Source organism: Nelumbo nucifera, chromosome 4, assembly GCF_055504915.1.
Source record: "Nelumbo nucifera cultivar China Antique chromosome 4, China Antique-T2T, whole genome shotgun sequence".
NCBI lineage: Eukaryota > Viridiplantae > Streptophyta > Magnoliopsida > Proteales > Nelumbonaceae > Nelumbo > Nelumbo nucifera.
Window position 1 is genome coordinate 21,873,329 of NC_142652.1, and position 72,089 is coordinate 21,945,417.

Consider the following 72,089-nt stretch of genomic DNA (forward strand, 5'->3'; position numbering starts at 1 on the left):
TTACGAAAGAGCTCCGAGATCTCCGGGCTATGCGGATAAGATTTGTTCCATTTTTGAAGGAGAGTGATGTGTTGATAAGGTTTATTGTTTACCTCCGATTCAGGCGGAGCTAGGATGAGTCTCGTTGTTATCCCGAGAAATTCGAGGTCCGTTGGGGAGTCCTTTGGAGTCGATTACGTGGATTGGGTGTCGAGGTGTCTCTACACCAAGGTGGTTTTTGGGCCGAGGTGACTAAATATCCGAGCTCCGAATGTTGCAAACTGGGTTCCTTTGGTTGACTTGTCACCCCTTGAGCAGATTGCATCCACGTGACCCCTTCTTACTAGGTCGTGCCAAATCACCCTTCATCAATAGCCTATCTGATAATCTGAACCAAGATTATTACATGATCATATCTATAATCTGTAGCATTTTCCAAAAGCAAAATATACCTAACTAAGACTAAGAGAGTAAGAGTCCCAAACTCAAACCAAAAGAAAGATCCTATTTAGTGGTATCATTCATTCGACATTCAGAGTTTCAAACATGAGACATTTGTATTTTAAACAAATTTTATATAAAATATTTAACTATTTTAACTAAAAAAACCATTTGCCAGTACTTAAGTAGAACCGGTGACGGTGACGGCAACGACGACTAGAGAGGTCAGAGGAGAAATGGTTCGGTATTCAGTATTCTGATTGTTTGAGGAGAAGAAATCACAGCCACATGCGACGACGATGGGAGAGAAGAGGTGATGGTGACGTCGGAGAAGAAAGAAGAGGCGAGGGAAGAGGAGCGGCGGCCGACGTCTTAGTTGCTAGGGTTTTCACTTTTCATTTGCGAGTTCTTTGTTCAAGGCTCAAAGAAGAAGAAAAAAGAGGGATTTTTTTATGTTTTGGCCTTTTGTTTTGTGGGGTTCGAAATTCAAATGTGAAAGGAATTGGGCTTGGGCGGAAAGAGAGGGACAGAGGGGCGCGGGGCCACAGGCCGCAGGGGGGGGGCTGGGCTGGGCTGCTGGGGCAGGGATATATTATCTATAAAAATCGGTTGATTCGGTTAACCATCGATTTTTTGATAGGTTAGCTGAAAACCGAACCGATCAGTTTGATTAACTGATTTTTTCGGATCGGTTTCTTCGATTCGGATCGGTTTTTCAGTTTCTTATGGACACCCCTAGCCATCTCTAATACAAGTAGTAGCGCCTCCATCTCTACAAATTTTGGGTCCTCATCATTCACATAGCGCGAACTTGCCATCTCTATCGAGGGCCACACTTGCCACCACACCACATCCAACATTCCGTGCCTTTTTGAGAGGGCTTTCGGGATGCAACTTCTAGTGAGATCGTCGGAATCTATGTTTGGTGAGAATTCAGAAAATGTGCCAATGTGTTCGAAACGTGAGAAACACAATTATAATATAAAACTATTCTACGTAACTTCTCCAGAATGCAATTGTTCAACAATTGTTGAGGGATAATTTGGCCGACTTGAGTGAAGCGAACACGTGGCACATCCAAACCCTCTGAGAGCATGTCAGCACTAGGTGCTACATGTGAACTGACCTGTGGAGGCCGATGGAACTATAAGTAAGGCCAAGAACACCTCATCGAAAAGAAGGTCGACGACTGACCTCCATTGTCCTCCGCCAACTTGGGTGACCAGAGACCCAAGCAGTCAGCCAACCTCCGGGGTTCCAACCTGCATGGTAAATTAGCCTTATTTGGAATAACGTGCCAGTCGATTCCGAGTTGGGCGGTAGAACAATCCCCATTCAATGCAGATGACCCCGTCCTCCGTATAACTCGAAGAGGTTGGATAACGTCTGCCCCCAACGTGGAAGGTATACACCCCAAAGATAATGGGCAGATAAGGCCTAACGTCCTCAGATTTTTTGGATGCGGGATTGGGACCTCGACGCTTATATAAAGGAGTTGAGCCTCCCTTACCATGGTACACACGATTTAGTGCAACTAAACTCTCAGTTACTTGTTCTTTGCTCTCAACTAGCTTGGCTAATTTAATCATCAGAGTGTTGATCTCAGGTCTAAACCCTTGGACACTCTGATCTTCTATTCTTATAAATCGATATGCTGATCTCAGCATCATTCATCCAAGCTGTCTTCCAACAGGGAAATAGGCAAATTTGCACATCATCAACAACTATGACTCTAGCATTACAACTCACCTCTGATGCATAAATCGTACCAAATGGGCTCTCAATACTTTTCTAGAAGAAAGATAAACAAGGAGGCATAGCCTTGTCATCCACTAAAAAAAATTGAAAAGTATTAATAGGGGCAAAAGTTTTTTCGTTGTCAATTGGCATCCCTCACTTTAACAATGCACGGATCCAATTCTAGTAGATAGATTTTTCCTCCTAACGGAGGTAGTATTATGTAGGGTGTAACTTGGGTAGGCTGCGTTGGCAAGTTGAATTTCAACCCAGGCCCAACCCCAATATGGTCCTAGTCCAAATTGAGTCCAAAGCCATCTCGATCTGGCCGATGCAAGGGCAGTCTAAACTGAAATTTGACACATATGCATTCATGTGCACATGCGTGTACGTATGTATAATATGTATAGTTGGGCGATTGAGTTAGTCCAGCTTAGGTTGGATCCAACTAAATTGCACCTTTAGTGTTATTTGTTTTCTTTATCATTATTTGATCGAATGATTAAGAGGAAAGACTTGGGTCGCAATTAATCCAACTCAACAACTCAATTGTTTTCATAAATGACCGTATCTTTTCTTCTATTTTCTTTATTCTTCTTTAAAATGGTAAATGAACTCCGAAAATTGAGGGAAATATGCAATTTTGTTAGTATTTTCCTCGATTTTAAGGTGTAAATGCACATCAAGAAAAAGGAAGCAAACTTGTTTGAGCTTTCCATCAATGGGAAGAGAAGACTGATTTCCTCTCTTCATCGCATCTTCTCATTAAGGAACACCACAACAACAGTTACTTCTCACCAATGGCTACCTATCATCTCCTCGGCTTCTGATGATGGAAACGGAAAACTTGAACTGTTATTTTGAGCTCCAACGGCTACCTAACATCTCAGGTATGTATATCTGTCCTCCCATGGAGATTCACGGCGATGGCAAGACCAAAGACCTCCGAACATCACCGTATTTCACAGTATTTAGAGTATTTGGTCTTGCATTGTTCACCGGTGGTTGTTATTGCATTGTTTTTGCCGTATTTCACAGTATTTGGGGTTTTTTCTACTTTCCCCTTGGTTCCCGCATGTATTTGGGAAAAAAATTCTAAGATTACAGATCTGAATATATGTTTAATGATAATAATGTTTTTGTATTTTTTGTGTTTTGGAGGCAACAGGGCTCTCGATAGAGGCCAGATATCACTTGCTCTCACTCGTTCTTCTAACCATTTATTCTTGATACTCTGAAGGTACATAGCCTCCGACCGTTGCATGTTCTCTGCATGCCGGTTTCACCTGTTCTTCTTCTATCATCTGATTTAAAAGTCAAAAGAAACATAGCCTGATTTTGGTACAAGGTGTAATGAACCTTCACATATCCTAGCCAAGACGGTTGGTTTATCAGAATCCAAATATACAACTGTTGGGACTTCAACAGCCCAATATAGGGGGAAACAGTTAAAAAAAAAAAGGCAAGGCATGATGGTGGGACCCATTCTCTAGGTTTGCAACTTTAAAAACTCCTCAACACCAGAAATTTTGTGTTCTTAGTTTACTTTCTTCCAGCCAAACAACCATAAGTGCAAATAACCATAAAAAAAAGGTAGAGTTGATACTAACATTTGTATGAATAAGGTGTCTTAGAACCCAAAGAGAGATTTTATGGATATTACGGTGATGGTTTGATGATGGAAAGGAGTTGCTTCATATTTTTTGAGTTTTTTTTTTTTAATATTTTCAAACAGCCCATTCATAACATTTTGTCATTGTTTTGGGCTTCGGCCCAGGGCAGCATCCAAGAAACTTATGTTTAAGCCTATTTGTTTGGAATCCTGCCCGAGTAACAAATTATTTTTGCCCGTTGCCCGTCATATAGGTCGGCCATCCCATAGCTGAGAAAACTGTTACAAGTTACAACCCAACCATTTAAAAATAGTCAATTTGGGTGAGGGGTGCAAATTGGGTTGGCCCAAAGCCCGCCCAAGTTGCACACCTAAGTTTTGGGCCATGTTTTTTACCCAATAAGAATAGGTTGAGTTTGGGCATGGGCCTGCTGACACGAACTAGAATAACAGTTCGGTCCATGCATGGACTTGGCCGGACTATCATATAATTTACTTAAAAGCCAGATGGGCCAGTGCCCAGCGGAATGCATTTGCCCAGTTTTATTTTTGTTAGGGAAGCCCAATATGCTGACCGACACTAAAATTTGCCACGAGCTCTTTCTATCAATACAAGGACAGAATTGCAAGTGAACAGGGCCAAATCAAAGCAAGAAGAAATTGGATTCCGGATAAAAAGAAAATCATAACAAAATAGCCATTTCGTGCCAGTCTTTCATTTTCTATTTTGTTTATTGCAACAAAATGTATATAAGGTTCCGTTGTTGTATGTTTTTAGTATTGTATATTCGTATTTGTATTCTTTTCAATCTGAGTCTAAAAAGCACTTTGTTTCAATTTTAAGTTTGTTCTTGAAGAAAACCCGTCTTCATAGCATTAAGAGTCATTGTGCCAAGAAATTTCCGTCAAAATTATATCTATTCCTAAAAATCCTCAGAATTGAGAAGCCACCGAAATTTTGAAGAAATCATTGGTAAATTTGCTTCTTATAGAATATAGAATCAAAATCTAGGAATGTTCGCCTTTGTGATTAATCCTAATAAATTCCATGGTTTGATTTATTGTCTATTAACTTTTATGAAGACATTTTATTATTACTTAGATGGTGTTTGAATTTATGGCCGTTTATGAAAAGTAGTGTCAGGTCATTGACATATAAGTGTTGGGAAAATATCATTATTTGATAAGACCATTTATTAAATAAATGTTTTCTTGGTTTGTGTGAGAGTCAACTGTTAGGAAAAACACTATTTTTAATATTTTTCCTAACACCTAACCATTTGTTTACTGTTGAGTTTATGTGATGCTTTGAAGAAAATTCCATTTTTAATATTTTTCCCAACACTCAATCATTTATTTACTGTTGAATTTATGTGGTGCTCAATGGTGTCTAATGACATCTACCTGTCAAAGAACACTAAATACAAAAAATACAAAAGGTTTATCACCCACTTTCTCATTTTTTAAGATACAAAAGTATAAAACGTTTAAATAAACATCCACAGTACCAAACAGCCCCGTCTTGAATGGAGTCGACACTCTGCAAAACCTCAATTTATCAAAAGGAAATAGAATGTCTGGAATGATGGTAGATTTAGTTAACGTCTACCTAATTCCAGTCCAATAAATTTTATCTTTATTTTTTCCATGAAAATGACATCCTGTCGTTGACTACTTTAAGGAAAAGAATCCATCTTCCATTCCAATGGCCTTCAGATATTGAAGGCATCTAATAGCATATGGTTTATGGATTTTTTGCTGGGTGATTGTTCACCAATCAGAGGAACAGTCATAAGATGTAATTGGATTGGAATGCATTAAGATCAAGAATAAAACATGACAATATAACACATTACCATAGTATCATCATGGTCTTCACAGAGAAGAATGAACCATTTCTCTCCTCCCTTCCAATTGTTTTAAACCATGTTTTGGAGACTACTATCGGTTCAGGCTTCCATTAGGAAACCTACAATGAAGGAGTTTCTGCCATGGGGAGGGCTGCTTTGGCAAATCCCAGACTGTTTGATAGAAGATCCTCTGGATTATCCATATTTCCACCTTTGAAACGTGAGAGCTCCCAAGTCCCAACCGATCACCACTCTTGGTAGCAGCAAATTATAATGACAATGTATGTGACAATATTATTTTTTTTGAAATGTGGCAGATGGTTATTGGGCAGAGAATTTTGTGCCAGTGGGTGATGTAGGTGCTCTATTAGATTGAGTATTATGGTCTCAATTTGGGCTGTCACATCTATCTCTACAAATGATGCATAAATACAATAACAGGAAAAGCTTATCTGATTTGATCAAAACGGTTCAGTGTCACAGTGGTCTGCAATGTGCAATCAAAAGAAGAGGTCTATGATCTTTATGCTTACCACTAGGCCTGAAAAGATAAACACCTTGAGAGTTGAGAGGACCCTCCCAAATCTAAGTGAAACCTTTCAATTTTAATCTTTTAATCAGGAAGACAAAGGAATCTTGAGAGGGCCATTGGTGAAAGATCGATGAGAGACTTGTTATTATTAATTTTTTTTTGTTTTTTTTCTTTGTACCATATGACTGAAATCCATATGAGTGAGCCAAATTGCTTATTAGAATTTAGAAAGACAAAGGGAGAGAGCATCTCCCATTGAGTTATACATTACATGGTAATGAGCACTAGCACATGGTTTCATGTGCTGGCCCCCTCCCTACTTTCCTTTTACATTTTCACCTTTCTAGTGGCAGAGGATAGCCATTAGCCAGTACAATTACAACGTTTCTCCAAATGGGCTTTCGCTAAAACCGGTCATTTAATATGAAAATCTTCCCTCACTCGAAGCCTCGTCTAAATATTACTCTCTCTCTCTCTCTCTCCATTCTCTCCTGTTTTGGAAAAAAATACAGATTCCGCTGGCGTTCTCTCTCCATGAAATCCTCCAAATTTTCATCTATAGCTCTGGAATCAAATTTTTGGATCCTCCAAAAATAGCTAGAAACGAGGTATTACTCTGTTTTCTCCAGCTTTTCTTCTAATACAAAAAGTTGTGGGGTTGGGGACTGGAGAGAGCACATATAGACCTCAGAATAGAAGCGAACAACAAATCAAAAGAAGCTGAGATGGTTAGAAGATCCGTTTCAATGCTGTCTCTATCCAATCTGAGAAATGGGTTGCTCTGAATTCTGGATTTGGCTGTGAATCGTGGAAAGAATCCGTAGAAGATGCGGCGAAGGGCGACCGACTACCGGCGCCCAGTCCGAAGGAGGTTTTCTTATTGGATCTGGGGACTCCTTGTCTTGTTCTTAGTTGCAGGTTTGGTGCTATTCGTCGTACATCATCACCATGAATACCGGGCTGAACAGTCGATACAGGTAAGTTTAGAAGATAACCGGTTGGAATTCTGTATGCCCTATTTACGGTTGTGTTATTATAAAGTTGTGAAATTAAAGGTTTTTCTTTCTAATTTGATACAAAATATATATATATTTCAAATCAAAACCATTTGTAGTTGGTAGACGGTAGCTAAAATTTCTTGAAATGCAATCTGATTTAAGTTGATGTTGCCCCTCTTGTAATTTGATTAGATGTTTTATGATTTAGAAGTAGGAATTCTCTAAAATGATCGTTTATATATTTGGTCACGGGATACGGGACCCGTGAGCTGAGATGTCTGGAAGGTCAATGCTTAAATTGTCCTCTCCATGATCCTTATTGTAGATGCTGACTTCTTTCTTATTGGATCCATGGTCAATATAATACACTTCTAATACGTTCCTTAAGTTTGACGCTTAGAAATGGTTGGTGATTTCTGATGGTTAGTTATACAGTTAGTTGTAGTTCATTTAAACCTGCAGATAATCTAATAGTTAATACTGCATTCATCTTGAGATGGTGAGAGGGTGAGCCACTAAAGAGAAGGTTGTTTCTTTAGTTGCTGAGAGGGTGAAGCAAAGAGAAGGTTGCTGAGAGGGTGAGAGGGGGAGAGGGGGAGGAGCTGAGATGGGAGAGGAACTGTGTTTTCATCTGGTGCCATTGTCTGAGATGGTGAGAGGGTGAGAGGGTGAAGCAAAGAGAAGGTTGCTGAGAGGGTGAGAGGGTGAGAGGGAGAGGAACTGTGTTTTCATCTGGTGCCATTGTCTGAGTTGGTGAGAGGGTGAGAGGGGGAGAGGGGGAGGAGCTGAGATGGGAGAATTCGTGGAGGTAGGCCGTTGGAAAAAAGTTTTGAAGATTGAATCTAAGGAACTCCTATTTGAGGAACAGAGATTAAATGGTCAGCTGAGCTTGAAGATCAGGGAATCAAAGAGAGGGATGGTGCTGTTAGAAGGACTGGGGGTAATTGAAGGGCTTAAGGAGTTTGTGGAAGGTGCAAGTAACAAAGGCAAGCAAAATAGTTGGAAAGAGCTTTTCTCAGAATCTGGAAGAAGGGTTGTTGTAGAGTGTAAGAGAAACCTTAAAGGTTATTTCATCTCCTTGACAGAATTTTTTGGCAAGGGTAGAAAGCAGATGATCTGCTTTCCAGAAGGAAGGAAGAGTCAGGGCTGGAAGGCAGTTCTTGACGCCTTATGTGAACTGCTGAAACGTATGAGTGTAAAAAGAGAAGCATTAGTAAAAAGGAAGATAAGCAGGTCTAGTAGTATGGTGAACAAGACTAAGCAAGAGACTCCTTTAGTGTTAGCTGGGGCAGGTAATTACAGAATGGGAGTAAACATACAGAGAGGGGATTGGGAAAGTAAATTGATAGTTGAAGCTTCAGCTCCCATTCTTGACTGGAGGAAAGTTGCAGATCTGTTAACAGCAAGGTTAAAGTTGAAGAGCACATTTATTTTAACATCCTTTGAGAAGAACAAGGCTTTGCTGGATTTGCTTGAGAACAGAGTAGAAGTTGAGGTTTTAAACATCCAAGCTAAGCTTGGAAATTTCACAGTATCAAGATGGTGTCCAGGTTCAAACTCCAAAGATTTCTTTGTTGAAGATGGAGTGGTGGTGCGTCTGCTAGGTCTTCCCTTTCATTTGTGGAAGCAAGAAACTGCTGAAGCCATTGCTTTGATGTGTGGAGGATCACTAGGAGGGGCCTTTTGGGGGGACCTTCGTTCAACTTCCATTTTATTGAATGGAGTAAAACCTGAGGAGATACCTCGGAAGATAGAGGTGCTAGTCGAGAGGCAGTGCTACTCAGTGTGGCTGGCTTCATCCACTGAATCGATGCTCTGGAAAGAGGCTCGTATGGAGGGAGATGAGAAGGTTGAAGAAGAAGAGCTGCGTGGCAAGAAAGGGTTGGAGGATTCAAACAAGAGAAGCACTTTCACTAAAATGGAAAAACATTTGCTAGAGAAACAAAAGGGTAGTAGGCAGGGGGTGGGATTTTCGCGTGTGGAAGAAGCGAGCAGTCTGGAGGGTGGCAGGTCCTTTGCACAGGTTGTAACTGGCACCAAGACTGTTCTGAACAGGGAAAAGGGGCTGGGCCAAGGAAGATTTGAACTTAAACCTGTTAGAACCAAACCGGGGTCGGGGCTGGACGCGCGTGACGTTCTTAAAAGTCACGTGAGCTCGCGGGTGCTTACAAATGGGCCAAAGCAAAAGCCCATGTGGGCTGCAAAGGGTATTCTTAAAAGCCCAAACAGGCCAGCGGGCCCGACCCAGATTGTTTATAAGGCGCGTGAGACACTAAAGAAACACGTGACTGGGGTTTCGACTAAGATAGACTTCGGTTTCGGTCTATCATCATCCCCAGCCGCGAGCCAAAAGGGGGAATGCGCGCAGCGTCGGAAACCAGGAAAGAAGAGGGCGTTATAGTGGGTCTCCCGACGCAGTTTGAAGGAGCTTAGCCCCGTGCGAGGCTTCTCAGAGAGGCCGGAGCTAAGTTTCACTAGGGGAAGAACTGAAGAGAGAAAGAGAAGTTTGAAGGGTGGGTGCAGTGTAGTGAAGACGATGGTGAACCAGAGGACCTTTCTGTCGATGGCTCTAGCGTGGGCAGTGTAAATGATGAAGGCAGCTGTGCTGGAGGTGATATGGAAGGGTGGAATATTGCAAGATTATTCCAGGGTGAAGACTGCAATCGGATTATCTCATTCCCAAGACCACAGAGTGCGCAAGGTTTATCAGAAGGGGAAAACCGGGAGAACCGGAAGCAGAGCAGGAATATGCTTTCTAGGGGTGACCCAGGGGTAGAGTGGAAAGATCACCAGGTTGACCAAAGGACAGAAGTACTTCCCAACCAACTCAGGAAGATAATTATTTACCAAACTTCGGAACAAGAGAAGGAGGCCGGGAGCAGTCCTATTCTAGCTTGTCCTTCAGTCCCAGGTAACCATGTGATTTCGGTTTGTGCTACTAATGTGTCTCCTGGGTCTTTGGTTCCAGATTTCGTTCCTGTACCATGTCCTGTAGCCCATGAATATGCAGCCGAGCTAGTAGGTGGGCTCTCTAAGGAGGGGGAGAGGGGAAGGAAGGATTGTGGGAAGGTGCGGGAAGAAAGTTATAGAAGTGGACAAGTGTGGGAAATCATTGAAAGAGTGTTTAAGGATGTGGAAGGGCAGCTGATATGGAGGAGGGAAGGGGAGGAAGGAAGAGAGGAGGTGTTAATGGAGAGGAGGGACAGGAATGAGGGTAGAGATGGAGAGGTTTATGGGGAGAAAGCAAGGAAGGAGGGAGGTAACAGTAAGGGGAGGAAGGTTGGAGAGGAAAGAACTGAGATGGGAATAGAGGAGAGGAAGGAAAGGCAGGTGGACAGAGATGAAGGGGATTCTGTAGGAAGGGTAGGGGTGGCGGAATCGGTGAGAGAAGACACGATAGCAGAATTTGTAGGGAAGTTGGGCTGTAGGTTGGAGGATTTGAACGAGTTGAAAGAAAGTTTACAGAAGAGGAAGATGCAGATCATAACAAAGAAGATGAGGTTGAGTGAAGTAGAGAGACTAAAGAGAGATGTAGAAGGAGACAAGAAGCTCGAGGTAAAAGGAGATAGAAGGAAAGGGGGAAAGTAGCGGGTAGGTGGCAAGGGGTTTGTAAAAGAAGCGGAATGAAGATTCTTAGTTGGAATGTGAGGGGAATTGGGAGTGCGAAGAAGAGAGCAACAATAAAAGAGGTAATAAGACGGTATGACCCAAACATTGTGCTGTTGCAAGAGTCTAAGAGAATGGAGTTTAGTGACAAATGGGCAAGGAGTGTATGGAAAGCCAGGGGGATTAGCTGGGTGGCGGCTCCATCGTGGGGTGCTTCCGGGGGGATTGTAACAATGTGGAAGAGGGATGTGGTTGAAGGGATGGAGGAGTTGATCGGAAAGTACTCGGTTTCCATGAAGATTAAGTAGCAAGAGGATGATTATATGTGGGTGCTAACAAATGTTTACGGACCGAATGATTACAGAGAGAGAAAGGAGCTGTGGGAGGAACTGGCTGATGTTAGAGGGTTGTGGGATGGGCCTTGGTGCATGGGTGGGGATTTCAATGTGATAAGGTTCTCGGAAGAGTCAAATAAGATTAACCAGAGGGTGACAAAAAGCATGAGGAAGTTTAACAGTCTTGTGGATGCCTTTGAGCTTAAAGAGATTCCCCTAGCGCATAAGGCATTTACATGGTCAAATCTCCAATATAGACCCATTTGCTCTAAGTTGGATAGATTCCTGTTCTCTTTGGATTGGGAAGAACATTGGGGAACCTTGGATGCTAGAGCTCTCCCAAGGGTGACCTCGGATCACTGGCCCATAGTGTTATGCAAGGAGGAAAGAAGGTGTGGAGGTCCTACCCCCTTTAGATTTGAAAATATGTGGTTACTGCATCCAGGGTTTACTAACAAAGTGAGGGAGTGGTGGCATGAGTGTAACCTGTCGGTGGAGTGGGAGGGGATAAAATTCCATAAGAAACTACAATTCTTGAAAGCAAGAATTAAGGAGTGGAACTTGATGGAGTTCGGGAGGACAGAAGAAAGAAAGGGAGACTTGATGAAGAAGATTGAAAGCCTTGACTTTAAAGAGGAAAGGGGAGAATTTGGAGAGGAAGACCATGACCTCAGGAGAGAATTGAGAAGACAATTAGAGGATTGCCTCCACAAGGAGGAAATTAGCTAGCGGCAAAAATCTCGGTGTAAATGGTTGCAAGAGGGAGATAGAAACATTAGGTATTTCCACTCTCTAGCAGATGGCAGGAGAAGGAAGAACTTTATCTCCAAACTGGTAGTAGATGGAGTTGAGTTAGTACAGCAAGAGGAGATTGCCAGGGCTTGTGTGGAGCATTTCAAATCTATTCTAAGAAGGCCTGTGAGTAGAAGGGTGTGGGTAGAAGGTTTGGATTGGCCAGATGTAGGGGTGGAGAACAGGAGAAGGATGGAAAGAAGCTTTAATATAGAAGAGATCAAGGAGGCTGTGTTTTCTATGGATAGAACAAAAGCTCCAGGGCCGGATGGGTTTACAATGGCTTTTTATTAGGATTGTTGGGATATTTTGAAAGATGATCTCTTGCGGGTGTTTGAGGAGTTTTTCAGGAGAGGAATTGTCAATCCGGGTGTGAACTCTACATTTATAGCCTTAATTTCCAAAAAGAAAGATGCATCCCACCCGAAGGATTTTAGGCCAATAAGTTTGGTGAATAGCTTGTACAAGATCATTGCAAAAGTGTTGTCTTTGAGGCTGAAGAAGGTAATTCCGGATATCATTGAACACTACCAAGGAGCTTTTGTGAGTGGAAGACAAATTACAGACCAGATTTTAACTGCTAATGAGAGTGTGGAGAACTTTAAGAGGGATAAGAAGAAGGGAGTGGTCTATAAGTTGGACTTGGAAAAGGCTTATGACTTGGTGGACTGGGAGTTCTTGAGGAAAGTTTTAACCAAATTCGGGTTTGGGGCTAGATGGTGTAAGTGGATCATGGGCTGTGTCCGGAATTGTCATTATTCAATGCTAGTGAATGGGACAGTGGTAGATTTCTTTCTAGCCAATAGGGGTATAAGACAAGGAGACCCCCTTTCTCCTTTCTTGTTCATTTTAATTGCGGAGGTTTTGGGGAAATTGATTCACAGAGCAGATTCTAGGGGGCTCATTAGAGGCTAGAGGGTTGGGAGGATGGAAACCCCCCTCACACATTTACAGTTTGCTGATGACACGATTCTGTTTTGTGAAGGTGGTAATGTGAGGTTTATCGGGAATTTAAAGTCGGTGATACAACTGTTTGAGCAACTATCCAACTTGAAGGTTAACCTTGGGAAAAGCTGTGTAGTGGGGGTGAATTTGGAGGAGGGAGAGATCAGGGAGAGTGCTGAAGTGCTGGGGTGTGAAGTCACGGGGTGGCCTCTGAACTATTTAGGATTACCATTGGTGATAATCCCAAGAGAGAGAGCTTTTGGAACTCGGTGATGGAAAGGTTTGAAAAAAGATTGGTATCCTGGAAAAAGAATTACCTCTCTCTTGGCGGGAGAATTACATTAATTAAGGCCACGCTTGCTAACTTACCCATTTTCTTCATGTCGGTGTTTAAAATCCCAGTGAAGATTGCTAACAGATTAGAGAAGTTAATGAGAGATTTCCTGTGGGAGCCGGGAGAAGAGAAGAGGGATCATAGAGTTAGCTGGGAAATAGTGTGCAGGAGTAAGTCGTGTGGTGGTTTGGGGCTTGGGAGTATTAGGAGAAGGAATATGACTCTACTGGGGAAGTGGTTGTGGAGGTTTCCTTTGGAGAAGGAGAAGCTATGGGCTAGAATAGTGGCAAGTATTCATGGGCTGGAGCACAACGGATGGGACGCTGGAATCAGAGCTAGGATCACAAGCAATTCTCCTTGGAAAGCCATTCATGACCTGCTACCTTTTTTCATTCCTAATATCAGGTATGACTTGAATTCCGGTAATTCCATAAAATTTTGGGAACAAACCTGGGTGGGGAGCGCCCCTCTAAAGGATCGGTTTCCGTCTTTGTACGCTCTTTCTGATTTGAAAAATGAGCCGATCTCGTCTTTCACCACCCCGTCCTCTTCCACTTCTGGGATTGGGTGGAACTTGGGTCTAAGAAGGGATTTGAGGGATTCAGACTTCGACTGTATTTCGAGCCTTCTTGCAATTCTTGATAACGTTATCTTAGACCCCACTAGGGCGGATTTTAGAATTTGGACACCTAACCCCAATGGCATTTTCTCTTGTGCTTCTTTCTTCAAAGTCTTAAGTCAGTCCACCAGTCCTACCCCCTGTCCCCTTTTCCTGTTGGTGAGGTTTGGTGCAGAGCTATACCTCCTAGGGTTGGTAGTTTTTGTTGGGAAGCCTATCTGGAAAGAATCAACACTAGTGATCTACTCCAAAAGAAGATACCCAATACTTGCTTGTCACCTCAGTGGTGTGTTCTGTGCAAAGCAGACGGGGAGACCGGTTTTCACCTAATGGTGTCGTGCCACTTCGCGAGGTCGTTGTGGGTTTGGGCTTTCTCCTTGTTTGGATGCAGCTGGAATCCCCCATCAGACATGCAGGGCCTTTTTGCCCCCTCCTTCTTCAGGTGGCGGTTAAAAAGGGGAAGGACAATGTGGAGAGGACTAAGGGCTGCAGTATGTTGGACACTGTGGGAAGAAAGGAACTCCAGGATATTCTCAGAAACTCAAAGAGGGACAGCAGATTTGAGGACTATCATACAGTTTAGGGCGGTACAGTGGCTGAAATCTCTGGAAATATTCACAGATTACACTGTGGATGACATGTTGAGGAAGTGGGGTGAAATTGCAAGCTGTACGCAGACCAAGTCAGTAATGAGTGTGGCTTGGACCCCCCCCACCTAGTGGATTCTTGAAATTAAACTTTGATGGATGCAGTAGGGGAAACCCGGGACAATCAGGGATCGGGGGTGTTTTTAGAGATGAAAATGGGGTCATCTCTGCTTTGTTCTCAGGCCCAATTGGAGTGGGTGACTCCCTTAGAGCTGAGATATGTGCAGTTATGGAAGGAGCCCGGAAAGCTAAGGAATTGAACATCAAGAAACTTATAATTGAAGGGGATTCAGAGGTGGTGATAGGGTGGTTGACCAAAGAACAAAATGATCTTTGGAAGTATAACAATGACAAGAGGAAATTCAAATGGCTGGTGCGGGAGATGGAAGTTAAGACATGTTGGATTAAGAGATCAGCTAATTCCCTAGCTGACGGTTTAGCAAAACAAGGGGCAGAAAGGGATTCCTTGTTTTGGGCTAAGTTGTAATGTTAGTGTCCTTGTATCTTTGTATTTTCTTCTTTCCTTTCTTGAAGTTCTTTGTGACTCTTGGAAGATAAGTGTGTTTGTCTTCCACTTGTAAATTTTCTACTGATGAATTGATGAAAGTGTTATTGATCAAAAAAAAAAGTGCTTTGAAAGTCTACTCAATATGTTTATATTAACTTATGCTACAGCTTTCAGCATTTTCAGGTTGTTATTCATGTTCTTTCATTGGCTACTATAAAAGCTTTGTTCAATCAAAGGAGAGAATGAAACATAAATTAAACTCATGATGACATAAAATGAAGTGTTTAGCAAATATAAAAAGGAGTGTGTGGAGAGAAGTTATCAATACATTTGAATAATTTCAAAAGCTATATCTTGTAAGGCTCTGTTAAGACATAACTTTATTGAGTTGAATTTCACTATATTTTGAAGTGGCAAGGACACAATGAAATTTTGGGATGATATATGGTTGGGGATGATATGCTTAAGATCAACATTCTGGACATTCATCATATATCTAATGAGGGAGAAGCTGTGGCGTTTGATATCTACAAGCTTGTAGTGGACCTGGTTATTTGGAACTCAAAGTTAGGAATATGGCTTAGTTATTGAAGAATAAATTATTTAATTGTATTTTAGATTCAAATAGAAAGTGAGCTAGTCTCTTAAATAGAAGATAATCATTTGTGCTGTTAAGATTGGGTGGACCACTTTGGTCTTGTATTTCCTTCCAATGATAGAAGAAACGTATCAGGATCTTTTCCAGTTAATCTGGAACTCAATATTATCTAAGGTTTGATTTCTTTATAGAAGAAATGTATCAGCCATGGCCTTTTTAGTAGAAGAGGCATGATACTTGTGGAGGTTTCTACTTTCTGTACTTTGTTGGGAAATGTAGTACTGGTAGAACAGGAGTAAGTCTTCTCCTCTTTGATAAATAAAGAAAGACTGTGCTGAGTAAAGAAATAGGTGAACCCACATGTACAAAAACCTAAACACTACTGAAAAGTGTATGGTATTGCACAAAGAAGGTACAACAACAAGATCTCAGAAACAATAAATCCCATCATAAGACAAGAGTGCAGGATATCATATCTGAGAAGTCTGTAAAGGGTGGAGGCCTAGTTGAATGAGTTATCTCACCTGTTATTGCCATCTCTCAAACTTGCAACTCTTATAATCAAAACTACAAGGATTTTTTTCCCATCCATATACATCACTCAACTGTGAATGTAAGCATCTGCAAAAGAATTCTTCCTCTTCAGTAAAAAGATGAAGTAAGCTTTTGTTTTCTTGGAAATAAAAAATGGAATAGTAATAAGAGTGATTAAACTGGTATGTCTTCCTTATTGGAGAGACTTGGCAAGAAACAAGCCAACCCACTCTTTGATGCATGTATACATGCTGAATACTGGACAAAAAAATGCAGGCTGCTACACCCGTAGCCTAATACAGGTGAGCTCAACACAGGCATACAGTTCTGATCTCTCCATCCCTTCCCATACAGGCTGTCTGCCAAAGAGTTAGCTGGTGCTTATCTTTGGATCCATCTCAATGAGATGTTCACTCTAGAGTCTAGAGGACAAAATCCACCCCTTCTGATAAAGGGACATAGCGTCCAGGACCCCTCATCTACCTACTCCAACTGATTACCACTTGCAAATCCCCATCTAACTCTACATGAGTAAAACCTGTTGTGAAACTTATTTATTGGTTTGCTGTTAGTATGCTGTTAGTATGCTGTCAGCCTAGTTAACCTAGGCGCTGTCAGCTAGTTTTCTTTTTTGTTATTTGTTCATTATTATGAATTGCCTCCAGGGGCATTCTTGTAATTACTGATCTTATTATTTTAAGAGAATATAAATAACAAGTTGGTAGCCGGCCAGCCCTAGTCTTTGGTTCTCAATCGAACCTCTCTCTCTCTCTCTCGTCTCTCTCTCTCAGGAAAGAGCACATGGTATCAGAGCAATAATTCTGGGGCTTGAAATTTTTTTCTCATCTGAATCTCAGACCTCTCTTTTTTTTTCTCTTGATCTCTTGGACGTGGAAGACCAAGAATTCTAATCAGACTGATCAAAGTTCTTGCGGCTGTTGTTCTTTGGGTTCTTCCTTGGTCGTAACACCAAGGAAACCTTAATAGAAGAAGGGCGATGCTGGAATGACCCTCTCTTAGTTTGATGCTGTGAAAAGTATTTTCTGGATTTTCCGGTGCTGTGAAAAATATTTTCTGGGCTTGCACCTTCGTACAAGTGCTGGACAGGGTATGTGTCCCCTTTTCTTCTCTGTGGTCTATGCTATGAAGAACTGTGAAGGCCGTGGTTTTGAGGTTTACATCTCTATGCTGGACAGGGGTATGTGTTTCTTTTTTTTTAATCATGTGTTGTTGTCGAACTGTTAGTAGGCCTTGTTAATGACTCCTTGTTGCCGAACTATTGTTGTTAATAGACTGTTTTCAGTAGCTTGTTAGTAGACTAGTTGTTGGACAGATTACTGGGCTATTCTAAGGGCCAAACTATTGCTGGACTGTTTTTAGTAGTATTTTTTCTCTTTTCGGAAGTGAAAATTCTTGGGAGTTTAGCATTCTGTTTTTGTGGGATCTGGTCTGGCATATTTGTGACCCTTTTTTCTCAATGGCAAACTATGATTCAGCATCATCTGGAGTTACACCAATTCGTAGTACAACTGATATGGGGGGTGAAAACATGATATTTCCCATGCCAATTACCCCTTTAAATGGCCTAAACTACCTGGAGTGGGCTAAAAGTGTGAAACTTTATGTAACAGCAAGGGGAAAAGCTGGTTACATAATGGCAGAGTGAAAGAACCCAAATGTGAGACAGTTGAACATGATAGGTGGGACCAAGAAAACAATATTGTGATGTCTTGGCTCCTTACAGCCATGGAACCCGAGGTGAAGAAGAATTTTATGTGGGCAGACACCACTAGTGAGATTTGGAAACAGGCCAAAACCACCTATTCTGAGCAAAGGCATTACGCCAAAATTTACTAGTTGCAAACTGAATCCTCAACCAATAAATAGGGAAACCGTAGTTTGTCTGCCTATTATTTGGCCCTTATTTCTGTATGGAAGGAATTGGATCACTATCAGGCTATAGAGTGGAAACATAATGATGATGCTAAGGCCTCTAAGAAACTGGTTTCTCAGCAGCGAGTGTTTGCTTTCTTGTTGGGACTGAACCTTGCTTACAAACCCTTGAGAGTTCAGATCTTAGGAAGCAAAGAATTGCCTTCGGTTCAAGAGGTATATGCCCTTGTTCAATTTGAAGAAAGTAGGCGGAGTGTGATGGTTACAACTGAGGGGGAGCAACAGGTAGCTTTGGCTGCAATGGGTAATAACAATATGAGGAAGAAAAGTGACTCTAAGAAGGCTGATGATAAAGACAAGTTGTTATGTACTCACTATCGGCACTCGCGACATACATGTGACACATGTTGGGAAATTCACGGGAAGCCCAAGTGAGCAGTGAAGAACCAAGAACAGGGTAAAGTGCAAGGTTAGAAGAAGCCGAATACAACACACAATGCAACACATGTGGCAACCCAAGATACACAGGTTGCTGGTACTACCTAGGACCACTTTACTAGTTCTGACCCCAAGGAAGATATCATGAATTCCTTAAGAGATCACTTGGAGTCATATGGTAGGGCATTGCGACAGATGGATAGTTTAGTTACTGATACTCCTTCATTTGCATCTACATCAGGTAATGCGGCTTCTACATTCCATGTCACCACTACCACTGATTCCCCTTGGATCATTGACTCAAGGTTTTCTAGCCACATGACCAATAAGCCAACTTTATTTCAAACTTATAACCTTTTGTTAGGAAGGGATAAAGTGAGGCTTGCAGATGGATCACTCTCCTCCATTGCAGGCTAAGGATCAATATCCCTTCCCCATGGCCTTAGCCTAAATAGTGTGTTGCATGTTCCCCAACTTCCTATAATTTTTTTTTTTCAATCAGTAGCATCACAAACTCTTTAAACTGTAGTGTAACCTTTTTTCTTGATTCATGTGTTTTTCAGGATCTAACTTCTGGGAGGACGATTGGTAGAGGAAGCCTAATGGATGGTCTCTATATTCTCAACAACAAAGTTGGTCTCTCGGTGTCGTCCTCGGAGTCATATAGTCAGTCAAATAAGAGTCAAATTTTTTTGTGGCATAGTCGGTTAGGTCATGTTTCTTTTGAAATAGTGAAGTCTTTGTTTTCGTTTTTATTTAAGTCATGTTCAGTGTCTAATTTTCAGTGTCAAACATGTCAGTTGAGCAAACAATGTAGAACAACTTTTCATTCAATTAATAAAGATCCAGTTTTCCTTTTCATATTGTGTATTCTGATGTATAGGGGCCTACTACTATAATCTCTGAGGGCGGGTACAAGTACTTTATCACTTTGATCAATGATTTCTCTTGTTATACATGGGTATTCCCGATGCATAGCAGAGATGAAGTTCCAAAGGTCGTGCAAGACTTCTAGTGGATGGTGTTTATGCAGTTCCATGTTGAAATACAGATCTTTCAATTAAATAATGCCAAGGAATACTTCCACGGTGAACTTAATGAGTTCTTTGCCTCTCATAGATCAATTTATAGGAGCTCATGCACAAGAACACCACAAAAAAATGGTGTTGTCGAAAGAAAAAAACAAACACCTTCTTGAGGTAGCTCGAGGGATGATGCTACACATGAATGTTCCAAAAAGGTTTTGGATGGATGCTGTACTTGCAACTGCTTATGTCATCAACCGCATGCCCTCTAGAGTGCTGAACTATATGGCCCCTTATCAATTGTTGTTCCCTCAGTCCCCTCTATTTTTCATTCCCATGAGAGTCTTTGGTTGTCATGCTTTTGTTCATGATTTGTCTCTATCTCAGGGAAAGTTAGACCCTCGGTCCATTCCTTGTATCTTTCTAGGGTATCCCTCCTCTCAAAAGGGGTATCGATGCTTTGATTCCGTTAGTCATAAATTTTTTATCTCTATGGATGTGTCCTTCTTTGAGTCTGAACCATTCTTCCCTGCTTCTCCCCAGGGGGAGAGTAGTGTGGAAGAGGAGAAGCAGGTTCAAGTCCGCTAAGTCTCTCTTCCTTCTATTCCGGACCTAGCTCCCTTTCGTGTCTTCCAATGTACACGTCGTAGAGATTAGCAATGTGATAGAGATGTGGAGCTACCAAACACTGAGCATCTAACACTATCAAACTCCTAGGGGGTAAGTCCAAACCTTGCTATACCTATTGACACCCCTGCTCCTACTGTGGATGACCTTGACATTCCTATTACTCAAAGAAAGGGAGTCAGGTCATGCACTACCAAACATCCCATCACCCAGTATGTCTCCTATGGTCACATTTCTCCCTCATACCGAGCCTTCCTATCTACAGTTGATTGCATCCCTATACCAAAAAATGTTGCAGAAGCCTTAAAATACCCTGAATGGATAGATGCTATGAAGGAGGAGATTAATGCCCTCCATAAAAATCAAACTTGGGAATTGGAGGATCTTTCGAGGAAAGACCTGGTGGGGTGTAAGTGGGTGTTTACAGTTAAACACAAGGTGGATGGGATAGTTGAAAGGTATAAAGCAAGATTAGTAGCCAAGGGGTACACTCAAGTGAGTTGACTATGATGAGACATTTGCTCCAATTGCTCCAATAGCTAAGATTAACTCAATTCGAGTTCTTCTATCATTAGCTGCTAATCTTGATTGGGAATTGCATCAACTAGACATTAAGAATACCTTTTTAAATGGTGACCTAGATGAGGAGGTGTACATGGTTCAACGCCCAGGATTTTGTGCCAAGGGAAGTGAGAATAAGGTGTGTTAGCTAAGAAAGTCTCTCTATGGTTTGAAACAATCTCCTGAGGCTTGGTTCAGTAAGTTTCATATGGCAGCTCAGCAAGTAGGGTTCAAGCAATGTCGGTCCGGTCACACACTCTTTGTGAAGAGATGTCAGGAACAAGTTGCTGTTTTGATAGTGTATGTGGATGATATCATCATCACAGGAAATTGGAGTTTAGAAATACAACAGTTGAAACAATTCCTTGCATCTAAATTTGAAGTGAAAGATTTAGGTCCTCTAAAGTATTTTATTGGAATTGAAGTTGCCCGCTCTAAAAGGGGTATCTTCATTTCTCAAAGGAAGTACACTTTTGATCTGTTACAAGACACAAGCAAGTTAGGTGCAAGACCAACAGATACTCCTATGGATGTTGATCATAAATTGGGTAACTGTGATGGTGAACCTCTGAAAGATGTAAAATAGTTCCAAAGGTTAGTGGGAAAGTTAATTTATTTGTCTATGACTCGTCCAGACATGGTTTATTCAATTGGTGTCCTAAGTCAATTCATGCACTCTCCTAAGAAACCTCATTTGGAGGCATCAGAGGGAGTTCTTAGATACTTAAAACAATATCCAGGAACAGGTCTACTATTCAGTAAGCATAATCATCTAAAGGTGGAAGTCTTTACAGATGCTGATTGGGCAGGTGCTGTGGATGACAGAAAGTCCACAAGTGGGTATTGCATATTTGTGGGAGGAAACCTAGTGACCTGGAAAAGCAAGAAACAAAGTGTAGTAGCAAGATCAAGTGCTGAAGCGGAGTATAGAGCTATGGCACATGGGGTCGTTGAAGTTCTTTGGCTAAAAAATCTTCTAGGGGAGCTTGGAGTTGCTGTTCATAATCCCATGTCTCTTTACTGTGACAACAAGGCAGCCATTAACATCGCCAACAATCCTGTCCTACATGAGAGGACCAAGCACATTGAAGTGGAAAAACACTTCATAAGGGAAAAATTAGAAAAAAAGGGAAATTTGCATCCCTTATGTCAACTCCAAGGAACAATTTGCTGATGTCCTCACAAAAGGATTTTCATACTCGCGGCACAATGAGTTGTGTGACCAGTTGGGCATGATAGACATATACAGCCCAACTTGAGGGGGAGTGTTGTGAAACTTATTTATTGGTTTCCTGTTAGTATGCTGCCAGCCTAGTCAACCTAGGTACTGTCAGCTAGTTTTCTTTTTTGTTATTTGTTCATTATTATGAATTGCTGCCAGGGGCATTCTTGTAATTACTGATCTTATTATTTTAAGAGATTATAAATAACAAGCTGGTAGCCGGCCAGTCCTAGTCTTTGGTTCTCAATCGAACCTCTCTCTCTCTTCTCTTCTCTCTCTCGTCTCTCTCTCTCAGGAAAGAACACAAAACCCATTGTAAACATCAGCCTTAGGCACTGTAGAAGAGCCATAACCTCAGCATGAATAAATCTCCATGATCAATGAATCAGCATGTTGCTAGTACTTGGATTCAGGACATCAGCATTTGAATTGGATTTGTTTTTGGATTGATTGTTTTGCTTGGATTTGGGCATAGTTTGTTGGCTTTCAATCAGATCCCTACCTCACTTTCTCCATGTTTTCCTTTTACCCAAGAAGGTGAAGTTTCTTATGATTACCTTCTTCCCACCAGGAATCCAATATCTCAAATGTAATCAGAACTGCACTGTCAAGGTGTTAACTTGGTTGGCTGGTAAAGTTACGCTGTTTTCGTGCCATATGCCAGGACTCTTCCCGTTTTTTGGTCAAAGGATTCAATTCCCGAATCAAACCTTTTTAACTTGGAATTGCAAGTGTATAATTGCATTTGTAACTGGACTAGCAAACCCATGCTTTTGTCTTGGTCCTTTATTTGGTTGTCTAGATGGACTAGCAATTGGGCTTTTGAACTCCACATGAACCCAATTCAATTTCATGGGCCATAAACTTGCACTAGTAAGCCAATCCTAATAAGTTATTGAATTGGGCCTAAAGCACATTAACTTAGGCAAAATATAGCTAGGCCAAGAATGTAAAACTGTCCAGCTCAAATGGACCTATAGGCTGAGTAGAAGATTCTCTTAATCAAATAAATCAAAGATTTATTGAAAGAGATTAAGAAAATATTTTATATTTGAATTTCTTTTCCTTGTTAGTAACTAGTAAGTATTTCACTGTTTAGAGATTAAGAACTCTTTTGAGAAGTAAGGGAGGTTGAGTTATTCTTACAATTTTTATGGTTCGGTACTGACTCAACCTTTAGGTGTTGACTACTACGGAAACCCAATGATTTTGACTCCATGAGGGTCTGTTTTTATTCCATCATAGGTACATTATTTATTTATTGCATCTTACTTGTGCATCTTGCTATTAATCTCCATTTATTCTCTTCTTTGTCCCTTACTATTACCCTCTTTGTATTACACACCGATTTCCCTAGTTCTCTTTAGTTCCCTTTTACCCTCTTACTGTATTCCTCTCTCTTTGTTGTTCTGTTCTAAGCCTATGAAGTTATCCAGCTAGCTCATGTCCATTACAGTGGCATCAATTAGTTGCTGTTTGTGGTCATGCTAGGTTTTTTCCCCTTGTCTTTTCCATTGCCTATTTCTTTTCTTCCAAATACCCAACAAATGACAAAAGGAGCTTATTTTCACTAGGTACATTGTTAGGCCCGACTCAATCCAGGCCCAGAGGATATTGCAGCAGAGAGCTCAGGTGAGAAAGCTACAGGACAGCTGGTTTTTTTGCAGGAGGCCACATCAGCCATGACAGCAGGAGTTAGTTAGCACGGATCAATCCTAACTGAAATGATTCTATTGATAATGATGTTTATACGAGGGTGGGTTTGTGTATGGGGAGGGCATGAAAAGACAGATCTTAGTTTTCTCTCCCTATCTTCTTCTTTCCTTCATTTCTGTTCTGGAGGGTGGTTTGAAAAGACCCTGGTTAGGCAGTCCCTAACATACATCCTCTTGTATTATACCATTTAACTAGCCATGCCTCAACAAGAAATGATTCTTTGGTCTTTTCATTTTATTTCTGGGTAGTTGTCAATCATGATAATATACTACATTTCAGGAAACCGATTTGGATTCATACTTGGGAGGTCAACTATGGAAGCTATTTTTTAACATAGGAGATTAACAAAGAAGTTTAGGGGAATAGAGAGAGATTACCACTTGGAATTTACTGATTTAGAAAAAGCTTATGATAAAGTCCTTGGGGAAGTCATCTAGTGAATTTTGGGAAGAAAAGGGCTTCAAGTAAGTTGATATTATTAGGGATATGTATGAAATGGCAGAAACCAATCTGAGGACCCAAGAAGGGGAAATAAGAGGGTTTCCTATTACAATGGGTTTACACCAAGGATCGAGACTTGGTTCTTTACTTCTTTGAGTTTCTGTATTAGTTTTGGATGAATTATCTAGATATTTACAAGAAGAGTTTCAAGGCATATGTTTTTTGTTGATGATTCGTTACTGGTTGACAAGACTAAGGATGGGCTGAATGCAAAAATAATGCAATGGAAAGATATGCTTTACAATAAAAGTTTCAAAGCATGTGTTTTTTTGCTGATGATTCAGTACTGGTTGACAAGACCAAGGATGGGCTGAATGCAAAAATAATGCAATGGAAAGAAATGCTTTAGAATCAAAAGGTTTTAAGATAAGTTGGACTAAGACAGAACAATTGGTGTAATCGAGATTGGTGATCAAGTGATACCCTAAAGTAACCACTACTGGTACCGTGGATCAATAATCCATAATGAAGGAGAAGTTGAGGAGAATATTCCCATAGAAATAAAGTTGGATGGTTGAAATTGATAGGTGTGTCTACTGTGTTGTGTGACTGTTGTATATCAATGAAACTGAAAAGTTATAAAATGACCATAAGACCATCAATGTTATATGGAATAGAGTGTTGGGTAATAAAATTGAGTAACTAAGATGAGGATGCTCAGATGGATGAGCCATTAAGTTAGAAAAGACAGAAATAGAAGCAGGCACATCAGAGAGAATGACTTGGTGCAAGTAGATTGCTAAAAAGCAAGGGCAATACCAAAGAAAATGCAGGCTAAAGTTGTAAGAAATGATCTAAGGACTTGAAATTTGGGAGAAATATGACTTTTGATCGTGCACAATGATGGGATGGGATTAATTAAAGTTACCGTTTCCAATAAAAAATGATGGTATGGGATCCATGTAGCTGATCCCAAATGGTTGGAATTAAGGCTGAATCAAGTTGAGGGTTGTTTATCTCAAAATCAGGTATCCCATTTTCTTTTCAATGCAAATTGTACAAGAATATGTGGATTACCTTTTCAGCAATAATGTATGATATGTATTTCCAAATATGTTTTTGATAGATCCCATGCTATTTATTTAAATAAAACGAGTAGATACGAAATAAAAGGAGCTATATTATAGGAATTCCCAATAAGAAAGAACTAGCAAGAACCCATTATACTAAGTATACCTCAATCCACAATTTTCACCATATTGTCAAGTTTCTGAAGATGGCTGTAAAATGTCCTGTTTACTCAAGGACAAAACGCTAGTACCCAGAGAAGTTTAATGTTTCATGGCATAAGTTCTGGCTATGACAATGATGACAAGGATGGTTACTCCAGATAGGCATAGCTGCACCAATCTAGTAGAAAACCTAGCAGAAGAAAAAGGAATGTTCCTATGGTAAACTGGTCTATATGGGGAATTGTATAAATGATATACAAAAAAGTTGGAAAAAAGAAATATGGTAAATGAAGAATTTTCTGATTTCAGTGCTAACGTGTGTATGACAGGTTGGCACAACATTGTTGGATTTTAAAAATGAAGTCTCCTTGTTAAGATGGTTTTCATTGAGCTATGCACCATTGGCTTCAAGTGTTAGTTCCTTTAGTTTCTCCTCAATAAGGATTTACTGGTAATTCATAATAACTTGTTGACTGTGGCCCTGAATAAAAGACAACAGATCAAGTGCTCAACTCTTGCAAATCTGGCTATGCCCAATTTTTCCTAATATTCCAGGATAACCATGTCTTCACCATTTGAGAATATCCCTGCCCTGAAAGTTATGGGTTCCCTTTAGATCAGTCATCAAAGTTTACATCAAGAATTGACATTTTTTTTTATCAATAACAGTGAATTTTATTAGAGATTGGGAAATTACATAGCTAAGGAGCTAAAGAATCTTAACTCTCTATCCCTAATACATCAAAGCACACCCAAACTGTAAATCAATTACATCAAAGAATTGACATTTTTCATTTGTCTTAACTGCACATAAATATCTCAATTTTATATATCATCTTCATCTAAGCCTTATCCCAACTATATGGGGTCAGCTACATGAATCCTGTTTTGCCATTTTTTTTTTTGATGAATGATCCTGTTTTGCCATTCTGTTCTGTTTATTCCCTTCTCCATTGTAAAATGAAAAAGGCCATTACACAATGTTGGTCCCAACCGACCTTTCCTTTTCCTTTGAAGGATATGACAAGTATTAATGCAACCCCAAGCTGCCTCCCAGATGAAAAAAGAAACCTTAGAAGGGACTGAGGGAAGGCAAAACCTCCTCTCTGGGAGGGCAAGAGACGGATCCAGCTATGAGACAAAGGAAATATGACTTTGTAGAGAAAGAACCAAAGGAGGTAAGGGACCAAATGCATTTATCAAGAAGGTTGGAAGAGAGAAAAACATCATTCAGAGAAGTTAAGAGGGAAGAAAATTGCTTAAGTTTTGAAGTTTGTGAGAGATCTGTGAAAGCTAAAAGTTATAGGAGGGGCAATGGACTCCTCTAGACAAAACTAAAAGAGATCAAACAATCTTTGTTCATATTAAGATGTAAGAAGCTAAGGTAGGTGAAACAAAGAGGTTGGGAACCCCACCAGAGAAGTCCAGAATATGATGGGGTTACCATCACCAAGGGAGAATCTCAAAAAGGGGGAAAACCATTTGCCTAGCGGGGCAATATTCCTTTCAAGCAGATGCTCTAATCCCAAATCACCTTCCTTCTTTGGCATGCAGATAGCAGACCACCTATTGGAGCTACTCCCAGGTTCCTTTGAATGACTTTATTTCCAACCCGTCCTTTATAGTTTTTACACGCACCCATCTCAGCATATGCATTTTTGCAACCCTCATTTTTTGAACATGTTGTATCTTGATTGATTGCCCACTCTGCCCCATAAAGCATTGCTGGCCTTACAACTGTTATTATAGAATTTTCCATATTAAACCTGCAATTTCATGGTTGGAGTGAATAAAATAAAACAAGCCATGACCAACTTTGGTCCTGTTCAGAAAGAATTGATTATTTTTCTGTGAGTGTATGGACCATGAATGTATTATAAGATACTTCACAGTATTGCTTGGGATCAACTAGACCTTATAAAGACCAACTTAAGTCCAACCTCAACCCTATCCTCACTGTGAATTTCTGAAGAATGCTTTGCCAAATGGAATTCTAAAATACTTGAACAAACTACAAACTGCTGCTAAGACTCAAGAAGCACCAAGTAAAAATTAATCAAAACAACTTCAATTCCAAAGGAAGAATCAATAGAAGTCAGAATTAGTGATTTACATCACATATTCATGCTATTTACTTGCAGCCACCAGCCATAGCACTCTCCAGTTAAATCAAATTGTATGATATTGGGCTTGTTGAATTGGTATCAAATAGACTTTTTAGAAGAGCCAAAATTATCTTCCATTTTTCTTCAACAAGAATAGATTGCAAGATAAAGCTTATCATCTTTTGTGTTACTAAACCTTTATATTTTCTTTATGAATAAACAACTGCTATTAGACTATATGTAGGTTGAATTGTGAATCCACCAAGTTGCTTGCATATGTGGTTTGCTATTACTTGGTGCTTATGCAGTTTTTTCTCTCCCAGGAGAACAGAAGGACTGAAGTTGTTCCAAGTGAGGGTTTGAATTTCACGGAAGAACTATTAAGCGTGACCTCATTTGCCCGGCAGTTAAGCAATCAAATGACACTTGCCAAGTCTTATGTTATTATAGCAAAAGAGCACAATAACCTTCAACTTGCTTGGGAATTGAGCTCAAAAATCAGGAGCTGTCAGCTTTTGCTCTCAAAGGCTGCCATGAGAGGAGAATCTCTCTCATTAGATGAAGCACAGCCCATAATTGAGGGCCTAACCTCACTGATCTATAAGGCACAAGATGCTCATTATGACATTGCTACCACAATCATGACAATGAAGTCCCACATCCAAGCCCTTGAAGAGCGTGCAAATGCAGCAGTAGTGCAGAGTGCAGTTTTTGGGCAGTTGGCTGCAGAGTCTCTGCCCAAGAATCTCCACTGCTTGAACATCAAACTCACAGCTGATTGGCTTAGAAATCCTTCCATTCAAGAGCTTGCTAATGAGAATAGTAACTCCCCTCGCCTTGTGGATAACAATCTCTACCATTTCTGCATTTTCTCAGATAATGTGCTGGCAACCTCAGTAGTCATTAACTCAACCATCTCCAATGCTGACCATCCAAAGCAGTTAGTGTTCCATATTGTCACAAATGGGATCAGCTATGGAGCAATGCAGACATGGTTTCTCACTAACGATTTCAAGGGATCCACCATAGAAGTGCAGAACATCGAAGAGTTTTCTTGGTTCAATGTCACTTATTCTCCTGTTATGAAACAACTCCTTGATGCAGAGACACGAGCTCTCTACTTTGGGAGCTCTGAAGAAGGCGAAGCAAAGTTTCGGAATCCAAAATACCTATACTTTCTTAACCACCTAAGGTTTTACATTCCAGAAATATATCCCTTACTGGAGAAGGTAGTTTTTCTGGATGACGACATTGTTGTACAAAAGGATCTGACCCCTCTTTTCTCATTGGATTTGCATGGAAATGTGAATGGAGCTGTTGAGACTTGCCTTGAGGCATTCCATCGTTATTATAAATATTTTAATTTCTCAAACCCACTCATTAGCTCAAAGTTTGATCCACAGGCTTGTGGATGGGCATTTGGGATGAATGTTTTTGATCTGATTGCATGGAAGAAGGCAAATGTTACTGGACGGTATCACTACTGGCAGGAACAGAATTCTGACCGGACGCTCTGGAAATTGGGGACTCTTCCACCTGGCCTTTTGGCATTTTATGGATTGACAGAGCCTCTTGATAGGAGATGGCATGTGCTAGGGCTGGGATATGATGTGAACATTGACAACCGTCTGATTGAAAGTGCAGCTGTCATTCACTTTAATGGTAATATGAAGCCATGGCTGAAGTTGGCCATTAACAGGTACAAACCTTTGTGGGAGCGGTATGTAAATCATACATACCCATTTCTGCAAGATTGCCTCACAAGTTGAGAATGTGCTAATTTCCTTTCCAGGTCAATTTGATGCAATAGTCAAATACATTTGGCCTCTCAAGCAATGGTCACATTCTTGTAGTCAAAAGCAAAAGCTTTGCGCTGGTAGAAGCTATTCATTTCCTTTTGTCATTTAAAGGAAAAGGTTTTATACATCAGAAAACATTAATGTACTAGATCTAGGGGTATGGATAATTCTTTCTTTGCTGATAGGGCTTCCTTTCTTCCTCTCCTGGGGGAGGGGGTCTTCGAGGATGAATTGTTCTGTAGCAAATTTTGTAATAATTCATCTGCTCTTTTAGATTAGAATGTATCTGGACCCAAATTTTTTGTAATCCAGCCAGATGATCTGGTGATAGATGTAAATTTTCACAAGACCCTTCTTTTGGGGGCATTTCATCAAGAAAAAAGTTGTTTAGATAATCAATTATGAAAATTTAAGTTTTGGAGGGGAACATTCAAAGCTGTGAGTTCTGGGTCAGCTCATAACTTAAACAGTTCAACTCCTCCCTAATAATTGTTGGCTAACTAACTTGACTCATTTGACTGTTAGAGTTCAACTCAGACTGATTTTGGGGAAGTATAGATAAAAGAAAATTTAGGGACAATGGTCAACGCTTTAATTCTAAAAGATTGGGCATTCACAGAGGTATTCCGCATTTGCAGTTGAGCACTAGCCGCCTGTTATCAAGTTCATTGCTTGAATGTTTACTGTATTATGTATATGTGTGCTGGAAATTTAATTTCACCTGCGTCATCTAAAAAAAAGAGCCCAACTGCAATTGTGTCGGATTTGATTATGACTATTTTAATTTTAGTTGTAATCCATATTGGATCATTGAAGACGATCAATAACTGTTCACACGCAATATCATCAAAATAAGTGACCAACGGTCATTATCATTTTCCAATGCGAAGGTAAAAGTTTATTCATCCTTTGCTCTGCACTTCATTTAGTTCACGCATCCCCCCCTCCCTCCAAAAGAAATCTTACTGCCCACACTCCACACGACGACATTTATTAATATGTTCTTATCAGCAAAGGCTTGAGGCTGAGGGTTCTTATCAGCAAATGGATACCCACTTCTGTTTCATTTTTTTTTTTTTTTGATGATGCTCCATGGTCCAATCATCCCCACACATAACTGCCCGAGTTTCATCTCTATATTGTCAATGGCCCGTGTGTCATCTATTTTATGTAACACTATCGGACCACCGATCGATCTCTACCCGATGAAAAATCTTGGTGGTCGGTAATTTGGATTAGATGCCGAGTAGCGAGCTGCCACCACTATGTGCAAGCAGCATGCTATATGTCCTGTCAAAAGCAAGTGTTTTTTAACCATGATGTCTGTGTTTGGATATTTCGCTGCAAATGGCAATAAAATTTGTGACTGAACTATTGTATAAATTAACTGAGATCTGGTCTCCTTAGTGGCCAAAAGAAATAAATTCAAATAATACATTGAAAGCAATTGCCAATATGATCATGAACCTTGCAAGAGAAGAGCCTCTTTTCAACTCTGTACTGTATTCTATTTTCTTCTTTTTGGGTGTTCGGCGAAAATTTTATATCACACATTAATTTCTTCTAGTCTACAGTTGACTGGTTTTTGCATGAACCACATCAAGAAGTTTGGTGTCTCCTGTTCTTTCATGCTAGAATTTAATCTCTTCCCTGTATTCATGGATGAAGCTTTGCGTTAATGATTCCGAATTAATCATAAAAGAAATTTTATGACTATCTTCATGCAATTAGGATCATCAGAACGCTCCACAGAAAGAGCAGTTGCAAAATATCCTGGCATTTGATATTAGTTTACTTTTCAGTACTCTTTCATAGGCTAAACATGAGAGGAAACTTCCTTCTGCAGTTGTTGTAGGCACTGTTTTACTGTGATACTTGCTTTCAACAAGGTTTCTCAAAGGCCAGCCACTTCATATCAGTTTCTTTTCCCAAACAACGCTTGCCACCTTTCACTAGGAGAAAAATTAACATATGTATCTTTGGTCTTTTGTCAACTTGAAGGGCCAAGAATTCACAAACTTGTTATGCACAGGTGCTTCTGTTGCAGTGGAATGTGGAGATGTAAGTCTGAAACCCCTGGCCAGTTTCCACAAGGAGGTGAAGACGGATGAACATGGGCGATTCAAAGTTCATCTACCATTATATTTGCAGTCAGTAAACACGTCAAGATCATTAAGCGGTGCTTTGTGAAGTTAATTAGCAGCAGCGAGCCGTTTTGTGCAGTGGCCTCCCTCCACAGCAACTTCATCATCTATTCATCTCAAGTCAAGAGAACACGGACTTACACATTTTCTCAGCTGGGTTTTTCACCTCTTCAAGCCTCTGAAACAGCCTGACCCGTGTAACCAAAAGCAACGCCTTGAAACCTCAAAGAACTCAATTCCATGAAGAACACCCTTCCTTTTCCAAATCTTCCATTGTTTCCACTGGTGAGTCAAGATCCAACAGTGCCAAATCTCTCAACTCCAAATCCAACATTGCCACTTCTACCTCCTCTTCCTCAACTTCCTCAGCTTCCACCATTGTCAACTAGATCCATACCACCTCTTCCTCAACTCCCCCAGCTTCCAACACTTTCGCCTCCTTTGCAGCCACGACTTCCGGGGGTACCAAGTTTACCACCTTTGCTGAAAGAACCAACTCGGACAAAAACTACTGAACGTTCAAACACAACTCCCATGTCAGACCAAAAAGACGAGCAGCCAAGTTGCGATAAAGCAACTTGCGATGAACTTCACTCCTGCGCTGAAGCTGCGATGAACCCACTCTTAGACATACGCGATAAACCTCACTCCAGCAAATGAGTTTGTTACCGTCCGTTAATCGGTTATGGATTCGATTTTGGTTGTTTCTTTGTAAATGCCACGTCAGCTCCTTGTAATATTTGCCTATATATATCTGAATATTTTAATTAAAAAAATAACTTTCTCTTCGTCAATTTTGCCTCTCTAGTTTTTACATGGTATCAGAGCGACATGCCCTCTCTCGGAAAAATCCGATTCTTGCGAAAATTTTGGATTCTTGTTTCTAATTTTCTTATGCTTCTTGCCTTACCTTTCTTCACTCCGGTCTCCTTCTTGTTTTGCCCTCTTTTGACATCAACGAGGATGGCCCTGAATAGGAGTGGAAACAACATATTCATCATAGCTAATCAGATATCTTCCGATGATCAAGATTCACCTTTCTACCTACATCCTTCTGATGGTATAGTGTTTGTTTTTTGTCTTTTTAATGGAGACAACTACATGACTTGGCGAAGAGCAATGACTAATGCTCTCAGCGCCAAGAACATGATTGGCTTCGTGAATGGAATGATTTAGAAGTTAGATCCGACGAATCAGGCAGAATTCCTTGCTTGGTCAAAATGCAATTCCATTGTGGTGTCACAGATCTTTAATGCGCTAACCAAAGATCTCCATGAGAGCGTTGCTGAAAACGCTCAAGAAATGTGGAAAGATTTGGAAGAAAGATTCTCACAAGGAAATGCTCCAAGGATCTTCCATCTCAAAAGAGAACTCATGCTACTCAGAAAAGAAAATCTCCTTGTCTCTTTTTATTTTTCAAAACTCAAAGGGATCTGGGATGAGTTATCAGCCTATATTACTGGACCATTGTGTACCTGTAGAAATGGGGCTTCAAGTAATCAATTGCCGATAATACCCTCTTTACTCTAGTCCAATCAGGTAGCGTTCTCGTGGTACTTGCATATGTTGGTGACTTGGTGATTGCTAGGAATGACCCAACCTATATTTATGCTCTTAAGGACTACCTATGGTAGTGTTTTCCAATCAAGGACCTCGACATTCTTCGATATTTTCTTGGCATCGAGATCTCTCGGTCCTCTTCTAGCATCTTTCTCAGTCAAAGGAAATATACCCTTGACATTCTTTAGGATGCAGGTATGCTAGGATGCAAACCTAGTATATTCCCCATTGCACAACAATTTCATTTGGGACCTGAATCTGGTGAGCCAATTGCTCAACCCAATCAGTACAAACGCCTTGTGGGACGTTCCTCTATCTCACCATTACGAGACCAGAACTCACTTATCCACTTCACATTCTAAGTCAATTTATGAGTGATCCTAGACAACAACATTTGGCCACTGCACTGCACGTCCTCCGATACCTGAAGGCTACACTTGAGCAATGTATATTTCTCCCGGTTGATTGTGATCTCCAATTATGAGCTTATTGTGACTCGGATTGGCAACCAGTCGGAAATCCATCACCGACTATCTGACAACTCTAGGACAATCTCCTTTGTCATGGAAGAGCAAGAAGCAAGCAACAATGGCCCACTCTTCTGTTGAAGCAGAGTATCGTGCGATGGCAGCCACTACTAGTGAACTATTATGGCTGAAGCAAATCTTCTCTGATCTTCGTCTTTTTCATCCACAACCGATGCAACTGTACTGTGACAAGGCAGCACTCCACATAGCTGCTAATCTAGTGTTCCATGAGCGCATCAAACACATCGAGATAGATTGCCACTTCATACGAGAACACCTTCAGTCCAAAGCTATAACTACTGCTCATCTACCTATGTCAGTTCAGCCTATAGATATCTTCACTAAAGCAGTTGGCCGAGATAGATTTGCATCTGTTACCCAAGTTGGACATTTTTAATCCTCATGCTCCAACTTGAAGGGGGTATTAGAGAAGAATACCCAGATGACCCAGATGACACAACTTGCGATGAACTTCACTCATGCGTTGAAGCTGCGATGAACTTCACTCCTTGGAACGAGTTTGTTACCGTCCGCTAATCGGTTACGGATTCAGTTTTGGTTGTTTTTTGTAATAATTGCCTATATATATCTGAATATTTTAATAAAGAAAAATAACTTTGTCGGGTTTTTTGCCGATTTTCACCCAACGAACATCCCTAATCTTTTGTGGTTTGAACATTACTTCACCAACTTCAGATAACGGAGGGAGCGTGGGGCTGGTGATGTCAAAGGGGATAGGCAGGGCTTAAGGAGACTAACATGAAAAACAGGGTGTAACTGGCACTCTGTGGGAAGGTCGAGACGATAGGCTGCACTCCCGATTCTCTCAACCACCTGAAATGGGCCAAAATAACGGGGAGACAGCTTCTGAGACGCTCTTTGAGCCAGAGACGCCTGTCTATATGGCTGAAGTTTCAAATAGATCCAATCTCCCATTGAGAATTCCAGCTCTCGATGCTTCTTGTCATAAGCAAGTTTCATACGTTGTTGGGCCGGCTGTAAGTGATACTTGAGGGTCTTAAGTATGTCGTCTCTCTCAGTGAGTTGAGCTTCAACTTCGGCTATTGAGGAGGTCCCTTTTTCGTATGGCATAATAGAAGGGGGATCACACCCGTAAAATACCTTGAAGGGAGTTGTCCCTGCCGAAACCTGAAATGTGGTATACCAGAATTCGGCCCATGGAAGCCATCTAGCCCACTGCTTGGGCTTATCTCCAACAAAACATCGCAAGTAGGTTAACTACTTCCAACTGTCCATCTATCTGTGGGTAGTAACTAGTTGTATGCAGCATTTGGACACCTAGGGCTGTGAAGTAGGCCTGCCAAAAGGTGCTCATGAAGAGAGGGTCCCAGACTGTCAAAATGGAGAGCGAGGTCCCATGGAACTTGGCCACCCCGTGTATGTAAGCCTGCGCTAAGGTGGAGGCTGAATAGGGTCTGGAAAGAGCAATGAAATGGGCATACTTGCTTAGTCAATCCACCACCACTAGCACCACCGACTTTCCTTGGGAGATGGGAAGTCCGGTTATGAGGTCCATGGTAACCTCTTCCCAGACTTTCTCAGGTATGGGTAGGGGTTGTAAGAGCCCAGCCGGGGATTGAGTGCTGTACTTCTATTGTTGACACGTGGCACACCTTGCCACAAAATCCTGTATCATTCGTTTCATGCCCCTCCAATGAAAAAGAATGGCAAGTCGTTTGTAAGTACAGAGAGCTCCGGAGTGCCCCCCTTGGGCTGAGTTGTGGAACAGATGTAATACCTGGACTGATTGATCCAAAACCACCATTCTTCCTTTGTAAAAAGGGGAACTCCTCCCTTCACACTGTATCCTGGAGTGGTAGCAGATCCATCCAGAATTTGGGCCCGTAACTGGGCCAGCTGCTGGTCATGTTGAGCTTCTTGCTGTAATTGGCCCAGCAATGAGTAGGTAGGATGTGATACTCCCATTACATGAAGATCCCCCATCCTGGAGAGGGCATCAGCTAAAGCATTTGAGGGACCCGGCTTGTATTCAATGTTGAAATCGAACCCCAACAGTTTGTAGGCCCACTTCTGCTGATCAGGGCCCAATACCCTTTGTTCTAGTAAATGTTTGATGCTGCGATGGTCAGTCCTAACCACGAACTTGCGGCCCAGGAGGTACGCCCTTCATTTCTGGATGGCGAGAGGCACGGCCATCAGTTCCTTCTCGTATGTAGATTTGCCTTGGGCTTGTGGGGTAAGGGCCTTGCTGTAGTAGGCCAGTGGCTTACCTTGCTGCATCAAGACCGCTCCAATTCCTTTCCCAGAGGCATCAGTCTCCACTACAAATTCTTGGTTGAAATCTGGGAGGCCCAATGTAGGAGGTGTGATGACTGCCTTCTTCAATAAATGGAAAGCTTCTTCAGCCTGTGGATCCCATTCAAAGGCGTGTTTCTTCAGCAATCTGGTGAGGGTACACTGCAAATGGTCCAAGTGAGCATTTGGGCTGTAAACTAGTATATCAACAAAAAATACTAGGATAAATATCCACAAATAAGCTCAGAAAATCTCATTCATGAGTCTCTGGAAGGTGGACGGGGCGTTGGTCAAACAAAAAGGCATAACTAAGAATTCGAAATGCCCATCTGAGGTTCGGAAAGCAGTCTTGTGAATATCTTCCGGGTATACACGGATCTGATGATAACCCGACCGCAAATCCAGTTTAGAGAAGTACTTGGCCTTACCCAATTCGTCAAAGAGTTCTTCAATAAAGGGTATAGGATACCGATCCTTTATCGTGATCTTGTTCAAAGCCCTGTAATCCACACAAAACCTCCAGCTGCCATGTTTCTTTTTTACCAAAATAACTGGGGACGAATATGGGCTGCTACTGGGCCGGATAAAGCCCTTGTCCAGCAACTTCTTCACCATCCTTTCCATTTTTGTCCTCTGATAATGTGGGTAACGGTAGGGCCTGACATTGGCGGGTGGAGCTCCGGGTTGGATGGGAATTTTGTGGTCATGGGCCCTAGGAGTCGGGAGGGTGTGGGGCTCCTCAAACACATCAGGGTAAGCCCGCAGCAATCTCTGAAGCTGCTGTAACTCACTTGGGCTGAGGTTAGTGGTTGCATTGGAGGGGATAGTTGTGGGCCCAAGAGGGCCCATGCTCATTAGTAATGGGGTAGCCGTGTACTGGCAATGTTTAAGAATGGCCTCCAGGTTCTCTTCAGTCATGGGCTGGTTTTTAATTGCCCGTCTTGGTCAAATTTCATGGTTAACTCGGCCTAGTTGCAAACTACAGGGCCCAACATTTGGAGCCACTGTACGCCCAGAACTACATCTGCCCCTGTGAACTCCAAGGGGTGTAGGCCCACTTGAAATGTATACCCCTGAACCTTGAGCCCCACTGATTTGCTCTTCCCTTCACAAGTAGTGCGCTGGCCATTGGCTACATTCACTGCGAAGCTCGGAATGTGTTCAACCATGAGACCCAACTGTCGGGTTAACTCGGGAGTTATGAAGTTTAGTGAACTCCCACTGTCTATCAGAACAGCTACTTGTCTCCCCAATATCTGGCCGTGGACTCGCATGGTCAGCGGGGTCTGATGCCCAGATAAGGCATGTAGGGAGATGACACAATATTCCACCTCTGGAACGACCTCCATCTGCTGAACTTCAATGTCTTCTGAACCCGGTTCAGATCCACCCTCTTCTTCAGCCTGAAGAAGATAAACTTGTTGGACCTTACATTTGTGGCCCTGGACAAATTTTTCGTCACAATTATAGCATAGCCCCTTCTCCCGTCTAGCATGCATTTTTGCCCATGTCAGCTTCCGGTAGGGTAAGGTTAAGGAACCGGTTTTCTTACCTGGTAGCAAGGGTTTCGGAATAGTGGTCACTAGAACAGTGGGTGTATGCAGAAATGGGCCTGGGTTCGGCTCATTCTTAGGATAGTGGTTCCTGGGTACTGGGCTCGGGCTTGCCTGAAACCCGGTGGGCTTCCCCATCTTCTTGAGGCGGTCCAACCTTTCCTCCTGGAGTTTTGCTAAGCCAACCACTGCTGTTAATGTAGCAGGCTGCATAGTATTCACCTCAATTCTGATATCCTCTCGCAGTCCTATGAAACAGCCCACTAGGGCGGCCTCTGGCCAGCCGTGCACTCTGATAGCCATCCGTTTAAATTCATTTTGGTATTCTCTTACAGTCCCGGTTTGTTTAACTCGCGAGAGAGATTCATTGTAATTCTCGTAACCAGAAGGTCCAAACCGTACTCGTAAAGCTTCAGTGAGATCTAACCAAGTAGTTTGTGGATGGGTCCATCGGTACCACTGGTACCACATAATGGCTTTGCCGTCCATATGAATGGCGGCAATGGAAACCCTTTGGTCTGCAGGGGTTTCATGGAATTCAAAATATCGCTCAGCACGGTAGATCCAGGGAACAGGGTCATCACCTAAGTAGATCGGAAAGTCGATCTTGGCGGCTTTGATGGGGATGGCTCCTTCCCGCCGGCTGCTTCTGTTGCTACTTGATACTTCGGCCTCCGATGCTTTTGATGCCGGTGAAAGACGTTCGAACTGTTCGACCAATGCGGAGAGGGTTCCCTTGATATCTCTGAGTTTACTGGAGGTTTGCCGCACTTCCTATTCAATACGATTCATCCTTTCTTCGGACGCTGTGGCTCTGGTAGCTGGCATTGTCGCTAGGCTTTAATACCAGTTGATAGAACCGAAACGGAACAGAGAGAACTGGAGCTGTTTCGAGGGAGATCACCCTCCTAAACTGAGAAGATAGGAGAAGAGAGGAGTAGAGGAGAGGTTGCTCTCAAGAGCTCATACAGGCATTTATCATGCAGCAAGTCCTCTGAATAATTAACAACCCACTCATTCCTCTTGACGTGGACGACGTGAATACACGAACCGCAGTGGAGACGTGGTGCGCGTGAACTCTGGAGAGGCCTGAGTTGGGCTTCGAGTGTAGTGGGCCTGGATCCTTCCTTCTGGGTCTGCTGCTACTCGGGTCTTAACATATGAGGTGCTCATCATGATGATGTGGCTGAATGAGATAATTATTAATTGTGTTAATAACCCATATAGGATCAGGTATTATCAAATATCTTCCTGCTCCTGACATCCCATACGAACCTAAAGCCTATTACTATCCTTTGTAGTAACTCTTCTTGCTCCCTTTAGAAGTACTTGGAGGCAAGGTCTCTTCCCATTTTTTAATATATGAAAGAATCAGATTGGACCTGCCATTAACCATGTTGAGATTCACATGTAAAGCTGTCCAAATAGATCTTGCAAATGGGCATGGTATGAAAAGATGTATTGATGTTTCAACATGTTGTTAACAAATCATACAAATGGTATGTTGTAAGAACTTGAGTTAGTCCTTTGTAGGGACCCTGTCCCATTATAGTTTCCACAAAAAGAGTTAAAATCTGAAAGGAACCTTACCTTCCAAATACACTTCCGTGGTACTCTTTGTAATGAAGTGGAGGGAAACTCAATTGTAAAACATAGATAGGCAGACTTAATTGTATACTGTGATTATGAAAATGCTTCCACAGCAACAGATCTTCATGAATGTTATTAAAAGAATGAACCTTCATTATCTCTTGTATTGTTTGTTGATCAAATAACCCATTGAGAATGTGCAAATTCTAGGTTCCATTAATGGAAAGAACATCCTTGACTTTGAGTGATTGAGCAATGTACTGGAAACAGTTTATTGAAAGAATCTATGGATCATTTATAAGATAGACCTTTTAACAATTTTTTATTTTCCATATAAAGCCATATTTCAGATGATGAGCTACTTCTATAAATTGTTCTACCATTTGGAGTCTCTTAATTTTGACTGTTAGTTAAAAATTGAATTGGAGCTCAAGTATTACCTATGCCCATAGGCAATTTGATTCATTTATGAAGTGCCAGACTTGTTTGCCCAACAAAGCCTTGTTCGTAGCAACCAATTTTCTGAATTTTGATCCCCCTTCTTTCTTTGTTTTGCACATTTTGTCCTAATGTAAGTATGATAATTATGTTTGTCTGTCACCCTTCCACCAGAACTGCTTTTGCATCGGTTCTAATCTATGAACTTTTTTAGGAATTAGAGTTGATGACATTGTATATACTAGTAAAGCTTGAGTTACTGCTTTTATCTTTGTGGTCCTACCAGCTTGGGATAGTTATGGTCAACTTTTGCTTCATTTTATCCACCAGGTCTTTAGGCTTCCCATTTCTTTTTTTCAATCCAAAATCTTGCACCCAAGTAACGATGATGGAAATCCATCTTCTTCATGCCTAGACATTGGATTAGCTGATGCAACCCTGCATGTTTGTTTTGCTAAAAAAGCAATCACTCATCAGCGAATAATAGATGGGTTATTTTAGGAGAAATTCTGGCAAGCTTTAATTCCCTCAAGGACTCGTCATTATGCATGAGGCTTGAAAAAGCTTTCATTGCTAATTTGAATAAATAGACAATAGGTGGCCCCCCCTGCCTTATCTCAGACTTAAAATAGATTACAGAAAACTCCATTCACCTTCAAAGAGGATGTAGGAATGGATATGCATTCTGCTACGATGTTACAGAATGAGAAGTTCCTTTAAGAAGGATATATCATAATCAATTAGACATATCTAGCTTGACGGCAATCCAGCCTTCCCCTTTCTTGCATCAAAGCATTACTAAAAATTTAGACTGGAATCAAAAGCACCAAAATCCATGGCCTTCCCAGAAAGGAATAAAAAAAAAGAGCAGCTTACGCCTGTCATCACCCCAAAATAAAGTAAAAGAAAAAAAGACGAGTACATCCGTCAAACAACCAACAATCTGACTACACGATTGATGCATATATCAAACTTTTGAGTCGATCTCATGGATTCATGGTATAATGGTTACATGCCTTTATGGAACAGTGACCAAACAAATGAAAATTTGAGACAATCCGGACACAAATTACAATCAGAAAACCACGGTACACCTCTCTTGATAGAGCACCAATGGACCATCCAATACTGCCTACCACCTAAAATACCGCATCTGCTTTGTCCTGAATGTTCGCTGCATGAGGTCCAGCGGTTCTACAATAATGTGTCCACAATGCTTGTACAAGTTAACATCAATTTCTTTCGCCCATGATACATAAAAAATAACAAAAATACGCTCTTGCTATACAGAAATAGTTTCTCCCCTAGGGTTAGAAAATCTAGCTAAAAATAACACAATGACTTCCATATGAGAAATCATGAAGCCGGGAGTGACAGATGCTCCCAGAACATTCTTCAGGCTATACCACTTTGACAGAGTGAACTCACTAAAATTTAATCCTGCAACTCATGCCTTACGCTGTCAGTAAAAGTTTCTCTTTCAAGCGAGAAATAAGCTTGAACTTCTCCTCTGCCTCAACCTGCTGGCGTATGTCAGTTCTTGATGCTCTATCTGGATGGAACCTTAGCAAGGCTTGTTTATAAGCCGCATGTACCTATTATGATGCTATAACTATTATCATTTTTTCAATAGATGCAATAATTACATGAATACAAAGATCTCAAGAGAAATTTCAGAAAGTAGCAGTAATTACATGAATACAAAGCAGACCGATTAGTTCATAAAGTGATGAATATCAGCAAGGTAATAGTGATAGTACTATGGGTTCATAAACTGATGAATATCATCTAAGGAGTAATTGATATCATAGCATTCATAACCATATTAACACTAAAGGTGCAAGTTGGTTACCCGATTTGAAGAATTTATATTGCATCAGGACTGGGTTTCCAGGCTGGGCCCATTCAAATTTGATCCCAACCCAAGCCCACCCAAGTTGCACCCCTAATTAACACCAAAAGAAACAATGCTGACACTGGATATTGCATGGCTACTTGTAAGTTCATAACATTCAAACATTATTCCCTTTAGCCCTCACGGGAACAGGATATATTAGTTTCCTGAATAAAATAAATAAGAATAGTACATTTCAACAAATGCTATGGATGTCATAAGAAACTTCATAAACATTAAAAGTTTAGAGGATTGCTAGTAAACAAGTTTATGCAACTCTTGGATGCCTGACCCTACAGATAAGGTGGCACCTGTGCTTAATTGTGTTTTTTAGCTTTTTTTTTCATGGGTCCACCATGTCTGTAGGGAAAGGTATTCGAAAGGTGCATAAACCCGTTTACTACTAAAATTCCTGAAAATTTTTATTATATTTTAGGAAAAGGTAGAAGGGCCATGATGCAATGTTGGTCCCAACTATCTGGGTATTGCGAGTGGTGGACTAGTTATGGACCAAATGTAGGCATTTTTTGTAAAAAGTGGGAATTCTGCCACTGGGATCACTGTGTTTTGCCTACAAAATATAGATAAAATTCAAACCTGTGACAATTTCTAAAATGATTGTCCCATAAACATGGCATGCTTTGTTAGATATGAATTCAAACACCAAAATGATACAAAACCTTGGTGAGCTTTACAAAAACCATGGGACATGTGCCTCTAAGCCACACTCCATGAAACATGATTGAAGAGAAGCACACTTTTATTTCAAGTATTTGATGAGGCAGATACTTCTTTTTAAAAGCATACAGAGAATATGCCTCAGGAGGAAGGCACTTTATGGGGTCATCTTGCATATTCTGTTGAGGGATAATTACTTACAGTTTTCCCTGTACTTTCTGAAATGAGTTGAAACCTCCCCATGCTTTTCAAAAATAGGCATAATCACCCTTATCTCATATTTTTCCTTTAGCATAAAGTTCCTTAGATATCCACCACATGAGTTAACTAAAATGGCATGACATGGGATCTCCAAATTTTCATGAATGCTTAAATGCTCAGCCATGGAAAACTTAGATGTTAATAGTAATGGTTACCCCTCCTCTTTCAGTTGTACAGATTCAACAGTTAGACCGTCCAGTGTAACCATACGACTATTTCAAATAAAAAAATATAGAAAGCAAAAAATTGAAAATCATTATAGATTATCTTTTAAAGCTATTTTACATCAAAATAAGTTTACAACAATAAATATTAGAGGGTATATAACATATTTAAACGTGTTAATGAGATAAGTTTCACCAAGTCAATATTTCTAAGAGCTGGACAAACCAAAAAATGACCATTTTGGTTGCTGGTTCCCATTTCTGGCAGTCCTACCATCCAGTCATAGATTCAATGATAAGGATAGCCCTATTTCTAGAAAGAAGGGAAAGTTTCAGTCTATTTCAAAAAGAAATAGAAACAGATAATATTACCAATAGGGAAAATGGGGAAAAAAAGATAAAGAAATTGAATAAGAAAATTCCTTCCTCAATCACTAAAACTGTAAAACAGTGGAAAATGGAGCATTTAGGGCTAAAGTTTCAGTCTATTTCAAAAAGAAATAGAAACAGATAATATTACCAATAGGGAAAATGGGGAAAAAAAGATAAAGAAATTGAATAAGAAAATTCCTTCCTCAATCACTAAAACTGTAAAACAGTGGAAAATGGAGCATTTAGGGCTATGGATCAACCAAGACAGATTTTTCATAAGTCATGCAGTTGGAAGATGACTGCCATTTTTTAATTTAGACAGATTCTCCTTGCAAGAAGAATCAAGATGCACTCCAAAAATTACTGTTCAAAAAGTATGATTAGAACATAAAAAATCTATGTCCCAGTTAACCACTTAGCTTTCTAGAACATAGATTAGCTGTTCAAAAAGTATGAATATTAGCCTACACGGGGTGAGAAGGTCGGCAAATGCATTGGCTGATTGTCTTGCCAAACAAGGGGTCAATAGGGAAAGTTTGTACTGGGCTGTTTTGTAATCTTTTCACTACTGTTGTCTCTGTAATTTTCTTTGAGAGGTTGCACCTCATGACTCTCCTTGGGATGCCTGTACTATCTATCATTTGATTAATAAATCACAATTCAATTATCAAAAAAACATAAATAATATATGTTCCTAATTCCTTCCCTCACACCCCCTCCCCCACTTTTGCGCAAAAATCATTCCATAGAGCTCCCCCTTTTCATTCAGGAAGAAAAAAAAAAAAAAAAACTGAATTTATACATATCCTATCCAACAAGGCATTAAAAAGTTTGTAGTTGGACGGGTTGGGCCGACTGATCCGCCTTGCGGTGTGCACCAGTGGTCTCGTCCCTTCTACCGGCGATTCATTCCTGGCCTTAATTGGCCGGGTCATGCCTCCGGTGCTGTTACTTTGAAGAAATTAGAGTGCTCAAAGCAAGCCTACACTCTGGATACATTAGCATGGGATAACATCATAGGATTTTGGTCCTATTACGTTGACCTTTGGGATCAGAGTAATGATCGACAAGGATAGTTGGGGGCATTCGTATTTCATAGTCAAAGGTGAAATTCTTGGATTTATGAAAGGAGAACTACTGCAAAAGCATTTGCCAATGATGTTTTCATTAATCAAGAATGAAAATTAGGGGCTCGAAGATGATCAGATACCATCCTAGTCTCAACCATAAACGATGCCGACCAAGGATCGGCGGGTGTTGCTTTTAGGACTCCACTGGCACCTTATGAGAAATCAAATTCTTTGGGTTCCAGGGGGAGTATGGTCACAAGGCTGAAACTTAAAGGAATTGACGGAAGGGCACCACTAGGAGTGGAGCCTACGGCTTAATTTGACTCAACACAAGGAAACTTACCAGGTCTAGACATAGTAAGGATTGACAAACTGAGAGCTCTTTCTTGATTCTATGGGTGGTGGTGCATGGTTGTTCTTGGTGGAGCAATTTGTCTAGTTAATTCCATTAACGAACAAGACCTCAGCTTGCTAACTAGCTATGCAGAGGCACCCTCAGTGACCAGCTTCTTAGAGGGACTATGGCCATTTAGGCCACGGAAGTTTGATGCAATAACAAGTTTGTGATGCCCTTAGATGTTTTGGGCCGCACGTGCACTACATTGATGTATTCAACGAGTCTATAGCCTTGGCCAACAGGCCCGGGTAATATTTGAAAATTTCATCATGATGGGATAAATCATTGCAATTGTTGGTTTCAACAAGGAATTCCTAGTAAGTGTGAGTCATCAACTCGCATTGACTACATCCCTACCCTTTGTACACACTTCACTCCTACCAATTGAATGGTTCAGTGAAGTGTTCGGATCGCGACAAAGTGGGTGGTTCGCCGCTCGCGACATCGCGAGAAGTCCACTGAACCTTATCATTTAGAGGAAGGAGAAGTCGTAACAAGGTTTTCGTAGGTGAACCTGCGGAAGGATCATGTGATGCCCGCAAGGGCCCTCGAGGGGTGTTCTTGGGGTATGACCTCCATGGCCATCTTTCGCTTGCTAGGATTGCTCGACACCTTGTCTTGGGGCCTCCGAGCTAACAACCAACTCTAGGCGCACATGGCGCCAAAGAATCTCCACGGAAGGGTGCACAATCCCAACATTGTTGGGTGTTTGCCTCTGTATCCAAAAATGACTCTCAGAAATGGATATCTCGACTCTAGCATCGATGAAGAATGTAGTGAAATGCGATACTTGGTGTGAATTGTAGAATCCCGTGAACCATCAAGTCTTTGAACGTGGAATAGGGGGAGTCTTAAGGGACGAAAGAGGGATTGTGATGGCTATGTTTTCTAGCCCAATTGGAATAGGGGACTCATTGAGGGCTGAGATTTTACCAGCTCTATAAGGGATTCAAAGGGCTGACTTGAACATAAACAAGCTGATCTTAGGAGACACTGAAACTGTAGTGAATTGTTTAAAAGAAGAAAATTCAAGACTATGGAGCTATGACAATGAAAAGAGGAAATACAACTAGCTAACAAAAGATATGGAAGTTTGATGCACTTGGATAAAGAGAAGTGCAAACTCCTCTGCATATGGGTTAGCTAGACAAGGGGTGAATAGGAGCTCTGCTTTTTGGGCTCAACTGTAATTTTTTCTGTATTTTTAGCTTTAGTGGCATTTGTAAGAAGTTACTTTAACTCCAACTGAATGTTTTTTATCACTTAATCAATTAATGAAATCTCTGCAATTGAATGCAAGTTGCGCCCGAGGCCCTTGGGCCAACGGCACGCCTGCTTGGGCATCATGCATCGTTGCCCCTCCCTCCCTCGCCCCATCGAGTGTTGGAGAGTTGGTGCAGATGTTGGCCTCTAGTGTCGTTTTGGTGCGGCTGGCCCAAATGATGGTCCCCAACAACAAAGTGCCACGGTGGTTGGTGGTTCGATCTTAGGTGGTGGAACGTTGGATGTCGTGCACACTGTGTTGTCATTGGAGTGTCGAGTGTGTGACTCGATGAGGGATCCATTGTTGACAGAGCCTACCTTGCGACCCTAGGTCAGGCGGGGCCACCTGCTGAATTTAAGCGTATTAATAAGCGAAGGAAAAGAAACTAACATGGATTCCCCTAGTAACAATGAGCAAATCGGGACCAGCCCAACTTGAGAATCAAGCAGCCTCCGTCGACCAAATTGTAGTCTGTAGAAGAGTCCTCAGCGAAAGATTGGGCCCAAGTCCCCTGGAAGGGGGCGCCAGAGAGGGTGAGAGCCCCGTCATGCCCAGACCCTATTGCACCATGAGGCGCTATCGATGAGTCAGGTTATGGGGAATGCAGCCCCAATTGGGTGGTAAACTCCGTCCAAGGCTAAATACTAGCGAGAGACTGATAGCGAACAAATATTGCAAGGGAAGATGAAAAGGACTTTGAAAAGAGTCAAAGGGTGCTTGAAATTGTCGGGAGGTAAGCAGATGGGGGCCAGTGATGCTTCCTGATCAGATACGGAATGGCGAGAGTCGGTCCGCCACTCGGCTCGAGGAGCGGACCGATGCAAATTGCGACGGCACCCTAAGCCCGGGCTGTCGCGTTATGCCATGGAGACGTCGTCACAATAATGGAAGGTAGCATGCGCCCTTGGGCATGCCTTGGCACTTGCATGCCCCAGGCATTGGCCTATGAGTTCCCCATTCTGCCAATCTTGAAACACAGACCAAGGAGTCTGACATGCGTGCAAGTCAACGGGTGAGTAAACCCATAAGGCGCAAGGAAGCTAACTAGCGGGACCCCCTTGTGGGTTGCACCGCCAACCGACTTAGTTCTTCTGAGAAGGGTTCAAGTGAGAGCATACTTGTTGGGACCCGAAAGATGGTGAACTATGTCTGAGTGGGGTGAAGCTAGAGGAAATTCTAGTGGAGGCCCGCAACGATACTGACGTGCAAATCGTTCGTCTGACTTGGGTTAGGGGTGAAAGACTAACCGAACCGTCTAGTAGTTGGTTCCCTCCAAAGTTTCCCTCAGGATAGTTGGAGCCCGGGTGCAAGTTGTATCATGTAAAGCCAATGATTAGAGGCATCGGGGGCGCAACACCCTCGACCTATTCTCAAACTTTAAATAGGTAGGATGGTGTGGCTGCTCTATTGAGTCGTGCCATAGAATCGAGAGCTCCAAGTGGGCCATTTTTGGTAAGTAGAACTGACAATGTGAGATGAACCGAAAGTTGGGTTATGGTGCCCAACTGTGCGCTAACCTAGAACCCACAAAGGGTGTCTAGTGTGCCGTGTAAGGGGAACAAGTCATGCTCTAGCCAACCCCAATTGCCATTTTCCACCCATAAATATATTACATTGTGTAAGGGGAACAAGTCTGAAACCCTCTTAATTAAACTTCAAAGTCATGTGAAGCTGTTATAACCTACATGTATCTAATAAAATTGGTAAATGAAATTCAACAACCATTGCAGTAGTGAGAAGAACTTGGGTCTTTTATAAGTTCATGGAATTTGGTGCATTTTTGAAGGTACCAATTGAGGACATGGAGGAAGAAAATTTAACTTTCCTAATGGAGGTGGAGAGAAGAACTCTGGAAGGTAAGAAGGGCAGGAAAACTATTCAGGCTTGCATGGGGGTTAAATGATAATACGGGAGCAGCAGTAAAAGATGGTAAGGGGAACAGGAGGAGGACTGCCCCTTGAAGAAGTCGTTTTCTCTTATCTTAAGACAAAAGTTGGGAGTCAGCCATGAAGATAGTCTCCTGGAATATATGGGGCCTGAATTCAGGTCGCAAAAGAATGGTAACAAGCTCCTTTGTAAAAAACTGGAAGGCAGCTTTTCTTTGTTTGCAAGAAACTAAAATGGAACTTATGGAAGGTCACCTTATCAGAGGTATTTGGGGCAATATTAGTTGTAACTGGGTTTCTCTACCAACTGTAGGCATTCCAGGGGGTTTGGTAGTCATCTGGGATACAGATCTGATTGAAGTGAAAGGCACAGAAGTGGGGCAGTTCTCCATCTCTCTATGGTGTTACTTATTAGAGGATGGCTGGGAATTCACTCTCCCCTCTGTTTATGGCCCTGATAATGGTTTGAGGGAAAGCTTCTGGACAGAGCTTGATGGAGTTAGAGAAAGATGGGAACATTCCTGGATTATAGGAGGTAATTTTAACACTGTATGTTTTGCCCATGAGAAGAAAGAGGGTGTGGTGACTTATGGAAGTGTGCGTCACCACACCCAGACACCCTCTTTCTCACTTCTGATAAATGGAACTTCTTGTGGGAAAGTTTTGAAGTGGGGAATGAGAGGGTGGAAGTAGCTCTTCTACAGTATGCTAATGATACACTCCTGTTTTGTGAACAAAAGTGAGCTGGTACCTACGGGGGAGGTGCAGGAACTCTCCCAATGGGCTGAGGAGTGGGGATGTAAGGTGGGAAAGTTACATCAAAAATACCTAGGAATGCCTTTGGGTGCAAGGTGCAACTCCAAATCTATTTGGGAGCCAATTGTTGAAAGAGTTGAGAAAAAACTTGCCTCTTGGACATTTTATCAAAAAACAAAAAAAACTTGCCTCTTGGAAATCAAAATACCTATCCTATGGAGGCAAAATTACTTTGGTGAAAAGTGTGCTATCCTCCCTTCCTCTGTATTTACTCTCAATGTACTCAATACCAACAGGAATGGCCAACATCCTAGAAAAGAAGATGAGAGATTTCCTTTGGAGACGTTGGAAAGAAGAGAAGAAGTTTCATCCAGTCAACTGCAACTAAGTCTGTAAACCAAAAACCCAGGGTGGTTTAGGAGTGAGAAGAGTAAAGGATTTCAATACTGCCCTCATGGGAAAATAGTTTTGGTGTTTTGGAGAAAATCAAGGTCTTTAGAGAGTGATCCTTTCCAGGTATGGTGACAGAAATCTAGGGTGGGACCAGGAACTGCTAAACAGTCCTATGGATGCTCAGTCTGGAAAGGAATTGAAACGGCTTATGGTGCTTTTGCAAAAGGGGTGAAGTTTAAGATTGGAGATGGGCTGAGGCCTGAGGGTGGAGTTCTGGAATGATGTATGGTGCAGTGAAAGACCACTGGCAGAAGCTTTTCCTAACCTCTTTGAAGTGGCAGTGGACAAGGAATCCAAAGTAGCCGACTATATGCAGCTGAAAGATGGAAATGTGATGTAGCTTCCTCAGTTTAGAAGAAATTTAAATGATTGGGAGGCGGATGCAATGATGGAAATGATGAACTTTCTTTATAACACAGAAGTAGAAATTGGAAGGGCCAACTATAGTGTTTGGCAATGGGATAAGACAGGAAAATTCACAGTCAAATCTTTTCACAATGCTTTAACCAGTAGAGAAGAGCAGTTAGTTCCCGCCAAAATCATTTGGTGCAAAAATGTTCTCTCAAAAATTGCTTTGTCTGGACTACTTAACCAAAATCCTAACCAGGGATAATCTCCTGTGGAAGGGCATGCTTTTGGACTTTTGTGTTCTCTGTGAAGATCACTCAGAATCTGTGGACCATCTGCTGTTACATTGTCATTACTCTTCTGAGATTTGGTCCAGAGTAACTAAACTTTTTGAGGTGCAAAGCTGTAGTCCAGGATCAGTAGTGGAGTTCTTAAAAGGCTGGAGAGTGGAGGGTCTAAGCAAAAGAAGAAAACTCATCTGGAACATAGTTCTAGCAGTGGTATTTTGGTGCTTATTGCAGGATAGAAATGCAAGAATCTTCAAAAATGAGAGTAGTTCTTCAGATTCTATTTTTCAGAAAATTCTGGGGAAAATGCATTCCTGGCTTATGGGCTATTTGTGCTTCAACAATACAAGTCTCAGCTCCCTTTTTGTATATGAATCTTTTTGTAAAGCAGGGTGGGTGTATAGTGCTGCCAGGGCAGTTTTTTTATCAGTCTCTGTGTACATCATCTTGTTGTACAAGTTTTGTTCTGCTTAATATAATTCTTACTTAACCTTGTCTCAAAAAAAAAAAAAAAGAAAAACATTGCAGTAGAAGATAGAACTTGTGTAATCAGCCAAACAATTTTATTGCTCTAAAGTCCAAATAATTCCATTATCAACTTTGTTAATTCTATTTCCCCTTCCCCTTCAACTTCTGGTCAAGTAACATATGTCATATATAAATATGACCCGTTTCTTGCTACTCTGTGGTAAACTGAAAGAAATCAATAGGCTTTGTGAAACCCACTTACATCTTGCCTACATATTTATCCATGTATTAGGAAATGTGTACTCGTGAGTCTTGCACACACTTTGAAGAGGTTACTTTAGGCAAATGAAGTGCCTTGAATTACTCCTTCATAGGAAATAAAATATTCCAATGCTTTAACATCTTAACAGAAACTAGTGAAGGGCATCCATGTCAGTAATGTTGCATTACAGCATTTAAATTGTCAAAATGCCCATAAAATGGCATAGATAGGGCGAGATACCTCAAAGCATTACTGTATCAAAACATCAAATAGTGATTCACAAACAAAAAACTTCTTTGATGAATAATAGAATGCTCATTTTTCCTAATAAATCTACATTTTGATTGAATTTTTGAGACATTATGACAGAGAACCTTGCTAAGATACACTAGAACATTTTGGTCCATGAGATGTTTGAGTGACTTAAGAGGCATATCAGGTTATTTACTTATGTAGCAGTTTATTATGGCTAAAATTTCAAGTAATAATGTGAAGCACATGTAACTCACCTCGTGTGACAAGGGAAACAGACCACCTCCAACCTGGATGCCTAAGCCACGGAGCAGTGAAGCCATATCAGTATATCGCCCTTCCAATTTCTCAAGTTCCCTTCTTACTTCAACACGAAGTTGCTCTTTCAGATTTATAGTTTCCTCATCCTGAATTAGCATCATTGAACATACAAAGAAGGGAAAGCAATTAAAAAACAAACAAAATCTTGGAAACATGCAAGAACTACATCCTATAATCCTAATAAAAATTTGAAGAAATTTTGATAGCTTAAAATTCAAGAAAAGAAGTGCATAGGGTACACCACAGAGAAGGTAAAGAAAAGATGGCCTTAACCAAGGAAATTGAGGAAAAAGAACTGAAACCAACCTTCTTTTGTGTTTCTCGCATTTCTTCTACCCTTTGCTTTTGCCTTCTCTCCATGTCCAATAAGCGCATAGTTTCAGCCCTTTTTCTCTTTCGTAACCGCTGTGCTTCTTCTGCCTGCAGAAGAATAGTTTATATTTAAGATATCATTTTCTGCACCACTTACAATTGATCTAAGATGCTGGAGAGCAAATAATCAAATAAAAGTCTGACAGATTGCAGTGGAACAACATGGATACTTACAATGATGCAGTTAAAAGTTAAACCACAAACTTTTTTCAATCAATAAACACATCAATTGGTTTCAGTCAAAGCAAGAAAACAATTCCAAATTTTGATTGTATTACAAATGTTGAATGTCAAATCATCTCCAGCAACCTTGTATGGCATAGTTATATTTGAAGAAATCAAAACATCTACTCAAATGAAAGGTAAAAAAAGGTTGAGAACTTGAGATGAATCTAAATTTTGAACTCTAATGACCTTTTTTTTACTTTGAATTTCCCTGCCTTGTTAAATATTTTTGGCATTTAACAATCAAAAAGAGCAACTTAAACCAACCCACCACATAGCTATCTACAATGCAGCCTCACATATTATATTATTAGCATATATTTGTTTTTCAAAAAGGCCAACCAGACATAGTTGGGTTGAAGCTTATTAAGTTCTCTTTGTGTCTTCATGAAAGATAATATTTTCCATGAGTTATTAAAATGAGCAGTAATCACGACTGATAAAAAACTGAACAGTAATCATGTGGCAAAGCCCAGGCAAATTTTATTCCATATTCATTGGTGATCATGTTTATGTTCTCCTGGGTTTGAAGAGTTTGTACTGAGCAGCTTAACAGGACAGTGTCAGCATCTGATTGTACTCCAATTCTCAAATGCGTAAAAATTGGATTCTGGACAATCACTGTAAGCTTATTTCCGATGCTCAAAGGTTAAACTTGAAATGCAATGGTAGAGTTGTACGTATTTGAATTGCACTTAACCCCATAACGAAATAACTTCAGCAAATTTAATGTACTTAGTGTCAGTATCACAATAATGGGATTAAAGGATGGATTCCCATCCTTAGGTTACAAGGGACATAGATACTAAGAGTGAGTTAGGCTACTGGATAAATCAAGTATGCTTCTAACATAGCATCTAAAGCCAGTATTAATGTAGAAAAATATATTGAAATAGAAAAGTTGTACTGGTAGAAATGAATTGGTTTCTTCTATTACATAATGTACTTCTAGAAGTAGCAGAATTTTAATGATTCAATGTATACCACACATTCAGCCTATCGGTCAATATTTTGGCCAACTTACCCTCAAGAGTGGTGGATGAAAATCATGTCAGATGGGTGGAGTTGGTTGGAGGACAGAGGAACAGATGCAAGTCTTATCTTTGATTGTATGATGTGGTGGGGTGCACAGCATTTGCTGTATTTTCTCTTTACTCATTGTATTGTTGTTGGCTCTTGTCTTCTCTTTACTCATTGTATAGTTGTTGATCAAAAAGATTTTTTTAAAAAGGTCCATTTATCATTTTGTATGACCAATCCAAATATATGAACTAAAACATAAAATACCATATAAATTTTTAGCAACCATGGAATTTCACCACATCAAATATGAAAGTAGAAGAATATGCCAAAATCTATAAATATTTCCATGAAACTAATGGTAAATCAGAAAAGTTTAAGTATGCCAAACCTGAACTTTTAGTTCCCGTTGTCTGGACGCCCATTCTTCTTCTGCAGCATGCTTGTACTCATCAGTTTCCTTTAACTTCTCTCTTTTACCAATTATATAATTCTGAACATCCAGTGTACCATCCCCATCCTGCATATGCAATGGAGGATTTCTCTCATCATGTGGTTGATTCCCATCCATGCGATTATCCTGCTTTTCATTTTGCCGAGTTTTGCACATTGATGTTTCCTCAACAAAAGCTTTACCTTTGTCCTGACAATTAGCTTTGTCATGATTGACTTCTAACTCATCATTCATTTGAGAGTTACAGGAAAACATCCCAAAAGTTGGTCCACCATTATCCACAGAAAAAGCTAAATCATGATCAAGCCCTGCTCCACAACATGGCTGTACTTTGCAGAAACATTGTTCTCCTGAAACTGGTTCCTCCTCAAAGCTAGCCCTTTGGTTTTTTGTATCATTTGATGACTGATTGTACGAAGGAGATTGTTCATCAAACTTGTCATCTTTCTCCCAACAAACAACAGTTTCATTATCAACCTGTTCGAAATGCTGGATGTTCTGAAAATAAGCCTTTTTGTCCTGGACGCTAACATTCCTGTGGATAAAGTCTGCCTGATCCACTGATTGGGTGTTGAACCAACAGGGTTCCTTGGCAATACTTGCTTCTCCATCCTGAGGACAAGCTCTTACATGGCCAAATCTTCTGCCCTGAAAGCCATCCTCTCTCTGAGAAAATTGTTTTTCCTTGTCTAGCATTCTATCCAGATCATCAACAAGCTTTTTCCCAGTGGGTTTGCAAGAAGTCCCTTCAGTAACACCATTAGTAACTGAGGTAGAAATCTTGACTCTTTCATCATAACCATTGCTTGAACTAGAATGAACTGGTGATTGTGCAGGATGGTTAGCCTTGTTTTCTACTCCAACATTCTTTTGACTGTCAGTATGAGATCCAGAAGAACTAGCCTGATCTTGTGTACCAAATTTTCCATGTTGAACACCCTCCATGCCTTTTTTCTTTAGAGAAGCTTTTTCCCACTGTTCACGTATATTTCCAAAAGAATCCTCCATAAGTTCACAGTCAGAATTGTCACTTTCAGAACAGCTCTCAGAAACAGAATTTTGAGTAAAGCAATTTCTGGGGACGGTTTTTCCAGAGTATGTCCTCTTGCATTTTGATAATTTCACAGGGAACTTTCTTTCCCAAATGAACTGACACTCATCACCATCTGATTCATCAGAATTATGCAACTGGTTAGAAGCATGACGAGACATCTTGCTTGAGGTGGCATCACTATCCCCATCACCACAACCTTCAACACCATTTCTAGGACTACCATCATTGCAGATTTCGTCATCATCAATGCTAATAACACTGCTAGATGGGATACTTTTGTCTTTCCCAGATATCAAGGTACCCCGAGGTGAAGGTTGAGAAGACTCTGGAACATCAAGGATAATAATATTAGCAGTATCGACATCAATGAAGACGACTGAATCATTTCTGTCTTTCTCTTTGCATCTTTCTAGGGTTCTCCTGCCAGACTGAGTTCTTGGTTGAGATTGACCCCTAGACATTCTTCTTTCCTCTTGTTTACTTCTGGAGGCTAAGAAAATACATAAAAGAGCGGAATTTTGCAGGCAAACATCAGTTGATAAATATTATTATTCACTGCTACTGCCATCTCTCAAGCAATTATAATCTGGAACGTCTTGGGACTTGACATATTAAATCTTGCTACTCTGGTTCTTTCTTTTTCCTTTGCCCCACTTGTATTTAACTGCCATCAGTGTTTGGGCAAATCAAATGCAGTAAATAGTTAAGGATCCTGACACGGTATGAGAACAAAAATTGAAACAATAAAAGAATAGAACTGTATGTCAAATTAATGGGAAAAGGGAAAATACAAGTAGACACAATGAAAGCAGAAAACAAGAGCCTTTGGTAAAATAAATTTAGTGAAGATGAATACTTCCTCTCATTTTAGAGAAAAACTTGGATCAGAAATGATTAAGAAAAAGATTCTATCAGTGCTGAAAGTATGGCCTTGCTCCAGAATCTACCACTAATCTTTACTATGGACTATGATTAGACATGTGAAAGCCTGGCCTCCAAGTCAGTACCTCATTTAGAGGAATTTCGAAGGTCAACCAATTTCCTAGCAGAAAGTTTGGCCAGGTGAGGGATCTCTAGAAGGCTTTAAATTAGGATTTGATACTCCAAGTTATTGGTTATATTGGGCTTTATGCATCAGTCTTGACACAGGAGATATAGTGAGGGATTTATCCTTTATATTAATTATTTATCATGGTTCTGCCCTTTATCTTTTGGTCAAGATTGTATGATTATGGTTATTATCTTCTCCGTTTTGATCCTTGATAAAAACCTATTTCTCAGCATAAAGATACAAAGCATTGGTCGCAAAGAGTATTAGAAAGGCAATTTTAAGAGATGTGTTGGGATACACTTTGGAAACACATGGATACATCAAAAAAGAATAAAGCTAAGGCTTAAATGAGTATAAATAGGTATAAACACATGAAAAAACATATTTTAATATTTTGTTGAAGTGTGTGCACTTAGGAAACATTGGGAAATGGTAAAAGAACTAAAACAAGAATATATACCTTAGGAAGCCAATATAAATAACATTAATACTTAAAAAATAATAATTTTCACAAAGGTGGCTTAAAAGTTAAAACTTAAAAGTCATGTTATGTTGACAAATTGCAATATAGAATAGTGGTTAGAATTCTTGCTTTTCACATGAACGACCCAAGTTCAATCCTTCATAAACAGCACATAATAGCATACAATTTTATAAGGAGGTAAATAGGAGTTTATTTGAATTAAAAAAATTAAATATAGGAGTTAATTATGGGAATTGAGTGGAGTTAATATCTGGAGAGCTAATGTGAGTATTGGCCAGAGTATCAGCTAGTCTGTTAAGTATCAAGGTTTGTATTAGTTGATGCTCAGCGAACAAAGACTGATAAAGTGGGTATATTGGCTGATACAATAGATACAGGTTAAATGGCACCAAAATTGGGTCATTTCATCCATGCCACATGCCCATAACGCAAATATATTAAACAGGCTGATTGGATCAATGCTTTAGACCGTGGTCAGCAGTCAAAAGAAAAAAAAAAAAAAACACTCATAAAGGAATCCAACCTTTAATTCCAAATCAATGTTTTGAAAATCGTAATCGTATTGTAAATCATAGAGAAAATTGAATCTTCGTATCGTAAATCATAAGATTATTTCTATTTTATACAAACTTGTCAAAAAAATTAAATATAGATATATTAAAAGGCTAAATATATAGGAAAGTGATTTAACCCTACTTTTCATCTATATCTACCATATATGTACTTAAAACAATAGAACTTACCAATTACACAATAGAAGTCTAAGATGATATAATCAAGTTTGAATTGAAATCAAACAAATCTATGTACAATGGCCCTTTAAGTTACATATGATAGAAAATAAACTCAACTTCTAGTCTTGAAGAATGTAAATAAGTCATTATCTAGTAAGGGCTTTAAATTAAAAGTCTCCCATGGAAAAACTAAACATAAACAAAGTAGAGAACTAATTCTTAATTGAATTTATTTGAATTGCAGTGAATCGTAAAAACCGTAACATTTAAAAACCAAATCGTAGGATTTAAACAAAAATCGTAAGATTTTTGCAGAAAAGGATTCAGATATAATATTCGAATCGAAGCCCTTGGGATTCATGATTCAAATCGTGAATCGTATCATAAATCGTAAGATTTTGACAACATTGTTTCAAATAACCACATTACTTTAGAATATTTGTGTTTAACAAAACTCACAAGAAATCAAACTTAGAAACATGAACCAAATCATATTTCCAAGAAATATCCTTGTTGTCATATATATTCATGTTGCTTTGCCTTCACATATGTATAGCAGCATGGACCATGGAGTAGGAAACTGTCGCTCAAAAAGGTTGTATACTTAATGTTTTTTGCTCATATAGCAGTTGTTTTTTGTTTTAAATAAAAAAACCATACACATTGGCGAACACTCCCTTAAAAATTAGCTATAACCCCCTATCTGCATGAACCATTTCATGATGTTTTTTTGTCTTTAAGTGCCCAATTTCATATATCTTTATCTACTTATAATATTTTTACCCCAAATGAGTATGAAAAAGGGCATCATATGTGCTCCAAAAAAAAAACTTTATAAACCTTAAATAAAGCCTAAAACATATAAAAGGTAACATCCCAGAACTTATTTAGTAGCGGGCAGGGGAAGAAGGAAAAAAAAAAAAAAAAAAAACCCATATTTCCAAATTATAGACAAAACAACAGCATACAAGCAAGGAAAGACAAAATTGAATTGAAATTAAACGAAATTCGAGCACCACATAACATCATCAACAAATATACCCGGAGAAGCCGGGAAAAAGAACACCATTATGTCTGTTTCATGCTTATCTTAAAACCCCAAACATGACCAGGAAAAAAGAGATTCACTCCCCCAGAAGGTAGCCCAGGTTTCAAAACCAAAGTCCCCCAGCCGCCACCTCTCCAACAATCCAATTCAAGCTAAGGGCAAAAGTTATTCATACAACCACTTCTTTGAATAGAATAAACAAACCCTAAATAGAAGAAAAGTTTCCAAATCAAAAAGAAATATAAAGAACGAAACCGCATAAAATTTGGAGAATTTAGGTCTAATGGAATAAGATTAGAACAGTTCTTCCTATCGATCGAAAACGTCAGTAGGAAACATGAAACAAATCAATTCCACGAAAACGGATCGAAAGGACTTACTTATTCAGAGAAACGTTCACCTTTCAAGCCTTTGTTCGTTGGTGCCTCTTCTTCTGCTTAACCAGAAGGTCCAGAAGACCCAAAAAGGAAAGACAAAGAGTAGGAGAGAAATTAAATGGAGTTGTCTAGCGAAAATGAAATTCCGAGTCTGCGAGAGGCGAGAACCCAAAGGCCAAGTGCTACGAAACGCGTCTGTACGGAGAACTAACGAAAGGCGTACTGCGCACGGTAGTATAGACTACCTAACGGCCGAGGGCTCGTGTCAAGGTTCAGCTCCAATTTTATTTCTTTGTTTAGGATCGGAAGTTTTCCTTGTTTTATTTGTTTTTTATGATAAGAAAATTACAAAAATCACCCGGGTTCGATCAGTGATAATTATCTCTCAACTTTTATCTTTGACAAAGACCCACCTATATGGGGTTAGTGGCAATTACCCTTATGAAATTTTTTAATATGTGAAAAGGCCCTTTAAATTTTTACTTTACAACAAATACCTTTCATTAGAATTTCCCTAATTAAGTTTAAAAAAATCATTCAACTATTTAAAATTTTTAAAATCCCCAAATTATCCTTTTCTTATTTATTGGAATAATTTATGATTCGATTAATTTTTTAAATATAATATTGCAAATTTATGGTTGGACTCAATATTCAAATGAAATGGTATAGGTTTCTGTCTTATAAATTTAAGGTTTGTTTGGTTTTCTTAATTATTAGAGAAATGAGTAGACAATTTTATATCTTAAGATGAAGAGAGACATCCATATCAGTGAAATGAAACAATATTTTAAATAAGAAACTTGTCTTTCTATGTCAATGAAATTATTCTTATTATTTTAGTTGGTTTCAATTTGAGAAAATAAAAGTATTTTTGGGTCAATTAGATTTAAGAAAAAAGGGCAAAGAAAAGAAAATAAAGAAAGCTCAGGTGGACAATTTATGTCCATGTGATATTTGTCACGAAGTGAAAGTTTAGATGGTTTTATTGCAAATGAAAATTCATGGGATAATTGTGACTTATCCTTGTTAGCACAGCCTCCTTGTCACATTAGTCTCCACTAGCTATGATGTTCTTTATGTTTATGCACAAACAGTTATAACTGTATACAACTACTCAAAAACATGTAACTGTCTGATTGTTAGTTTAAAATACAATTCTCGGCAACCACCAGAGGATTGATGTCTGCCTAACAACAACTTCTGTTACTTTCTATTTTGTTATTATGGTATCAAAGCATTCAATGGACCAACGTCCATGACTTCAGAAGGAAAATCTTCTTCAACTTCCTTTCTATTATCTCAAAATACGTTATACGATTACTCTCTCTCTCTCTCTCTCTCTAATTTGGCAAGTCTGATAACAATAAAACTAAATGGTAAGAATTACCTTTTGTGGCATGCACAATTCATTCCACTTTTGCGTGGCCACAAACTCATGGGCTATGTCAATGGAACATTCATTCCCATGTCCATCTCCTTTTCTTTCTAATAAAGAAACAAGCGAATTCATCAATGAAGATTCCTAATCATGCTTTCAATGAATGGAAAACCCAAGATCGATCAGTTTTTACTCAGGTGTTTGCTTTCTTCTCTTACTGAAAGTGTGTTAGCCCAAGTGGTGGGGTACACTGCATCTGATCTCATGAAGTTTGGAGTTGCCTTGAGCGCCCATATGCATCACCATCTCGTGCTCGTGTTATGCAGATTAAATACGATTTGATTCATCTTAAGAAAGGATCAGATACAATGACAGAATATATTTACTAAAAATCAAGAAGAAATTGAGCTGATCTTCTTGCTACTGTTGGAAGTCCTCTATCCACCCAAGATCTCATATTATACACTTTTGGAGGTTTAGTCCCTGAATATGAATCTCTAGAGGTCTCTGTCACAATGAAAGAGCCGAAGACCTCACCATTGAAGAAGTTCATAGTTTAAACTCCCTCTTGAAACAACAGTCTCATGAAGTACTCATGTTGCTTGCTGCTAAGACCCCTATAATGTCGACACCCACCAAACCAACTAATTATAGTGGTAATGGTTATCATGGTTGCAGCAATACAGGTCCATATAATCATCCTCTTGAATTAATATATTCAGACATATGGGGGCCATCTCCTATTGCATCTACTACTGGACATCGTTATAATTACATTATATTTGTTGACAGTTACAGTCACTTCGCATGGCTCTATCCCCTCCATCGCAAATCTGATGCCTTGTAACAATTTCTTCTTTTTAAAACTGAAGTGGAAAATTTGTTTAATTGCACGATTAAGTATTCGCAAACTGATGAAGGGCGTGAATACAAGAGCTTTAAACCATATCTACAAGAAGCTGGAATTGTTCATCGGATATCTTGTCCCCATACTCATGCTCAAAACAGATCTACAGAGAGAAAACACAAACATATAGTCGATACATGTCTCACTCTTCTATCTCATGCCCATATGCCACACCATTATTAGACTGATGCTTTCCTCATGGCTACTTTTCTTATTAACAGGCTCCCCACGCCTTGGACATCTCTCCCCATTTGAAAAGTTATTTGGTACTTCACCAGATTACAAGTTCATGGGTGTCTTTGGTTGCGATTGCTATCCTCTCTTGTGACCTTATAATCAGCACAAATTTGAGCCACTCTCTATCAAGTGTACATTCATTGGGTATAGCCCATCTCATAATGGGTATAGATGTTTACATGTCCCAATAGGAAGAATTTATATCTCAAGAGATGTACTATTTGATGAATCCTCTTTCTCCTTTTCCTTCCACACCACATCTATTGCATCTTCAGCATCTCAATCTTCTATTCTTGGGCCACCACCTGTTGTCTTCCCTTGTCCTTCATCTAGTGCTCCTACAATCCCTTCTTACCAGCAGCCTACATTCCCACAATCTGAATCCCCCCTCCTAACCCCAATTAATGATAATACACTTCTTGTGGAACCTCATAGTCTTTCCTCATCTGTGGTACCTTCAGCTCCACTAAGCCCTTCCCCACAGAACTCTACCCATCCCATGACAACCCAATCTAACCCCAAGTATGCTAACATTGCCTCTTCTTTCATCCCAACTAAACTGTCATGTTTTTTCACAAGCAGAGAAAGACCCTCATTGGCATGGTGCTATGCTTGATGAGTTTAATGCACTACTCAAGAATCATACATGGAGTTTAGTACCCCCTCCCCAAAACAAGAACATTATAGGCTGCAAGTGGGTGTATAAGGTGAAGAGAAAAGTCGATGGTTCTATTGATCGTTGTAAGGCATGCTAGGTTGCCAAAGGATTTCATCAAAGAGAAGGCCTTGACTTTGTTGAAACTTATAGCCCTGTCATTAAGCCAACCACCATTTGGTTGGTTCTTACACTAGCCCTTGCTCATAACTGGCCTCTTCGACAACTGGATGTAAGTAACGCTTTTCTGCATGGTTTTCTTGCTGAAAAAGTTTATATGACCCAGCCTCAAGGATTTTTTCATCCTCACTTCCCTAATCATGCTTGCAAGATTCATCGTTCTTTATATGGTCTCAAACATGCCCTTGTGTCTGGTTTCACCGTCTTTGTGACCACCTTCTTTCTATTAGATTCATGGAATCACGGGCTGATATTTCTCTCTTTATTTACCGTTTAACTACCGATGTGGCCTTCGTGTTAATTTATGTCGATGACATCATTCTCACCGGTCTAATTCTATGCTTCTTCAACACCTTATCAACTACATTTGTTGTTCATAATCTTGGCCCCTTATCCTTCTTTCTTGGTTTGGAAGTCCGCAAGAGCAATTCTCAACTTCATTTATCTCAAAGCAAATACATCACAGAACTTCTTGCATGCTGTCACATGCTTAAAGCTAAATCTGTGAACACTCCTATGGCTGTTTCTACTACACTCGCAAAGGATATTGGCTCTCCACTTCCTGATCCAACTATCTATCGGAGTGTTGTTGGTGCCTTTCAATATGCTACCATTACTAGGCCCAACATCGCCTTTGTTGTGAACAAGGTATGTCAGTATCTGCAATCTCCTACAGAAAGCACATTGGGTTGCAATCAAACGCATCTTGCATTATCTCAAAGCCACATACAACTATGGTCTCTCTCTTCAAGCTTCCACCTCCTTACAACTTCATAGATTTTTTTATGCTGATTGGGCATCTTGTCTTTATGATCGTAAATCTCAAGGGGCATTTTGTATTCTTCTTGGACCTAATCTAGCTAGTCTCATGGAGTTCTAAGAAGCAAACGATAGTATCCAAATCTAGTACTAAATCTGAATACCGAAGTATGGATTCTACTACTGTTGAATTGAGTTGGATTCATATGTTATTGCGTGAATTGCTCTCTCAAGAATTGCCTACCTCCATTTTACGGTGTGATAATCTAGGAGCTACCTACTTGGCTTCAAATCCGGTTCACCATGCTCGAACAAAACATATCGAGCTCGACATTCATTTTGTTTGTGATTGTGTTCAACATAACGCTCTTGACATTCACTTCATATCGTCTAAAGATCAACTTGTCGATGCTATGATTAAGCCATTGCATCATTCTCGGTTTGCTCTTCTCAGATACAAGCTCATCGTGCTCCCTATGCCTCGCTTGAGGGGGGATGTTAGCACAATCTCCTTGTCACATTAGTCCCCACTATGATGTTCTTTATGTTTATGCCCAAAGAGTTGTAACTTTCTGATCGTTTGTTTAAAATACAATTCTCGGCAACCACAAAGGGTTGATGACTGCCGAACAACAACTTCTATTTTTTTCTATTTTGTTATTAATTCTATATATAGGTGGACTTGTTGCAAATAAAAATTAAACAAGTAATTGTCACTGACCCCATAGCGTGGAGGGGTCTTTGTAATATACCATTATTTATATGTGTGATTTTCTTCTTTTAAAGTTAAACAAGGTGATGTATGAAAAAATTGGTTTCAACGTGGCACAAAATGTCAAAATGCCAAACAGAAAATTTGACATGTTGATGTAAAAAACCAGAAAATGTGTCTTTGTAAACACTAGTTGATCTAAGACCTGTATATGTTGAATTCATTTAAAACATAAGCTTCTCATGCTTCTTGGGGCAAACCAACTTTCCCAATCAGTCAAAATTAATTTTGATGGGGCATTGGATAATGCTTTTGGAGGAATTGGGCTTATTATCCGAGATTATAAAAAAAAAAAAAAATTAAGTGGGTTTTTGATAAAAAATATATATATATAGGTTTTATTGGAATTCATGTTTGCATTCATTACGGCTAAAAGTCTGTTTGGTAAGAAGATAAATTTGTAAGTGCAAAACTAACCCAATTTTATAATTTATATGAACCGTTTTTACCCTCTACATATTTACATTCACACTTATTTGCATTGTTTCCAAACGCAACCTTAACATCTCCTGAGAAAGTGGAAACAACTACAGCTCTATCTAATCTGCAATTTGCATTGGAGATTGGGGTGTCTCCTCTTATTATAGAGGGAGACTCTCAGGTGGTAATCAAGAGTTTGTTGGAGGCTAATTTTGCATCTCCTCCATGGCGCATACTAACTACTATTGCTGATTGCAAGCTCTTGATGGCACGTTTCTCTCACTGCTCGTTCATTTGGATACCTATAAAGTGCAACAAAGCTGCTTATGTTTTAGCCAAGAAAGCACTTCACACACCTAGAATGTTCACATGGGGTGTGGCCCCTCATTTCTTGTCTGAAACTTTGCTACTTGATTGTACTGAGCAGTTTATGAATGAACAAGGCCCTATGCATACAGCATAGTGAGACTACTTTGCCTTAAAATAAATAAAGACCTGTATACTTATCACGTGGAAATCTATTCTTCTATTATATAAAGTGGGCAAGGGGTCCCTCCTCAAAAGCTTCACACGCACCCTCATTTACAATGTTATTTATGAAAAAAATAAAAATCACGTATATTATTTGGTTTCCAAAAATCACATTTTAGCCGTTACACTTTTTTTATTTTCTTTTAAATTCTCTCCTCATTATTCTCTTTCTCTTAACGCTCTGTTCGATTGATTAGAAAGAGAAGGTAGGGAAAGGAAGGGGGACATGTATCAGACGGAAACAAAGGCACATACATAGGTTTCCTATCGTTCGATCCATATTTCATCTCTCTTGCTCATCACAACTAAATTTTGGTCATTAGCCCACAACAACTTGCCTGTTAAGAATTGACATAACACGTTAATCCATTAAAGTCCCCTGCTTGTTTTTCTAATATAAAGAACGTTAATCCATTCAGTCCTCTGCTTATCTTTTATTCTTTTATGATAAATTTTTTAACATCTTAGGTGGTGTTCAATAGTATAGTGAATCCCATGAGATAGTAGGTTTCAAATCACATCACACCATTTTAATGCATTCGGTTATGGTGTGGTGCAGTTTAAAACCCACTATCTCATGGTGTGGGCTACACCACACCCCAAAATATCAGTCACACCATTATCTCGTGGTCACAACCACGTCACAGGCTCTTCTCACAATCAATTACTTTGCATGTATATTAACTCAAACAATATTTTTAATTATTTGTCTTAAATCTAATTAATAATATTTATCTTACCATTACAATTATTATTAATTGGTATTAAAAGTAGGAATTTTACTTTTTTATGTTTTTATTGTTCTAGATTAATTTTTTATTAATTATTTATCATGAATATTAATTCTCTTATGTGTATGTTTTACATTTTTATATTACTTTTAATTCTTAGTTATTATTAATTTTTTTTGAATTCAATGCATTAATTTTTATTAATTCATATTAGTTATGGTTAAATTGGTTACATGTTAAATGGTGTATTGGGTAAATCCTTCCATCCAAAGAGGGGAATTAGACAAGGAGACCCCTTATCCCCCCATTTGTTCCTATTTGTGTCTGAAGCACTCTCTTCATACCTTCATCACCTTGTTTTACAGAAGAAAATATCTAGAGTGAAATTAAATAGGGAATGCCCAGTAATATCCCACATCTTTTTTCTAGATGACAGCTACCTCTTCACAAGGGCAAAACCATCTAAAAGTCAATATTTGGGGGAGGCAATTCAACTGTATGAAAGGTCTTTTGGTCAACAGTTAAACTTTTCAAAATTTGAGGTTTTCTTTAGTAGAAATTTTCACCCAAGATTGCAAAAGATTATGACTAGAAGACTAAACATCAAAAAGGTGGAGCACCCAGGTATTTATCTAGGCCTACCTATAGCAATTGGCAGATCAAAAAAGTGCTTTTCAATTATTTGCTAGGAAGAATCCAATCCAAAACTTCCAAATGGCATGAACTTCTCCTGTCAAACAAAGGAAAGGAAGTTCTTCTAAAATTAGTAGTAGCTACCATCCCAAACTCCACCATGTCTTGCTTCCTGATCCCCAAGACCGTCTGTGATGATATGGCAAAAGCCCAAAGAAAGTTCTGGTGGGCTCTCAAGATAAAAAGAAAATCAATTGGGTTAGCTGGGAAACAATTAGCAGAAGCAAAAATGATGGTGGGTTGGGTTTTAAAGATCCCCTTTGTTTCAACAAGGCTCTCTTAGCCAAACAGGCTTGGAGACTTTGTATAGAAGAACAAAATTTATGGTGTCAAGTCATCAAAGCAAGATACGTAAAAGAAAAAAACTTCCTCAATGACGACTTCCCACATAGGGGCTCTTGGGGCTGGCAAAGCATTCTAGCAGGAAAAGAAATTAAAAAAAAAAGAGCTTTTCGAGAAGTAAATTCAAGGGATCAAGTCAGGATTTGGAGTGATCCTTGGCTAAAGGATTTGCTAGAATTCCGTTTAATGGGGCCTAATCTAGGAAACAATGGGCCCATTTGGGTCAAAGATCTAATAGACCAAGAAAGAAGGTGCTAATTTAGTTTCACAAAAGAGATAGAATGTCAAATTAAAAAAAAAAAAAAAAATCCACTAGCTTTAGGCAATTGGGTGGATAGGCTAATTTGGAAAGGAAACCCATCTGTGAAATTTTCTATCAAATCAATCTACTACATAGCAAGAAGAGAAAGGTTTGAACCCCTCACCCCACCTTTAGACCAACTGCCAAACAGTAACTATAATCAAAATAGAGAATCTTGGAAGGAGCTGTGGAAAATAAAAATTGACCCTAAAATTAAACACTTCATTTGGAGGTGTTTATGAAATTCGATTGCAATTAGAGTGAACCTAGCCAACAGGAAGTTATCCCAATCCAAATCCTGCCCTATATGCACAAAAGAACTAGAATCGATTATGCATGCTCTGTTTAAATGTGACCATGCCAAGTTCCTCTAGTTTGGACCAAATTTGGGTTTCAGGACAAAGAATGCTCTAAATGATTTCTCCCTTTGGTTCTTGTAATGGATTAAACATTGAAGCCAATGGAGAGACAAAAAAGAAGAGTTGCTAAGTTACTCGGCTCTCATGTTGTGGACTATCTGGAAATGTATGAGTAAATTTGCTTTTGATAATGAAATGTCTAACCGTTATAAAAATCTTATCTGTCTCAACAAAACCTGGAAGGAGAGGAAGAAGACTTTGTTGAAAAAATGGCCAGGTACTTCGCAAGTGCCTGAAGTTGTTGATCCAACCTTTTTGTGGCACTCTTCAGAATAAAACCTATTGAAGATAAACGTGGATGGCAGTTTTTTGTGCGAAGGGAAAGCAGGTTTTGGTGTAGTGGCTAGAAACCATATGGGTCTTTTAGAAGCCGTCTCTTTTGGCCAGTCAGTTGCAACTTCTCTCCCATTTAAGCAGAAGCATCCACATGTCTCCAAAGAGTGAAGCTAGGGAAGCTTGCAAACAAGGGCCCTTTTGTGATAGAAAGTGATAGCAAATCTAGGGTACAGGCGCTGACCGCGAAGAATCCAAATGATGTTCTTGAAGCCTTCTTTTTTTGTAAAGATATTCAGGAAGAATGTAAAGACTTGAACTGTTCTTTATATTTTACTAGGAGGGAGGCCAATCTCCTAGCCCACAATCTTGCAAAAAAGGGACTATCAGATTTTGGGTTTTATACGGATGCTCTACCTTTGTGGCTAGCAAGTTGGATGACTTCCCCACCCTCTATGTAATTTCTTCTATCTTTTAGTAATATAATCATTTCTCTACCCAAAAATATATACATATATTTCATGCGATGAGGTCTTCAACTGGTTATAGGGTAGCCTTGAATCAAATCCTACGGGCTGCTCCCATTATATAGCCTTGAGAAAAAAAACTATTAGTTTTCTCTCAAAGGGGAAATGAACTGAGCAACATGGGGCCACGGGCCTAGGTTCCATACTTCCATTCTTTTACATAAGTGTATTGTTCAATTACAAAGCAAAGCTATTAAGCTATTAGCCTCCAAATTTTTTAATAAAAGAACTCGAAGTGGATCACAAATAAAATAGGTACATAGGGGGGATGTTTGGCACTCTGGTGTTGCATTTCCATGTAAGTGCCATCCCAAGAGCAACTTGGGTTTTGTCACAAAATCTGAACTCATCACAGCCCTTGCAGTCATGCATTGAAAATATCTCCCCCATTAATAAAATCATATAAGTATGGAGATGTTCCTAATGCACGACTGTGAAGACAGATTTTGTGCCATGCTCTCTTAAGAGGGACATTTACAATTCAGGTGATGTTTGGCATTGATGCTAATTCTTTTTTACCGAATTTTCAAAAATTGGTAAATTTTATTATTTGGTATCATTTTTGTCATGTAAGCCGATTTTTGAGAAATCACCTTTGAGTTTGTTTGGCATCGATTCTCAAGGGCCAATTATTTTTGTATTAGAGTTATTATTCAAGGGGCATTCTTTTGTTTTTTTTTTTTTGAGAGGGGGAAAGTTGGTCAATGGGAACTACCAAGAATCCCATGTTCTTTTTTTATGCCTCGTTCGTTTACCGCTATCTTACTTACCTAGGTAAATTCACTTACCCAGGTAAGTATTTCCTAGGTAAAATTTACGCAGGTAAGTTTATTTACCCATGTTCTTTTTGTTGAAATTTACCCAGGTAAATGAGACATTCCAACTTATTCATGTTCTTTTGTCTCACCAACTTTCCTGGGTAAGAGGCTCATATATTACACTATTGCCAATATTACCCTTTTGGCCTAAATGAATTTTCTTTTGGACGTTTTGTTTTATAAACCTGTGTAATAGGTCCATGCCATATCAAAAGGAACCCAATCAATCACAAACCAACACTAGACGCAGCCCTCAAATTAATTTTCTTTTTTGGTTTGCTTAATTGATTCTTATAGTCTTTGAGGGTATAAGATTTGGAAGACGGACCGCAAGAGTGGAGATGGCGGAGAGATTTGCTTACTACAGGCAATCCCTCAAATAACTAATTACGAATCAAATCCTAGCTTACAATTCTTTGCAAGGAAAAAAAATAAGGGGAATAAGAAGACTTACCGATGGACTCAGTAGAAGCTTCTTCCACGAATCGTAGAAGTATGGGGTTCTCTCTAGCGGTGGATGTTCTTCCCGAATAGGAGGTTTGGGGAAGAAGCTAATGTTTGCCCTAAGCTTGTTAATAGAGGTATTTTCGACTGAACAAAATCACCCCATGATGGGAAAGTAACTTACCCACATCTGAGGTGGGTAAGATTTTCCCAGATAAACGACCAAAATACTTACTTGGGGGAATTTGTATTTTCCATGGGCCCCACATGTATTTGCAAAAGAACATGGGAAAGTTGGTCAAATTTCCCACCCCAACATAGCAGTAAACAAATGAGGCCTTAGATTTATGTGGAGAATAGGGAAAGTTTGCTTTCTTGGGTACCACTTACCCACCATCTCCTAGGTGGGTAAATAACCTTTCCACCTGGGGGGAAGTTGCCAACACTTGAAAGGGAGAAAAGTGCCCCTTTAATAATAGATTTTTATAGCTAAAATGGCCATTGCCTTACTTGGAAAATAAAAGAATATGGGTAAATGCACTTACGTGGGTGGGAAATAAAAGAATATGTGTAAATGCAATTACCTAGGTAAATAGCTTACCGAAAAACAAATGGGGCCTCAATGTCATATTGGATGCTATGTCATCCTCAAAAAATCGGAATCAGCTAAAAATCACAAAATCACCAAAAAAAGTTGATCCTTGAAAAGGACTGATTACCTGAAATCACCAAAATTGACAAACCAAACAGAAATTTCCACACCGATTCCTCTAATGTTGATATGGCTCCAACATGACATGACAGAATTTTCAATAAATCATCATCGATGCCAAACATCACCATAGTTGTGCATGTGTGTTGTAGATTAAGGGCCCATTTGGCACGTCTTTTTGGGAAGATCTTTTGGTAGCTCTAACATGCAAAAGACGCATCGAGCTTTTGCATGAAGATTTGAGAAGCCCGAAGTATGTTTGGTAGATACACGATGCACGTCTTTCTGTGCATCTTTCCGCGCGAGAATAAAATGCGAAAGACGTGGAAAGCTTCCCAAAATCAATCCGAAATGGGCTTCTCGTGTTTTTTGGTTCTCCATCTTTTGGTGGCTAGATCTACTACGAGCCAAACGAGAATAGACCGAAAATCAATCTTCCTACCTTGTAAACAACCAAAAGACCATATGAAAAGATACACCAAATAGGCCCTAAGTTACAACCCTAATGCTAATGCTATAAGTGGGATGCATATATTGATGATGGGGAGCACGATACAATCATACAAATGTTGAGGCTTAAATCAACATGGTATCAAACACACCTGCAAAGTTACTAAATACTAATTGCCCTCCTCAACCTCACTAAGTTTGACTAAGTTTTAAATTAGCATTAATAATGGAGTAGTGGTGATCCAATGATCTCACTCTCATTATTGCTCATTGGATAAAGAATTAAGATAAAAATGTTTAATTAGACATAGTGCAAGGCTGTTAATTGTACCGAATTGTATTATTGGAGAGAACTCGGGATTTGAAGAGTAAAATCCTTTTAATAATCATATTGCATATCAGATTTTCTTCAAAAAAAAAAAAAAAACAAGATTGCATATCAGATTAACCAGGGAACTTCCCTACATAATTTGCTAGTTCACATCAGCCATGTATGCCGCCTTCGATTATTGTTCTTGCCAAGTAATAGTGAATATTGAAAATTTCAACATTTTAATATTCAATTTGCAAAAAAGCAAAAAAAAAACTAATGGTTTTTTCTCGACACATGGCAAGGATTTGGGGGCTGAAATTTGGTTCATTAATAATGGCTACTTTGCATCATCATCATCTAAGCCTCCTCCCAACCATGAAAGTTTGGCAAAAGTTTTAGGGTCCAGTTGCCAACGTGATGCAACCCTCTTCTTTTATCTCGGCTTGGGATGGGCAGAGCTCACATAGGCTGAGTTAAATAATAGTTACTTTGCAAGCATACCTAAATTTTTAACTTTAGTTTAGCTCAGTTTTGAAATGCCTTTCACATTTTTGCAGTTTTCTATTTTAGGACATGTTTGGGAGTGATTAAGTTAAAAATAAGTGCTTATTCGAATACATTTATTTGCATTTGGCATCCAACTTTTTCAAGTGCTTATTTTTTAAAATTAGCACTTATTTTATATTGGGCGTTTGGTAGTCTTTTTCTCTAATAAACATTTGTGATTATTTTGTCCTTCATTTTCTTTCAATCTTCAAAATATACCCTTTGAAAGTACTTTTATTAAATTACTTTTATAAAACCACTTTTATTAAATTACTTTTATAAAACCACTTTTATGAAAATACTTTTATAAAAACACTTTTATGAAAGCACTTTATAAAAATACTTTTATGAAAGCACTTTTATAAAATGCTTAATGACCCAAATAAGCACTTATTTTTAAGCACTCCCAAATATGACCATATTTCTGAGATACTAAGGAAATGGAAAAACAGGTAATGTGATAAACCATCACAAAATTCCGCTATTTAAGTCTATTTTGATGTCTTCATTAATGCTATAGTGACTACATACTTTCAAATTTAGTTTTTTACTCTTTCCATTTTTATTGGGACCAGAGGACTATTATCCCTTTCTTTACTCTTCAAGACAGAATCAGCAAAGAAGGTACAACTCAATCTGCAAACAAGCATGAAACTTTGAGCTTGGAAGCTGAACTTGGTAATAAGAATATTGGAATGTGCCTTCTAAGTTTACCAATTTAGAGTGCAATATCAAATCGAATTGAACAATGTGTAACCAATAATTAACTCACACCGTAAACTCCATAAGCATAATGATGAATCAAGACTTCCAGAATGTTAGCCAAGGCAGATTTATGGTATTCTCTGTTCTTTTAATTGTTGATTAATTAAAACCACTTGAGCAATGAGAAATACTCAACATTTTTATTGATATTAAGGCTCAGTTTGGGAAGAATATAAATACAAATAAAATAATACAAAATACAGGGTTTTGCACTCTAACATTATACCAGCCCAATGCCCTGTTTGGACTTTTGGCCAAGAAGAAAAAGAAAACAAAAACGATCAAATCATTAGGATTCTACAACATCCATATACTCAGAAAACTTGTGAATTTTGATACAATGGTTTTAGTAAATTTTTGGAGCTATCACAAATCTATATGTTATATCATGTACTTGACATGGAGAAGTAAAACTATAGCCTTAACCATGAAATATTTGTGCTGGAGATGAGTAACAACATGTGAGGAAAGTCACAAGTCATAATCCCAGAAGATCAAAATCCATGATTCACTTAAAACCAGAAAAACTAATATGAGCAATTGAGAGTCCAATTAATGGAATTTGTGTTAAGAGTTATGACTTGTTTTGGTTTTGGATAGTCAGAGTTGTGACTTAGGTTGTCGATTAGGAAATTGTAATTGCACTGTATTTGTATCCAGTCAACCTCTGTAACAACGTTTACAAATTTTAAGATGTTGGCATTTGGGCATCTGCATAAAATCTTCTTAGATGTTAAGTTGAAGGTCTTTTCCATTTACCACGATTACCTTAGGGGTTAGAATCTTGTAAGAGATATTAGCTGAACTTCTACCTTTCTGGACTGTAATTTAAAATTTAGAATACTGTAAAAGAACAGAGAACCAGCTTTTGGGAAGGTTGGGATTTGGGATAGAGCAGTTTCCTTCACTAAAGGTTCCATATGTTTTGTCGAGAAGATTGAAGTAAACAAAGATCACGCGAGCTGATCTACTTGATCTCATAGAAAACTCATACAGATGTTCACAGCAAACAACTAGGTAATTCAGAAACCCATTTTCTTATTGTTGTACTAATAAATAGACATCGAGATCTAACAGTAAAGCTCATGCTCATAGTTATGATAATCAAGCCAAACCTTTAAAGGTAGATATTGAACTCCTTGGCATTCGGTAAGCGCAGGGTGGGATAACTCTGATAGAGATCGTATTTCCTCTCACACCGGCGCCCCTGCGTCCGAGCCATAAAACCCAGTTGATGGGTCTCCTCTTGGATTCGCCATGGACGAAATAAGCTTTCCCGCTGAGACCAACCCACTATGGCGCCTGGCTTCAAACATCAAGAAGACCGGGACGCAGTACCCTTATGAAGAAAAGAAGATTCGGGCAATGGAGGCAACACGAGAGGTGAAAGCAAGGGAATAGGAGTTTTATCGTGATAGAACGAAGACGAAGATGAAGACGCTGTCGCCGATGAGGAACAATCCAAGTTCCACCCCATAGCTTTTGCTCTAGCCAGGCATTGTTCAGGTGGCAGAGCAGGCTTCAACTGGAGAGGAGCAGGAGCCTGCCTCTGTAGCCGACGAGGAGGCTTTCTTGTCAGAAACTCATCCTTGGGGACGAAAATATGGAAGCCGGGGAACTCACTCTGAGATTCCTCCATGAGTCCATCTCGTGGAATTCCTTAATTCTGATGTTCCTGCTACTCCTTTTTATGTGAACTGTGAAGTGTGAACCGTGCTCCTGGGTCTAAATGTAATATTAAGTTGT

General features: G+C 39.7%; 2 protein-coding genes and 3 pseudogenes across 4 annotated transcripts; 4 read left to right on the forward strand and 1 right to left on the reverse strand.

The window, feature by feature from the left end:
* Positions 1 to 6,405: 6,405 nt before the first annotated feature.
* LOC104597877 (hexosyltransferase GAUT11-like) lies at positions 6,406 to 29,565 on the forward strand. The gene is made up of 2 exons (XM_010259641.3): positions 6,406 to 7,128; positions 27,651 to 29,565. The coding sequence occupies exons 1-2, from the start codon at positions 6,979 to 6,981 to the stop codon at positions 29,094 to 29,096; spliced, it is 1,596 nt and encodes a 531-aa protein (XP_010257943.1). The 5' UTR covers positions 6,406 to 6,978; the 3' UTR covers positions 29,097 to 29,565.
* A 140-nt stretch (positions 29,566 to 29,705) lies between these two features.
* LOC148792075 (uncharacterized) lies at positions 29,706 to 31,975 on the forward strand (annotated as a pseudogene).
* Positions 31,976 to 40,138: 8,163 nt separating this feature from the next.
* Positions 40,139 to 57,429, reverse strand: LOC104597876 (Chaperone DnaJ-domain superfamily protein). Of its 3 annotated transcripts, none has more exons than XM_088904041.1 (5): positions 57,171 to 57,429; positions 52,357 to 54,137; positions 50,655 to 50,768; positions 50,285 to 50,434; positions 40,139 to 40,810 (listed from the first exon to the last, which is right to left on the reverse strand). In XM_088904041.1, the coding sequence occupies exons 2-5, from the start codon at positions 53,932 to 53,934 to the stop codon at positions 40,670 to 40,672; spliced, it is 1,983 nt and encodes a 660-aa protein (XP_088760167.1). In that variant the 5' UTR covers positions 53,935 to 54,137; positions 57,171 to 57,429; the 3' UTR covers positions 40,139 to 40,669. The 3 variants fall into 3 exon arrangements, with proteins under 3 accessions (XP_088760167.1, XP_088760169.1, XP_010257939.1); XM_088904043.1 differs by having other exon boundaries at positions 57,191 to 57,421; XM_010259637.3 differs by having other exon boundaries at positions 52,357 to 54,185; positions 57,171 to 57,311.
* Positions 43,384 to 44,582, forward strand: LOC148792076 (18S ribosomal RNA; annotated as a pseudogene).
* LOC148792077 (5.8S ribosomal RNA) lies at positions 44,781 to 44,912 on the forward strand (annotated as a pseudogene).
* Positions 57,430 to 72,089: the final 14,660 nt, after the last annotated feature.

Bases quoted from the DNA above. Each gene is read 5' to 3' on its own strand.
- LOC104597877 (XM_010259641.3), top strand. From the start codon at position 6,979: ATGCGGCGAAGGGCGACCGACTACCGGCGCCCAGTCCGAAGGAGGTTT. The intron at 7,129-27,650 runs GTAAGTTTAGAA...TTTCTCTCCCAG, and splicing joins GGGCTGAACAGTCGATACAG to GAGAACAGAAGGACTGAAGT.
- LOC104597876 (XM_088904041.1), bottom strand. From the start codon at position 53,934: ATGTCTAGGGGTCAATCTCAACCAAGAACTCAGTCTGGCAGGAGAACC. The intron at 50,769-52,356 runs GTTTGGCATACT...ATTCTTCTGCAG, and splicing joins AACGGGAACTAAAAGTTCAG to GCAGAAGAAGCACAGCGGTT. The intron at 50,435-50,654 runs GTTGGTTTCAGT...ATGCTAATTCAG, and splicing joins TGCGAGAAACACAAAAGAAG to GATGAGGAAACTATAAATCT.